We start from the raw sequence: 72,089 nt of genomic DNA on the forward strand, positions 1-72,089 counted from the left end.
TGTCCCCCTTGTTCCCCCCCCCCCCCATGGCTGACGGCCACCACAACCTTGCCACCCCATCACCTCCTATAAATACCATGCTAATTCCTCACATTTCACACTTGATCTCATTCACAAAATTACGCACACTTACTCTCTAATTCTCTCTCTAGTCTTTCTCACTCTAAAAAGTGTAAATTTTAAATTTTCTTCTTCTTCTTCTTCTCTTCTCAATGTCGACATCATCATCATCATTAAAGGATCTAGCTTTTTACATTTTTGATCTTGTTATATCTTGTAGATTCAAACTTGGATTTGAATCCTTCAAGAACATGAAAGATTCAAGCTTTCTAGCTTTGAATCTTCATTTACTTGTTAGATCTAGCTTATGATCTCTTTATTTTGTTATAAAGATCAAAACTTGTGTTTATGATCTTCATGTAACTTGAAGATCTAGTCTTTTGCTTTAAGGATCTTCAAGAACATTAAAGATCCAAGCTTTCTAGCTTAGAGTTTCATTATTTTGTTAAAGATCTTAGCTTTTTAGCTTATGGTCTCATTACTTTTACTAGATCTTAGCTTTCTAGCTTATGGTCTCATTAATCTTGTAAAGATCCAAGCTTTCTAGCTTAGGGTTTTCTTAATACTTGAGATCTAAGTTATTATTATAGATCTCACTTACTTGGAACCTTTTTGTGATTGTTGTGATGATAAAGATCAAGTCTTCATTATCACATATGATGAAGATGCATAAACTTGTGTAAAAAGGACAAAGGTTGAAGCTTTATTGGGTTTATGCAATAAAGAGGCAACCTTGATGTTCAAAACTTGTAGAATGATAGCTTTTACTCTTAGTTGTGTGTTGATGGTTGAAACGTGGTCAAAGTGATGCTAAAACATCAAAGAGTTGTACACTTAAAGCTTACACGCATCAAGGATGAAAACCGTGATGAGCATCAAGCACCAAGAAACCCACCGGAGCACTTTTTTGCTGTTTTTCGGGGTCTGACCAGACTCCTGGACTTCTGGAAAATTGATTTTCAGATAGTTCGTTTCGAGTAGATGACTTTTCGTTTAGGCCTTGCCTAAATCCGATATACGGTTTAGGATTTATAGCCTTCCGAAAGTCACTACGCCTTTGTAACGACGTGCTAAAAAATTCTGACCTACTCGCACTTAAACCGTCGCCACGGTCAAAATAAGACGAGTTAGGTTCTGAAAATTGGACAGCGGTTAGAGGACTCACATACGGAGCCTTGGCCACTGACCACGTGTCTTTTCGTTTTGTATATAGGTCGTAGCAGCTGTCCGAAGTCAGCCTTTTGTTTCGATCTCTATTCTTGTTGAAAACTTACTTTATCTTTTACGAATGATGATGACGATGATGATGTTTAGGACTTTACTTACGTACTTTTAAACCTTTTGGGACAATATACTAACTTAGTGACCTATGACTTAGGTTGACGACCTTTCAGACCGACTTACTACCTGCATACTTTTCGTATCGACTTTTACTGCTTATTCACTGTGAGTTATAGCTTCCCTTTTTTACTTTACTATTTTTGGGACTGAGAATACATGCGCTTTTTATGTTTTACATAATAGACACGGGTACTTAAACTTTATATATGTGTGGGTGATATAACGGCACAAAGATTCCCCTTAGCGCGGTAACGTTTAATCAATGGTTTTTGAACCGGTGAACGCGAATATTAGATATGGATCCATAGGGTTTGACATCCCCACTCGGGCTAGTCGCGCTAGCATTTAATAGGTGTTTGATACTTTGAGGATATACGCACTCGCCAAGTGTACTTTTAGGGGGTATTATTATTACGTTAAGTTAGTTACCGGGTGCTCATGGATAAGCATATACCTTTCATACTGTTTTGGAATACGAAATCTCGTGGTCTACATTACATTACTGAATACAAACAAACTATAGCTCACCAACATTCGTGTTGACCTTTTAAGCGTGTATTTCTCAGGTGCTTAGACGTTGTTGCTTCCGCTGTTAGACTTGCTGTCTTGGTGTTTTAGACTTGTTGTTACAGACTCGCTGTGTTAGACTTCCGCTGCATTACTTAGAGATGTCTCAATCATGGAACTTTTATTTTGCATTCACAACCTAGGTTATTTGAATAATGGCTTGTAACGACCTTTGTGTCACGTTATCTTTTGTAAAATGTTATCCTTTTTGAATGCAAAACTTGTTTTAAAACAGCATGTAGTATTATACCGTGTAATGGACCTGTTGTTGACGATTCGTACATGATGGTTTTGTACGGGACGTCACAGATTTGACTAACGGAGTGAAAGATGCTTTGTCCGGATAACTACGGTCAACAATTCGAGTTCACGTACGGTGGACATACTTGTCTTTCTGTCTTCGTGGGTTGTCTCGCTGACTTTGGCCTTGTTTGTTCTCGTTAGCGCCTCTTTTAGATTCACGTAGCCGATTTTCTATGTTTGCTTCTTCGGCTCTTATAAAGTTATTGGCTTGTGTGAATAGATCTTCCATTGACGTTGGTGGTCGGGCGATTAGGTCTTTAAATATTCTCCCTGGGCGAAGCCCGCTGATGAAAGCCCCTGTCATCATTCCATCTGATCTGTCTGTCATGTGTAGTGTTTCTCTTCCGAATCTCTCAAAGTAATCTTTCAAGCTCTCATTCGGTCGTTGCCGAATTCCAAGTATCTCTGCTTGAGTTTTTTGAAACCTCCTTTGTTTGTGATGATACATTGGATTACAAGACAAGAATATGGCTCTTAATGACCTTACTCGTTGACTTAATTAACGGTACCACTCAAGAGAAGGGTTAAAATCTTTTAAATTAATATAAAGGTTTATGGGTTTTTCATCGTGTCGGGTGGCGATTCCCTATTTGATAACTCATATTACACTTTAAATGCAATTGGTTTTACGCCACTGATCCTTTCTAGGAACCGAATGATTGTTGGTAAAAAGTAAAAACACATAGCTTTATTGGTTCGTGATGTTTTATATATCAACACTTATTTGGATTTAAGTATTGTGTATGATGGTACTGTGTATGATAGTTATGAGAGATGATCTAAGAATGTCCTCTGCCTTCCATTTCGTTGGCTATTTTTAGGCCACATGTGAATGTGGGTATTAACTAATTCAAGTGTCCATCCATGTAACTATCCACCATCAGACATTTTTATTAGGTCCACACTTATACCTCTTTACATACATTTTTTATGTATGAAATCCTTCCATCTATTTAACTGGATTTTAAGTATTGTACTTTAAGCATGGGTCCACTCTTGTAACTCTCCATATCCATATTTTACGTATAGGATCCTTGCAACTATTTTATTGGGTTTTAAGTATTAGCTAGCACAGAGTATATTACATTAGTATTAATTAATTTCAATTAGTATTAATAATTTCAATTAATACTAGTTACTTTATTAGTTTGCGTGTCCTAAAACATGCGGTGACCTGCAGATCCATCATCCCGTTCTGTCCATCAGCATCATCCGTGACGCATCATTTCATAAAAACAAAAAGTTTCTGCCTTTATTCTACTGATGCCTATGAAGTCGGTAAGTGCCATGAGGCCCCCTTCTTATGCAGATAATCATCATCATCATATAAATTCACTTGATTAAATGCTTTAAATTTAAACACCCCAGAATAACAATGATCATTATGTAACATCCCGCCTTTTTCCGTTTACTTTTCCGTTATACTAATATAAAGTCCGTTATATGTTTATAACATCTCCCGTTGATACGCATTTTAATTTACCTCGTTTAGGTAATTCCCGCACCCGAACGAAAGTTGAGGGACTAAACTTGACAAGGGATCAAACCCTTGACTAGGTCAAAGGGTCAAACCCCTTTCACCCATTCATTACCATCTCCATCTCTCTCTTTCTCTCTAGCAAGAACACACACCCATTTACAAAATTCATTCAATCATCATCTAAATCCGATCTAGGAGGCTTACAACAAAATAAATTACATATTCGTAATCCTCTCTTCATCCTCTTCATTTTGGTACCAACTTCATCTCATTTGGGTAACTTTCTAAAATCACTAGATTTTGTGTTCTTGATGTTTTTAACTTATAAAAGTGTTAATTAGTGTCTATGGCTCAAGTCTAACATGAATATATGATTTGTATGCTCGATCTCGTTGTTTTAGTGTAACTAGCATGAACTTGAATTTGAGTGTGTTATTCTTGAATTTTGGATGATCATATGTTGTTAGATGTTAAAAGTTGATGCTTTAATTGTGTTACTAGCATCGCTAGCTTCAATTTGATGTGTAGGTTGCCTTAGAAAACTTCATGAACTTGATTATTGATTTTGGTGAATTTGGGTTAGGGTTTGATGAACTTGAAATGGACTTTTGATGCATTGAATGCCATGGATTATTATTGGTAAGTGTTTAGTTGGATTGTATGCTTGATTACCTTCGAAACGGCATATCATTCATGTAAATTGGTTGCCCGAATCATTGAATTGCATTTATGAACTTGTATGCGGTTAATGTTAAGCATTAGATGCGGTTTTGGTTGTTGTAATAGGTAGATTGATTGATGAAATGTGTTTAGTTGTTTTCCTTGTCAAATTACCTTTCCAACGATATATAGTATGCATTTTGGATGTTTTCGGTTCATAAAATATGTTAATTTGAGTTTTGGTTCGTGACTTGGACCATTTTTTTCTGCAAACTGCATGATTCCCAGGTATTGCGCGCCGCGCATTCACCCGCGCGCCGCGCAGAATCAGAAATCTCAGATGCTTGCCTTCTTGGTTGAGTTCTGACCAGAAATTGCACTGGGTGCGCGCCGCGCAACCCATTGCGCGCCGCGCATATGCCCAGCTCATTTTTGTTTTTATTTTTCCTTTCACAAAATGTTTCCCGCTTAACCGTAACTCCGATTAACATGAAACTTGGCCATTCTGCTCATAAATGATTTCTCATCATGGGAAAATTGTTGGATACCCGACCCGACCCGTTGACTTTGACTTTGACCAAGTTTGACTTTTAGTCAAACATAACCAAACGATTATACAATCGTTCTAACATACTTAACTACTTGTATCGTGCATGAAACTTGACAAATTGATTCACATGCTATATTAATCGAGTCGTAACGAGCCATAGGACTAATTGAACATCTTTGACCGTTTGTGTTTACCGTTATTGATACAACCTATATGTTTAGGTCAAGACTAGCTTTGTCTTTGCACACATTTACTTGTTGAAGTACTCTACTACTCGTGCATTCAAGGTGAGATCATAGTCCCACTTTTACTCTTTTTGAACTTACATTTGGGATGAGAAAACATAAACATTTCTTTTACTAAGTGAACACGAGTACAGGAAAACAAACATTCTACATACGAGTTTAGAACAAAATCCTCAATTCGATTATCATTAGTTACACTTGCCGGGTGTAAGCGAGAACTTATGTTGTATGGATCCATATGGGTTTGACAAACCCTCATTCAAACGGTTCGCTACCGTTTACGAATGAAATATATTTTCGAGAAACAGTGTATGTTCTAGCACTAAGTGATGGGGTTCAATGGAAGGAAACGTTAAGCATTGATAATTGGGTGCTCGTGAAACAAACTTTTGGAATGTATTACTATTATTTCATTGATGCAAATCTTGTGGTTCACTTGTACTTACTTACTTAAACCTATGATTTCACCAACGTTTTCGTTGACAGATTTCTATGTTTTTCTCAGGTCCTTGAACGATACATGATACATGCTTCAGCTCATTATTTGATACTTGCATTGGATGTCGAGTATATATGCATACATGGAGCGTCTTTTGGATACTTTTAAATTGTGTCGCATAAGTTTCATTTGTACTTAAAACTTTGTATCGTAACTTGTGGTGGAACTATTCTTGTAAACTTGAACAACCTTTACATTTGAAATGAATGCGACATATCTTTTGGTCAAACGTTGTTTTAAAGACTTATGACCACGTAACAGGACCTAAGTAGACGGCGCCGTCAAACATGATTTGGTCGGGTCGCTACAGATGGTATCAGAGCGTTGGTTGTAGGGATTTAGAGTTCATTGGTGTCGACCCCGAGTCATAGGGTACATTGGTGAGTCTAGACTACAACCGGCATATAGACTTGAAGTAGGAATTACTTGACTACTTGTGCATTTATACTCGAACGCTTCTACTCATATCTACTCTTAGTTCATCTTAATCTCACGTTGTTTAATTTGATTGACGCGCCACCTTGACTATATGAAATGATGTCGAATGCACATATGAATCAGGGTAATATAATTTCCGGGATTATATTACGGTGACTCATATGAACGTTCCGACATTATGACATAAAGAATTTAAGGCGAGTCGAGGAAAAACTTCTCTTTGTCTTTATTCTATATCACGGTTAGTATTATTGAGAATACTAATCAATGATATTCTTGTGTCTTGAAGGAACAATGGCTCCTCGTCGTGTACGCCGCAATGAAACTCCCGAACAAGCTCTCGAACGGATGATAGCTACCGCCGTAGATGCGGCCATGGCCGGTCACTCATCCAACAACAATAATAATAACAACCACAACAACAACAACAACAACAACAACAATGGAGCCGGAAACTCAAGCGAGGGATGCTCCTATAAAGCTTTCATGGGGTGAAAACCTCACACTTTTGACGGAACCGGGGGACCGGTCGTGCTCACCCGATGGTTTGAGCAAACGGAAGCCGTCTTTAGCATAAGCGGTTGTCGGGACCAAGACAAGGTCAAATACTCCACTCACACTTTCTCCGGAATTGCTCTAACATGGTGGAACACCTATGTTCAATCGGTGGGTACCTATGAAGCTCATGCCCTCTCTTGGGCCGATCTAAAGGAAAGGATGATTGTTGAATATTTTCCGCGCGAAGAAACCCGAAAGCTTGAGGAAGAACTAAGAGCTTTGAAAGCGGTCGAAAACGATCTTAGAGCTTATAATCAACGCTTCGCCGAACTATCCTTGATGTGTCCTAATCTTGTTAACCCCGAATCTCAAAGGATTGAGCTCTACATGCTCGGTCTTCCAAAAAGCATCAAACAAGGGGTGATGTCATCCAAACCCACTACTCATCAAGCCGCTATGAACATGGCTCGCCAACTAATTGAAACGGTTGACGAAATCGTAGTTCCGGCACCTAAGGCCGAGGATAAATCGGGCGGCAACAAAAGAAAGTGGGAACCCTCCCAATCAAGCAACAACAACTTTGCTAAGAAGCCTTACACCTCCGACGGCAAGAAAGGTTATGCCGGGAACCTACCTCTTTGCAACAAATGCAACAAACATCACTTTGGCGAATGTAGTAAGTTAATTTGCCACCGGTGCCAAGGAGTTGGTCATAAGGCCAACGATTGTAAAAGTGCCACTCCCGTCGCTCGAAAGTGGCCCAATGCACCAAAGACGGGCACTTGTTACGAATGTGGTCAAACGGGTCATAATAGAAATGCATGCCCGAAAAGGAAAGATCACACCAATACGCGCGGCCGAGCTTTCAACATCAACACCGAGGAAGCCCGGGATGACACTGAACTAGTCACGGGTACGTTTCTTCTCAACAATTCTTATGTCTCTTGCTTATTCGATTCAGGTGCCGATAAATGCTTTGTATCCAAGACTTTGACTCATTCTTTTAGCACTCCACCTCTTCCATTAGATACCACTTATACCATTGAAGTGGCTAACGGGAAACTATTAAGTGCCAACACATATTACCGGGGGTGTACGTTAAACATTTTGGGTAAGGAATTTGAAATTGACTTGATACCCATGGAACTAGGAAGCTTTGATGTAATAATCGGTATGAATTGGTTAGTCAAAACGAAATCTCACATTCTTTGTGATCTTAACGCAATCCGAATTCCTATCGAGAATGGTGAACCTTTGATTGTCTATGGCGATAAGAGTTGCACCAGACTCAACCTCGTTTCGTGCCTTAAAGTTAGAAAACTGCTCCGTAAGGGTTGTTTTGCGATCCTTGCCCACGTTAAGAAAGTTAAGTCCGATGATAAGCATATCGATGATGTGCCAATTGTTAGTGACTATTCCGATGTATTTCCCGATGAATTGCCGGGTCTTCCGCCTCATCGACCGATTGAATTCCAAATCGATCTTATTCCGGGAGCCGCACCCGTAGCACGTGCACCATATAGACTCGCTCCATCTGAAATGCAAGAATTGCAAAGTCAAATCCAAGAACTACTTGATCGTGGTTTTATCCAACCTAGCCATTCACCTTGGGGCGCTCCGATTTTGTTTGTTAAAAAGAAAGACGGATCCCTACGAATGTGCATTGATTATCGTGAACTAAATAAATTGACGGTTAAGAACCGATATCCTCTTCCTCGCATCGATGACCTCTTTGATCAACTACAAGGGTCTTGTGTATATTCGAAAATCGATCTCCGCTCGGGTTATCATCAATTAAGGGTTAAGGGGGAAGATGTCTCCAAAACCGCTTTCCGGACTCGTTACGGTAGTTATGAATTCCTTGTCATGCCATTTGGTCTCACTAACGCACCGGCGGTGTTCATGGATCTTATGAACCGCGTGTGCAAACCGTATCTCGATAAATTCGTTATTGTGTTCATCGATGATATATTGATCTATTCTAAAAATGAAGAAGAGCACGAACAACATCTCCGACTTGTGCTTGAACTTTTAAGACAAGAACAACTCTATGCCAAATTCTCCAAGTGTGAATTTTGGTTAAAGGAAGTTCAATTTCTTGGTCATGTTGTAAGTGATCAAGGTATTAAAGTCGATCCAACGAAAATCGAAGCCATTAGCAAATGGGAGACTCCTACTACTCCTACTCACATTCGTCAATTTTTGGGTCTCGCCGGGTACTATCGTAGATTCATCGAAAATTTCTCTTTGGTTGCACGTCCTCTAACCGCATTGACTCACAAGGGAAAGAAATTCATTTGGGCGACCGAACATGAATCCGCATTCCAAATCTTGAAAACGAAGCTAACCACCGCTCCTATCTTGTCACTTCCCGAAGGCAATGATGACTTTGTTGTATATTGCGATGCCTCGAAACATGGTTTTGGGTGTGTATTGATGCAACGAACGAAAGTCATTGCTTATGCTTCTCGACAACTCAAAATTCATGAACGAAACTATACGACACATGATCTCGAACTCGGAGCCGTTGTCTTTGCACTTAAAATGTGGAGACACTATCTTTATAGAACCAAGAGTACTATCTTCACCGATCACAAAAGCCTTCAACACATTTTCGATCAAAAGCAACTAAACATGAGACAACGAAGGTGGATTGAAACCTTAAACGATTACGATTGCGAGCTTCGTTACCATCCCGGGAAGGCAAATGTAGTAGCCGATGCCTTAAGTCGAAAAGAAAGAGCGGTGCCTCTTCGTGTCCGAGCCTTAAACATCACCATCCACACAAACCTTAATAGCCAAATTCGGGTAGCCCAAGATGAGGCTCTCAAGGATGAAAACATCTCTCTCGAACACTTGAACGTCCTCACCTCTCGATTCGAAGTTAAAGAAACCGGACTCCGATATTTCGCCGGAAGAATTTGGGTGCCTAGTTATGGGGATCTACGAAGCCTTATTTTAGATGAGGCCCATAAGTCACGATACTCGATTCACCCCGGTGCCAATAAGATGTACCACGACCTTAAACAACTATATTGGTGGCCGAACATCAAAAGGGACGTAGCTACTTATGTTTCCAAGTGTTTGACATGTTCCAAAGTCAAAGCCGAACACCAAAGACCGTCCGGACTACTTCGACAACCCGAGATCCCGCAATGGAAGTGGGAAAGGATAACGATGGATTTTATCACCAAGCTACCAAAAACGACGGGCGGTTATGATACCATTTGGGTTATTGTTGACCGTCTCACCAAATCCGCACACTTCCTTGCCATGAAAGAAACGGACAAAATGGAGAAAATTGCACAACTTTATATTAAGGAGATCGTAGCCCGACACGGTGTACCATTATCGATTATCTCCGACCGAGATGGCCGTTTCGTTTCTAGATTTTGGCGTACATTGCAAGAAGCGTTGGGAACGCGTTTAGACATGAGCACCGCATATCATCCTCAAACCGATGGACAAAGCGAACGTACAATTCAAACCTTAGAGGACATGTTACGAGCTTGCGTGGTTGATTTCGGAAAAGCTTGGGACAAGCACTTACCTCTCGCCGAGTTCTCTTACAACAATAGTTATCACGCGAGTATTAAAGCCGCACCTTTTGAAGCGTTATATGGCCGCAAATGTCGTTCACCTCTTTGTTGGGCCGAGGTAGGCGACGTGCAAATCACCGGACCCGAACTCATTCACGAAACCACCGAGAAAATCGTTCAAATCCGAGATAGGCTTAGGACGGCCCGAAGTCGTCAAAAGAGCTATACCGACAAACGACGCAACGATCTTGAATTTCAAGTCGGTGACCGAGTAATGTTAAAAGTCGCACCTTGGAAGGGTGTAATCCGTTTTGGGAAACGTGGGAAGCTAAATCCGCGGTATATTGGTCCTTTCGAAATCTTGGAGCGTATTGGAACCGTTGCTTATCGTTTAGATCTTCCGCCTCAATTGAACTCCGTTCATCCTACCTTCCATGTATCTAACTTGAAAAAGTGTCTTGCCGAACCCGATATCGTCATCCCTCTCGAAGAACTTACTATTGATGACAAACTTCATTTTGTGGAGGAACCGGTTGAAATTGTGGACACCTCCGTCAAGACATTGAAACAAAGCCGAATCCCGATTGTCAAGGTTCGTTGGAATGCCAAAAGAGGACCCGAGTTTACTTGGGAAAGACAAGATCAAATGCAAAGGAAGTATCCTCATCTATTCGTGAATTCGGAAACGCAAGATCTCGAGGAAGAAACAACGACTACTACGCCTACTTAAATTTCGGGACGAAATTTCTTTTAAGGAGTAGGTAATGTAACATCCCGCCTTTTTCCGTTTACTTTTCCGTTATACTAATATAAAGTCCGTTATATGTTTATAACATCTCCAGTTGATACGCATTTTAATTTACCTCGTTTAGGTAATTCCCGCACCCGAACGAAAGTTGAGGGACTAAACTTGACAAGGGATCAAACCCTTGACTAGGTCAAAGGGTCAAACCCCTTTCACCCATTCATTACCATCTCCATCTCTCTCTTTCTCTCTAGCAAGAACACACACCCATTTACAAAATTCATTCAATCATCATCTAAATCCGATCTAGGAGGCTTACAACAAAATAAATTACATATTCGTAATCCTCTCTTCATCCTCTTCATTTTGGTACCAACTTCATCTCATTTGGGTAACTTTCTAAAATCACTAGATTTTGTGTTCTTGATGTTTTTAACTTATAAAAGTGTTAATTAGTGTCTATGGCTCAAGTCTAACATGAATATATGATTTGTATGCTCGATCTCGTTGTTTTAGTGTAACTAGCATGAACTTGAATTTGAGTGTGTTATTCTTGAATTTTGGATGATCATATGTTGTTAGATGTTAAAAGTTGATGCTTTAATTGTGTTACTAGCATCGCTAGCTTCAATTTGATGTGTAGGTTGCCTTAGAAAACTTCATGAACTTGATTATTGATTTTGGTGAATTTGGGTTAGGGTTTGATGAACTTGAAATGGACTTTTGATGCATTGAATGCCATGGATTATTATTGGTAAGTGTTTAGTTGGATTGTATGCTTGATTACCTTCGAAACGGCATATCATTCATGTAAATTGGTTGCCCGAATCATTGAATTGCATTTATGAACTTGTATGCGGTTAATGTTAAGCATTAGATGCGGTTTTGGTTGTTGTAATAGGTAGATTGATTGATGAAATGTGTTTAGTTGTTTTCCTTGTCAAATTACCTTTCCAACGATATATAGTATGCATTTTGGATGTTTTCGGTTCATAAAATATGTTAATTTGAGTTTTGGTTCGTGACTTGGACCATTTTTTTCTGCAAACTGCATGATTCCCAGGTATTGCGCGCCGCGCATTCACCCGCGCGCCGCGCAGAATCAGAAATCTCAGATGCTTGCCTTCTTGGTTGAGTTCTGACCAGAAATTGCACTGGGTGCGCGCCGCGCAACCCATTGCGCGCCGCGCATATGCCCAGCTCATTTTTGTTTTTATTTTTCCTTTCACAAAATGTTTCCCGCTTAACCGTAACTCCGATTAACATGAAACTTGGCCATTCTGCTCATAAATGATTTCTCATCATGGGAAAATTGTTGGATACCCGACCCGACCCGTTGACTTTGACTTTGACCAAGTTTGACTTTTAGTCAAACATAACCAAACGATTATACAATCGTTCTAACATACTTAACTACTTGTATCGTGCATGAAACTTGACAAATTGATTCACATGCTATATTAATCGAGTCGTAACGAGCCATAGGACTAATTGAACATCTTTGACCGTTTGTGTTTACCGTTATTGATACAACCTATATGTTTAGGTCAAGACTAGCTTTGTCTTTGCACACATTTACTTGTTGAAGTACTCTACTACTCGTGCATTCAAGGTGAGATCATAGTCCCACTTTTACTCTTTTTGAACTTACATTTGGGATGAGAAAACATAAACATTTCTTTTACTAAGTGAACACAAGTACAGGAAAACAAACATTCTACATACGAGTTTAGAACAAAATCCTCAATTCGATTATCATTAGTTACACTTGCCGGGTGTAAGCGAGAACTTATGTTGTATGGATCCATATGGGTTTGACAAACCCTCATTCAAACGGTTCGCTACCGTTTACGAATGAAATATATTTTCGAGAAACAGTGTATGTTCTAGCACTAAGTGATGGGGTTCAATGGAAGGAAACGTTAAGCATTGATAATTGGGTGCTCGTGAAACAAACTTTTGGAATGTATTACTATTATTTCATTGATGCAAATCTTGTGGTTCACTTGTACTTACTTACTTAAACCTATGATTTCACCAACGTTTTCGTTGACAGATTTCTATGTTTTTCTCAGGTCCTTGAACGATACATGATACATGCTTCCGCTCATTATTTGATACTTGCATTGGATGTCGAGTATATATGCATACATGGAGCGTCTTTTGGATACTTTTAAATTGTGTCGCATAAGTTTCATTTGTACTTAAAACTTTGTATCGTAACTTGTGGTGGAACTATTCTTGTAAACTTGAACAACCTTTACATTTGAAATGAATGCGACATATCTTTTGGTCAAACGTTGTTTTAAAGACTTATGACCACGTAACGGGACCTAAGTAGACGGCGCCGTCAAACATGATTTGGTCGGGTCGCTACACATTATGTGTATCTTGTTAGAAATAGGATGTTATGTGTATATTATTTGTGGAAGAGAGGATTGATGATTTAGATGTTTGATTGATCTTGAAAACTTTGTTTTATTACTTATTGTTTTGCTTGATTACAAATGAGGGGTGAAGCCCTTTATTTATACTACTCAATGGAGTAGTCTAGAACTCTTCATCAACTAATATCTAGATATTTCCTAAGTATTTTCTAGACTTAGATATTTTTACATGATTATTCTATACACATTGACTACTACACATTACATGAAGTTTCTAGATATTAGACTACAATCTTGATCCATATACTTGTATACTTGCAAGCTCATATCCAAAACAAATAGCCCAAATCAAGTTTAGTTTCCAACAGCCCCCCTTAAACTTGATTTCTTCACTACGAGCATATTCCGTAATCTCTGAAAAGTCTCGTGTTTTAGAGGCTTTGTGAAAATATCAGCAACTTGGTCGAATGACTTCGTGTACTTTATCTGCACCTATTTATTTGTAACACACTCCCTGATGAAATGGTATTTCGTATTGATGTGCTTGCTTCGATCATGGAAGACTGGATTCTTTGCTAGAGCAATCGCAAACTTGTTATCCACATATATCTCCGTAGCTTCCTTTTGGAAAAACTTAAGCTCATTTAGTAACTTCCTGAGCCATATTGCATAACAGGTGCACGATGTTGCTGCTACAAACTCGGCTTCACACGTTGACAGAGTCACAATGGGTTGCTTCTTCGAGCTCCATGTGAACGACGTATCTCCCATATAGAAAACAAAACCACTCGTACTCTTACGATCATCTATGTCTCTAGACCAATCACTATCACTGTATCCAACTAGCTTGAAGTGATCAGAAGGCGAATAAAACAGGCCATAGTCAATCGTACCTTTGATGTAGCGAAGTATCCTCTTGGTCGCCTTCAAGTGATTTATTGTAAGTGCTTCCATGTATCGACTTACTAGTCCAACTCCGTAGAGAATATCTGGCCTCGTGCAGGTTAGGTACCTCAGACTTCCAACTAAACTCTTATATTGTGTTGGGTCCACCAAGTATCCTTCATCATCTTTTGATAATTTGAGATTACAATCCACCGGTGTGTTCATTGACTTGCAGTCATTCATCTTAAACTTCTTGAGCACCTCATTCGCATAACCTTCTTGGGATATGAATATTCCTTCTTTCTTTTGTTTTACCTCGATCCCAAGATAGTAAGCCATAAGACCAATGTCGGTCATCTCGAACTCCCGAACCATTGCTTTCTTGAACTCCTCAAACATTTTGGGATTACTACTGGTGAATATCAAGTCATCCACGTATAGGCACACAATCATAACATCTCCATCATTGCTAACTTTGGTGTAGAGGGCATGCTCATGGGGGCATTTCGTAAAGTCATTCTGCTGGAAATACTTGTCTATCCTGCTATTCCATGCCCGAGGCACTTGCTTCAACCCGTATAAGGCCTTTTTCAATTTTAGCACCTTATTCTCTTGACCTTTCACGATGTATCCCAAAGGTTGTTCTATATAGACTTCTTCTTCTAAGTGGCCATTAAGGAACGCGGATTTGACATCCATTTGATAAATCTTCCAATTATGTTGAGCCGCAAGTGAGATTATCAATCTTATAGTTTCTAGACGAGCGACGGGAGCAAATACCTCGTCATAGTCTATGCCGGCTCGTTGACTATATCTCTTCGCCACCAACCTTGCCTTATATCTTTCAACTTCACCTTTGGAATTCTTCTTGGCCTTGTACACCCATTTTACACCAATAGCCTTATGTCCCTTTGGTAGTGTGGCAAGATCCCACGTATTATTCTTCTCGATTGCTTGAATCTCTTCGTCCATAGCACGTTTCCACTTTTGACTTTTTGTTGCGTCTTCATAACTTATTGGCTCACACTCGGCAAGAAGGCAGAACAATGATAGATCCTCCATAGGCTGGGTTACCTCGTACAACTCCCTAATGCTCCTTGTGTGATGTTGTAGCCTACTTGATTCTCCTCCTGATGTTGGTGTCACTTCATTAGGTGTAGTGGTTGGAGTACGTGGAGAGTGCGGAGATGGTGTACTAGAAGTTTCTTGAACTTCTAGATATTCTTCGTTCCTTGCAGTACTTTCGAATGGATAAGGGAGAAAGTCGTAGTTCTCCTCTTCGAGAACATTCCAATCCCATGTTGCTTCTTCATCGAACACCACATCTCGACTTGAGATTACTTTACCGGTCTTGGGATTGTATAACTTGTAACCCTTCGAACTTGAGTCATAGCCCACGAATATGAGTTTCTCGCTTTTATCATCGAGCTTCGTCCTCTTCTGATCTGGCACATGAGCATATGCCACACTTCCGAACACTCGAAGGTGTGAGATGCCGGGCTTCCTTCCACTCCAAGCTTCAATGGGCGTTTTGTTCTTGACGCTTCTAGTGGGCGAGCGATTTGCAAGATAGATCGCACAGTCTACTGCCTCAGCCCAAAATTCCTTAGGCATCCTTTTGCTCTTTAACATACCCCGGGCCATATCAAGAATGCTCCTATTTTTTCTTTCCGCAACACCATTTTGTTGAGGTGAATACGGAAGAGTTAGATGACGTCGTAACCCATTGTTGTCGCAAAATTCCTTGAATTCCTTGGATGTGAACTCTCCTCCACGATCGGATCTCATCGCCTTTATGGTGAGACCACTTTGATTCTCCACAAATGCTTTAAACTTCTTGAATATTCCAAAAACTTCCAACTTCTCTTTTAGAAAATAGACCCATGTCTTTCGACTAAAATCATCAATGAATAGAAGAAAATATCTATTTTTACCAAAATACGGTGGGCTTATTGGTCCACACACATCCGTGTGAATAAGTTCTAGAGGTTTCTTCGCTCTACTAGAAGCTTCGGTTGGAAAACTATTTCGGAAGTGCTTTTCTAGAAGGCATCCCTCACATATTTGATCCGGATGATTAATTGGAGGCAAACCCTTCACCATTCCTTTACTTGATAATAATTTTAAGCCTCCAAAATTTAAGTGCCCGTATCTCATGTGCCAAAGCCAAGAATTATCTTTGAAACATGCTTTTAAACATCTTGGAATGTCATGTTGAATATTTAGCATGAACATCCTATTCGTTGACATTGGCACCTTAGCAATCAAACCTCCTTTTTGATCTCTTAAAGAAAGGGTACGATTTATCATGTGAATATCATAGCCTTTCTCCAAGAGTTGTCCAATACTCAGTATATTCGTCTTCATATTGGGCACATAATACACGTTAGAGATAAATTGATGCCTTCCATTTTTCAAGCGGATGAGAATCTTACCTTTGCCTTTAACCGGGACTTTAGAGGAATCTCCGAAGGTGATATTTCCACTAATTACCTCGTCTAACTCCACATACATGTTTTTGTCACCGCACATATGGTTGCTTGCACCCGTGTCGAGATACCACAAATTTGATTCTCCGTTATCTTCACCTTTGCATGCTAGTAACAAAGTGTTTTTCACGGCTTCGGTATCTTCTTGCACTAAATTTGCTCTTTCTTACACGTAATTGTTTGACTTCTCGCATTCCGAAGCATAGTGGCCAAATTTATGAAAATTATAGCATTTGGTTTGAGAATTGTCATACCTTGGCCTTCTACTTGTGTAGCCTCTCCCGCGACCTCTTGTCGGGTGAAAATCTTGACTTCTTTCTTCATTTTTGTAAGAACTATAACCTCCACGTTTGATATATCCTTGCCCTCGTCCTCGGCCACGTACTTGACCACGACCTCGTTGACTCGTTTGATGAGTCTTTTCACTGTTCTCTTCCTTGAAAGAGAGTTTTGCTTGTAAAGCTTGCTCCAAAGGCTCTTTACTTTTCTTATTAAACCTCACTTCATGGGCTTGTAGTGAACCCACGAGTTCATCGATAGTCATTGATTTTAGATCTTTAGATTCTTCAATGGCTACGACTATATAGTCGAATTTTGAATCTAATGATCTAAGAATCTTCTCAATGACTCTTACATCACTTAGAATTTCACCATTCCTCTTTAATTGATTGACAACCGTCAAGACTCTTGTAAAATAATCAGAAATTAATTCTGAGTCTTTCTTATTTAAGGATCCGAACTCACCTCGTAGTGTTTGTAGTCGAACCTTTTTCACCTTATCAACTCCCTTATAAGAGTTCTCCAAGATCTCCCATGCTTTCTTGGCGGTGGTTGCACTTGCAATTTTCTCAAAAGCTCCATCATCTACACTTTGTTGGATGATGGAAAGAGCCTTTTGATCGTTCGTCTTCATTCATTTTTTCTCCTTGCTGAGAGGACCTTTTTCTGCAGGTTCCTCATAGCCTTCCTCCACAATCTCCCATAAGTCTTGTCCACCTAGGAAGGTTTTCATTTGGATGCTTCATCGATCATAATTATCCTTTGTGAGGCGAGGAAACGTGATGACATTGTTGGCCATCATCTTGTCGAACCAAGCTCTGATACCAATTTGTTAGAAATAGGAGGTTATGTGTATATTATTTGTGGAAGAGATGATTGATGATTTAGATGTTTGATTGATCTTGAAAACTTTGTTTTATTGCTTATTGTTTTGCTTGATTACAAATGAGGGGTGAAGCCCTCTATTTATACTACTCAATGGAGTAGTCTAGAACTCTTCATCAACTAATATCTAGATATTTCCTAAGTATTTTCTAGACTTAGATATTTTTACATAATTATTCTACTACATTACATGAAGTTTCTAGATATTGGACTACAATCTTGATTCATATACTTGTATACTTGCAAGCTCATATACAAAACAAATAGCCCAAATCAAGTTTAGTTTCCAACATATCTATCCAACAATAATTGATCGAGTTTATATACGAGTAATTAATTTGTAACAAATTGAAAATTTTGTTTGCTTGTTTCAGATTCAATATTGTTTGATCAATTATCAACAATTAGAACTTGAAGGCGGTGGTTGGAGAGAGTTGGTTTGTTCCTTCCTTCTAATTTACGGGTGGTTGCACCAATCGGTCCAAAGGAAATTGATGACTGCCTCTACTTCGTCGTTCCTTTGTCAGGAGTGAGGCCGGAGGGCCTGAAGGTGTCTATTGATAACGGCACTGTGTTCATCGAAGCCAAAGATACCGATCAAGATATAAAGAGTCTTTGTTGGATTGATTTGCCAAATATCGATTTACCGGATAAGAACTATGATGGTGAAAGAATCCAGGCGGAATTTAAGCCCCATCATGGAGCCTTGATAAGTTGATATTAACTATTTTCAAGCTGTCAAAAAGGGAAATGTCGATGTTAGAACTATTGATAATTAACATGTCCTAGTTATCTACTTTCAATATTTTTGGCATAACTGGAGTATAATTATCTGTGTATTGTGTTGCTTAATTCTAAAATTTCAAATAACATGCTTGTTTTTCCTGGTGTCTATTAACGAATATTTCATGTTTTAATACTAACTTTAGCTCATAATGATAGTAGAATATAAGAAACACACCACTTTGATACAAAACTCTAGAAAATGTATGTGATGTACGTGTGCCCCCTTTGGTGCAAAGTGCTCTTTTATGGGGTATGTTATTACTGAAATGAAAGGGAAAATTCATTACGCACGTGAAATTAGGAAAGAAGAAAACAAATTTTTCTTGTCAACGGAGGATCACATCGACCACGAACCGGTTTTGGTAGGAGATCATGATCGCACAAAACAAAACTAGACGCGAAATTGAAAAATGATAAGCGAAACTGCAAACTAATCGAGAAACTGAATAATGAACTGCGAAATTGCAAATTAATTATAAAACTGAATGCTGAAACGCGAAATTACAACCTAATCACAAAACTAAATACTAAAATGCGAAAATGCAAAACTGAAAACTGAAACATGTAAATGAACTATCAAACGAGAAATTTAAATATGAAGCGCGCATCCAAAAACTGAAACTTGAAATAGAAATCTGAAACGCGAAATTATATGCGTATTTCTATAACTGAAACACGTATTTGAAAACTTAAACACGTATTTAATCATTATCAATTTATCATAATATATGATAATGGCTTTGGTACTTTTGATTTTTGGTTTGTTTCACTACGTTTGTTAATAGAATTAGTGAAGTTATTATATTTTACATATAATATGAATCTATTTTATATACAATTTCGTGTTGTTTTGATTGTGTACATGAGCGTATTGGGAAAATAACAATATCCTCAAACAACAACAATCTGTTAAACTTTTATTACACAAAACTTGGCCCCCTTCAACTTTCATATTCCGATTGGTTTACTCAATCAACTTACGCATCCCCTAACCAAACTAGAGCGACGTTAGGTTCATGTTTACTAGGCGCGAGTGTGAGCGAGAGAGTGTTTCCCTTGTCGAGAGAGAATGGAACAACAAATTCTGTATCGCGTGAATATCTAGTCATTTCGTTTATGATTTTTTAACTTTCCGGAAAACTTGGTTCGAGTTGATTGTTGGAAATTATCCAAGCAATACCGTAAAGTCGAGGATGTTTATTTAGTGGGCAACGATTTGGTTTCGTTAAATTTGAAGGGGTTAGTGAAGTTGAGCAATTGTTTAAAGCCTTTTAAACATGATTCAAATAAATTAATGGATGCTTGCTTGGGGTCTACAAAGCGGTAGAGAGGAAAAGGCATTCGGTTTCTGATGGTGGTATACTGGTATTGTTAATTTGAACGTAGACAAGGTGGCACAGCCTCTGGTTGCATCTAGGTGTTGGGGTGCAAAGCGGGATGGTGCGAGTTTCGTAGACATAGTTTCAGGATAGAATGTTTCTCCATTCAAACCTGCCAATTGTCAAGATCATCTACAAAAGATCAACAACTCCAGTGAGATCCATAGGGTTACTAATCATATTGAATTAAAAGTTAATGGTCAGACCGTCGTGTTTAAATTGCCTCTTCGAAACCAAAATTCGTTGGGAATTTCAAACAAAATTCAAACAGATGGTCAAGACTTTTGATGGGCCTTATGATCCAATTGCTGGGATAATCGTGATGGGCCATCTGGCTCAAATGGAACAACTCATGGGCCTTCAAGAGATCTTGCGAAGGAAAATGATATAGTGAATTTTTTTTGGTGGGCATAGTACGAACGTTTCAAAAGAAGCTGATTTGGCAAAGTCTATCATGCCCCAAAAAGAGCGCAACTTGTTTAGAAATCAATCATAACTCAACTCAGCTTTCCTCCAATTCGTTAGAAACCAAATTAGGGTTCTTCCTTACGACAAAATTATTCCTATTTTAGTTTACAGTTGTCATTAATTATTGTTGCCTTCTCTTGATCGTCCAATTTGTTCAGAATCGTGTGCGCAATTGTTAAAGTTGCAGGAATCATGTTAAAAAGGGTTGTTGGTTGTTCGCGTGTTCTAAAACATGTGGTGACCGGCAGCAGAGCTAATGTTATGCTGGCGTTCTGTCCAGCATCATCATTGGTGACGTGTGATCAGTTTATAAACACAAAAAGTTTTCGCCTTTATTCTACTGATGCCGATGGGCCACGTAAGCGCTATGCTTATTATGCTCTTGGTAAGAAGCCCCCTTCTTATGCAGATAATTTAATATTTTTGTTATGTTTATAATTCCTTTTTTTAGCGGCAAACACTCTTTATTAAGTAACAATCATAATTGATGCCAAAAAATTTGTAACAAAATGTTGGTTTCATGATTCAGAGCATTTAGTTGGCCCAAAAATTTCTCGAAGTTTAATGCGGGGTTTAAAGAGGATTGTTCCGAGACTTTCTTCCAATGTACAGGTGGTTAGACCTGTGTCTAAAAAGGAGGATGCTGACTGCATCTACTTCATAATACCTTTGTCACGAGTGAAGCCAGAGGGCCTGAAGGTGTCTGTTGATCATGGAACTGTGTTCATCGAAGGCAAAGATACAGAATCACTTGAAAAGATATGCGGGGTTGATTTGCCAGATATTGATTTACAAGATAAAATATACAATACTAGTGATATCAAGGCCGAGTTTACGCCCCATTGTGGAACATTGAAGTTAATTATTCCCAAGCTGAAACAAGAGGAAACTGTGTACGATGTCAATTTCAAAATTATCGAGTCTACTTTTTAATGTTTGGAGTAAACATATGTGAATTGTGTTGCTTAATCATAACTTTTCCCTGACTGATAGTTTATTCATCCTTCCAGAAAGTTTTGTTGAAGGGAAACGCACCTAATTATATTACAGGTTTGAGCTTTTCAATATGCCTTAATATGGTTTTTAGACGATGAATTTGGATAAAGATGTTCATATATCAGTGTTGGTACTTCGGATAAAGATGTATATATCAAATCAATGTACCACATTTCAGTGCTATATTAGATGGCACATAATACAACTTTTATGTTCATTGTGAGATTATAAATATGCGCAGGCATTTTGAACAGTGTATTCTGTTTCCGCGTATGCAATAACCGATTAGCTAGGTACATTTATTTGATATACATCTTGCTATATATTTATACAACCCAGACCAAAACAAATGTATTAGAATTATGAAAACACAATATACATAATCAGGAGTCCTTATCATCATCATCATCGTCAGCATGAATAATTTCAAAATTGACATTATACACCAATTCCTTTTTTTGCAGCTTAGGAACCGTTAACCTCAACAGTCCATCATATCTATCATACTCAGCCTTGATATCACTAGTTTCAGTGGCGAAACTAGGATTTCTTTCACCGGGGGCAAAAAAAATTTTTTTAATCGTAGCAATTTTTTTTGGACAAAATTTGAAGATTTTGGGACAAAAGTTGAATATTTTGGGGCAAAATTTGAAAATTTTGGGGCAAAAGTTGGAGAATTTGGGGCAAAATTTGAAGGTTTTGGGGCAAAATATGTAGGTTTGAGGGCAAAAAATAAAATCCACCGGGGGCAAAGTCGAAAAACCCAAAATTTTTACACTGAAAAAAAAAATCCACCGGGGGCGGCCGACCCCCCCCCCCCCCCCTCCTCTGCCCCTTAACACTTTCGCCCCTGACTAGTTTTAAAGATCTTATCGTATGAATCAATATCTGGCATATCAACCCAGCAGATATACTTTTCAATCATCTTTTGACGTTCGACATCGAACCCGAACCCGAACCCAAGAACAAACTCGCCTTGGATGAACCACAGTGGCGTGATCAACAGACACCTTCAGGGTCTCCGGCCGCAATCCATTCATAGGAATGGTGACGAACAGGCCGTCATCATCTTCCTTTTTTCTGTATGGACTAATCATGTGTACATTGGAAGGATAAATAATCCTCTTTGACATTCGCCTTAAAGTTCTTAACAACGATAATCGATAAAACCAACCTATATATTGTTAAGAAATTGAAATTTTGTTACAAAATTTAGCATCAAATACTTATACTACCCTGTTATTTATACAATTTTAGAGATGGAGGGTGTTACGGGTCAAAAACTCACAAATAATGATGACAATTACTCAGTTAAAACCACTGTTGCAAAAGACCATCTCAAGCCGTTGCGACACCCGTTGCGACGATTTGGTGACTACCTCGTCCCGTCTTGAAGAAAACCGTATAATATGACAGTCAACGGTCAAAATTCGGGTCAAAGTTGAAAAAAATCGGGTCAAAGTTTGTCAAAATTCGGAAAAGCATAAATTCGGTAATGTCGGTCAAATTTGTCGTATTTTAGATTAAACTTTTTGTATTAAATTAACGGTGATAGTGAATATGTTTACGAATTAGTCAAACTAGTTAATAACCCGCGAATTCGCGGGACTATGTTATAAAAAGTTTTATAATGGCTTTAAGTGTTAAATGAATATGGGATTTGTAAAATTATTTGTTACATAGGATAAGTAAATACGGAGTAATAGTGTAGATAACTCAGTGTTACTCGATTTCCAGTATCGACTTATAGACTATAATTGATAATCATGGAGGAGCATATGATTTTCAGTATAAAAAAGAACGTCCGAAGATTTGAAGGCAAAAGCATATGCTATTTTCGCAGCTCTGTTGTGGCACTTGTGGAGATACAGAAACATTGTCATTTTTTCTGGAGAAGACATGACGAAAGCCGTTCTTTATGATTCAATATGTAGTTTTTCGTTTTTATGGATTAAAAAATAGAGGAAAATTTGATAAGATTTGGAACTTATGGCTCATTAAGCCATTGTAATCACCAGTCCTTTTGCCCCCTGAATGCTCGTTAAGGGGTGTGGTTTTTTAATAAAATTTTGATGTTAAAAAAAAATGATAATCATGGAGGATCTTACTAATGTACAAATTATAACTCATGTGGGAATGAGTGTATAACACGAACATAATACATTACTTTAACCAATTTATATAGCTTAGACATATATATATATATATATATATATATATATATATATATATATATATATATATATGGGCAGGATCAATGGGAAAGTAACCAATCGGGGGAAGCGGGGGGAAGCAAAAATTTTTTTTTTTCGTTTTTTTTGAATTTTTTTTTTCCGGCATCAAGATCACACGAAAATATGAACATTTAGAAGAGACACTTCGTGATGAATGTTATTATTTAAGCGGGAAAACGATCGACAAAAATAACATTCAAGATAATATTGTTCGTGAAGAATATGAACGTTTTTTTCTTCTTCATGTTTTGTGAAGTAAAATTTAGCCCGATTTAGAATTTAGGGTTTAGGGTTTGGTGTTTTGGGTTTATTCCATAAACCCAAAACCCTAAACCCTAAACCGTTCGTGTTAAAAACTCAATCTAAACCCTAAATCTAAACCCTAAATCTAAACCCTAAACCCTAAATTTCTAAACCATAATATCTAAACCCTATAAACCCTAATTTCTAAACCCTAATATCTAAACCCCAATAGCTAAAACCTCAAAATACGCTCAAAAAACACGATAATTGTTATATATTACTTCTTCGAGCGTTTTCCCGCCAAAATAAAAACATTTATCACAAAGTTTCTCTACTAAATGTTCATATTTTCATCTCATCTATAATGTTCGTGAACAAAGTTTTTTCAAAAAACGTAAAAAAATAAAAAGTTTTTGCTTCCCCCCGAATGGTTACTTCCCTCTCGATCCTAACACTATATATATATATATATATATATATATATATATATATATATATATATATATATATATTTCAGTTAACATATCGTTACACCTCAACCCGAATAGAATTTATCTTATATAACCTGCATATGCCTTAGTTACCTGCTACATGAACACAATACATATTGCGGATATAGTACAAACAAAACATGTTATTAAACAACATAATTAAGATTTTATTATCCAATTTCCTAAATTTATTTAACATACCAAGAACATTTGAGTCATAAAGAATCACCCTAATAATATTTTACATATAATTAAAACAGACTAACAAAAACATAACAGTAATCTGAAAAGGTTGCTAATATGATTATCCAACCAGAATCTGACCTAAAGACACTTCAATTCCATAGGACCCGTTCCATATTTAGCTGAACATTTTTTATATTCAGTTACAAGTCCATTTTTTATCGTCACTTGAGCATAAAAAAATTTATGATAATGAAACCTGAAGAGAAGTAGACAAAAAGATAAAAATAAATAACGAATTTCAGATTTATATGGTTTTAAGAATGTCAGATGCAAAGGATCACCTATAGGTGTCCATTTTTACCCAACCTAATCACATCTTTACTGGCCAGGATGATGACATTGTTTCAAAAGAATGTAGATTTCACAAATTTATAAAGTAAAAGTAAGGGAACTAAAATCATCCTCATTATCACCTACAGCCTACAGGCCCCTAATATTCTAAAGTTACATAATGGCAAGTTAACAAAAAAGAAATACAATACAACTTACATATAGATCCACTATATGGATATCTAAACATGATCAGTATCGCACCTTCATTCGTCCATATGGGTAGTCCGCAGACAAGTGAAACACTTCCTGGGCCAACGATAAACTGTAGCAGATGATGAAAATGCAAGCTGAAATATACGAAAATGTGGAACCATATATCATTTTGATGTTGCTTTTGAATTCAAAAACGATTATTACAGTTGCACAAACATCTATGAACATGCTCTCATGTAGAGACTTTCTAAATGTTCCCTTAATTACTTAAACAAATATCCATTTAACATGAAGATGACTAAGTAAGGTAATCACCATCAACAACGAACTCCCTAATAATATAAATAATATGAATTGATAATAGAATTTTTTTTTAAAAAAAATCCAATCTTTAGTTGTTAATTGATGAATTGATTAATACCTTGAAGATGATAAAATTCATAGTACTTATCATCAACATCGATAATGTTACGTCAAATCTTCAAGAAGAATAAAAAGGAACAAACTTTAAGACTCGAATTTCTTACTTCGTCTTTATTAGAAAAATTCATCAATTTAAAAGATAAGAGAATGTTGCAGTTGTGGTGTTTGTGTATAAATTTGTCTACAAGCTAAACTACATTCATGAGTGAAGGCAAGTAGGCAACATATAACCATGGATCTTACTCCAAACCACTGAGTTATAATAAAACCATAAAATAAATGAAAAATCGATGCATTAAGAAGATAGGGGATGACTTCTAATATAATTTATAATAAGAAGTGGGTTAGAATTGTCACCTCTTTTATCATAAATGCCGGCAGTTTGTTTCCCCAATCAAGTTCGAGACCAATCACCTTCAATGACATCTTATAATATAAATCCAGATTCAACAGGCAACAGATAACTTAATCAACTAAGATTTATAAAAAAACAACTATAATATCAGTTAACTTAATGAATCAATATATCAATTTTTCACTAAAAGTACTTGTGTTGCCAGTATACACATCAATTAGTAATTAAGAACATATCAATATTTGTGAAAAAGACTGTTTCTATCTTAGAGCACCCATGAACAACAATTTTTGTGATAATCTTGTTCTTAAAAACGCTAGTGATTAGAAAGTAAATGAGAACATTGACTGTACATGCAACTTTTAGCACTTGATGCTTAAAATTCAGGTTTAAATATTCTGAAATCCCTATAATTACAATTTATTCAGAATTTCATATTCAATTTGAGAAATCTGGCCACATTAAAGATCACTCAATGCCATTAATAAACCCAAATCTGCCGCTTACGTTAGAGGCCTATTATATCCTTAATTTTGCATCAAATATAAAAGAAATTAAAGAAATATGTAATAAAAGATCACTTACATTAATAGACATTTTGAGAGTGGCCTGAATTATGTTGTAATTGTTGCGATTCCACAAAGAATCATAACCCTAATTCGGTCACCATGATTTGGACTCTTGCTGGTTAGATACAAAACTAACAAAGAACCCTAATTTTATTACGGCTTCATCATGGTTCATGTAGCGTAATTTGTTTTGTGTGTGTGGGGGGGTGAGAGAGAGAGAGAGAGAGAGGTGTTTTTGTGGTAAAGGTATCAGTTACCCGCCTTGAATTAGGGCAAAAATTAGGTAGCCTACCTGCCGAGCTTAATCCTAAATGACCCATAAGTATTTTAAATGGTTGAGATTAGATGTTTGGAAAGTCATCCAAAGGGTGACATTTTGACATGTCATGCTTAATGATATCATAAAAGTTTTCTTATTATAAATTAGAGAGATAAAGCTTTTGACTTTAAAACATGTATACATATATACATTTATATACGTATATATTTAAAAGTCAACTTTGATCAACGTACGTCTCAATTCAATACTGTCTGGACCGTCTCGACCTTTTTACAGGACCCGACCGTCTCGACTTTTTATAGGACCCGACCGTCTCGACCCCGTCTCACGTCTTTTCTAACCTTGGTTAAAACCATTCAATCAATTCAATTGAGTGCTAGTATTGTATATTCATAACCATAATATATATGTACATGAAATATATAAAATTAACTGCAAAAGAAGGGGGATTCGTACTAGAAGCATAGTTCTCACGTGGCTCATCAACATCAGTAGAATAAAGACAAAAACATTTTGTGTTTATAAACTGATCAGACGTCACCGATGATGATGCTGGACAGAACACCGGCATAACATTAGATCTGCTGCCGGTCACCACATGTTTTAGAACACGCGAACAACCAACAACCCTTGTTAAGACCACTTGTAGTGGTTGGGGGCGTGAGTTGCTTTTTGATGACTAGGACGTGTGAGTTGTTTTTGTGGAGTAGTAGTTGTGTGAGTTTTTGGTGTGGGGTGGAAGTATTGTGATGATGTGTTAAAATATAATTGGGTTAAGTAATAAAAAGGGGTATAAAATAATATTTTAAATTAATAAAAATTAATAAAATTGCAAGCCACACCGTTGCCAACCCCGTTGGATTCCCAGGAACGCTCCATTTTCTTGGTTGTGCCACGCCTTGATACGGCTACAAGGGGGCGGCGCCGGGTGCCATGTCACCCCCCCACGCCGTTGCACAACACCGATACAACAAGTCTAACATGATTCCTGCACCTATAACAATTTCACACGCGATTCTCAACAAATTAATTAATTGGATGATCAAACCCTAATTTGATTTTGTCGACAATAATGAATGACACAACTAACGAACTGGGAACTAAATATACGATGATTTTGTCGTGTTGTGTAAGAAGTACAATCGATCGACTATAATTTGATTTCTAACAAATTGGGCTTTCAGGATAGCTTATAAATGGGCTCTTGATGAAATAAAACCCTGGATTTATGATTGGATTTTAAACGAATTGGGCTTTCTGCGGTATGATGAAGCCCATTTCACACATGGACCAACCGAAACACAACAAACTTTAAACCAAAAGTAGATTTAAAATTACCAAAAATGCATCCAAAATCCGAATATGCCTTTAAAATTACAAAATTTTAAAAAGTTTCCTTAATCACGCACCACACATCGTGCGAGGGCCATGTTGCGTAGTGCGTGTTACCGAGTTTTGTCATCAAACAAGGTGTTGTGTAGTCGCAATTCGAAGCACAACGCACCACACGCCTAGTACAATGTGTGTGGCTTGTAGCGTGCTCCTATTGTTAATTTGTTGGCGATAAGATAAATTTTTATGATAAGATCTTCTAACATAAACCAGACCTTTGGTTAATTCCATTATCAAAAACATATATTATAAATCTCTTATAATCAACAAATTAACAATGAAGGAATATATCCTTGAAACGATACAAAGTCTTTTTAAAAAAAAAAAGTAACCACGATTTAAAGTTTTTAATGATGTTGAACAAGAAAGTAGAATTTTAACCTTATTTATAAATAGTAAAAAAGCGAACCTACTGGCTCAATGCCTTAATCAGAGACTTCCATATGTTGGTTAGAATTTTTCTCTTTTGATATATAGTACTCCGTATAATAAATTAGGATGTACTTCTTTATAAAGATTGTTATCTTTATAAATGTTTAGGCTTCTTTTAGTTTAATAATAATACTACTACTTTATACTATGTGGCTTTGCAAAGAAACGATCACGATTCATGAGTCATGACTCCATGACATTATTTCATTTGTCTTTCATTCTATACCCATCGTTATTAACGCCGTTTGACAAAGATGAAGACAAAGAGTTAGCAAACCAACATGTAACACTCTCTTGATAGAGAATTAAAATTCAAATCACAGATGCCAAACCATTACAATTACTGTTTTTGACATATTCTAATTTTCTATTTCTATCTTACAATTTTAAGAGGATTTCTTTTCTTCACATCAGCGTCACATTAGCACAAAAAACTTTAACATTCCTTTAACTAAACACTCAATATCTATCACTAAACATTACCCACAAATATACCTATAAAATATAAAGTGTACAAGCAATTAAACATAAGGTACAAATAAAAAAAATTGTGGGTCCCATGAATTCTGTAAGAGTGATCATTGCAAGACTCACTAACATGGCCTTAAACAATTTGGTGCCTGGTTAAAGGGTAACATGGGTTGATAGAGGGTGGTGGCGAAAGATAGTATATGGCCTTACAGTGAGAACATTGGTCACTAAGACGGGCACCGAATGCATTAAACAAAAGATTTATTCATCTACCAAAACTTACATCGCCAGCAGACTTGATTTGTATAGAGATTTTAGTTGACATTTGTTATGTGTCTAACCAAGTGATCACCATGTGCAAGGCAGGTGCGAAAGTTGTTATGGCATAACAGTTGGCAGTAACAAAAAGGTAATTAGCTTATAGTTTGATTAGTCGATGTATAAATAGCTAGGTGGTTAGAGATTAAATTAGTTTATAGATTTGTATGTGTGTGAAAGCGGTCTTATCCCTCTATTCTGTGTAAACTCATATTCTAATAACATTTTCATTTGAATTGTAATTTCAATCTTTGTAATCAACATAGTCATCTTGGTTGATTTAATTATCAAGGGTTTAAAGATTAAATATATGAATTTCAAATGGTTAAGTCGAGTTTTTATAATTTTGGTTTCATTAGGCTTTACGTGTAAAATATACCATGTAATTTTGTACACTTCTTTTTTCATTCATTTATTTTCAAATATTTTATAAACCGACCGTTAACCATTTTTTTTTCACTCTTTCCCCCATTCATTTTCATTTTCTTTTATTTTTTAGACTTTTTTGCTCCGTTGGTCCTTCAATTATACACGAAATTGCAATCCGAGTCCCTCAAGTTTTTTTTTTGAATTTTTGAGACCTTAAAATTGCAAATTTTTGCAATCCGAGTCCCTCCGTCTAACTTCCGTCTAAATTGGCCGTTAACCATTGACATGTGCCATGCATGTGAGGGTAAAATAGTCTTTTTACTATTTTCTTTGACTTTTTTGCATCGTTGGTCCTTCGTTTATACACAAAATTGCAATCCGAGTCCCTAAACTTTTTAATTCGAATTTTTATCTTTTTTTTAATCTTTAATTCATACTTTTTATATTAATGGTTTACAATTTGTATTTTGTATCAAAATCTGATGAAAAATTATTTTTATAATTTTTAAAAAGAAACAATTATCGCACCAAAAGATGTAACAAACTTGCACCAAATCATCTTCGATTGTAAAAAACTATTCCTTCTACAATTTCAATATAACAAACTCTTTACCGACTATTTATTTATGACTAACAAGTGAACAAAAGTAATCTTCTACAGCTGGAAAAATGGTGACGTCACCACTCACCACTTGTTCAACCAGAAGCTTACTTTTATACATTTTGGTAACAAATTTGAAAATGATCTTTCGCTAGTTTGTTACATTCGTTACATATTGATGATAATATGGTGAAAATTTATTACATAAAGCAAAATAAAATTCGAAGTGGCAAATTATACCCTATTTTCAGCCAATCCAAGTTGAATAACACCATTACAATTACTCAACCTATCATAAGGATCTTTAGAAGCATTATCCAATCCAATATAATAAGGCGAATCATTAGCTTTAGCAATCGAACAAACCCTAGCAGACACGTGCGATTTACCAATCGAGGCACGTGAAACAACAAATTAGACAGTGAAGCTGACCTAGAAAGTTCCGTCGTCGGTGACGGAGGGTCCGACGAGTGTTGTTCGCGGGATGGTGGTGAACGACGTCGTTTGAGGTAAAATTGAAGTAAATAAAACATAGCACAGGGAATAACTGGACCTAAGATTAGCCCACCTCTACCTAGAACTATACCTTGTAAAGGTACAATCAGTCTCATACCTGTTGACGATGATGATGACTCAGATTTAGATTTAGATTCATCTTCGATGCCGGAGTTGGTGAGAATCCGGTGACCGGATTTTTGTGTCATTTAAGTCGCCGGGGGTACTGAGATAGTGAGATAGTCGGCGATTTGGTGTGAGTGTTGCTTGGTGGTAGAGTGATCCTTTTTGTTTTATGTTTTTTTGGAATCTATAGTGAAGTATACACCTTTTGTTTGGTATGAAAAATATGATACTGTGACATGTTGCTAGAAAAATTATTTGAAAAAAAAAGATAAAAATTCGAATTAAAAAGTTGAGGGACTCGGATTGCAATTTTATGTATAAACGAAGAACCAACGAAGCAAAAAAGTCAAAGAAAAGAGTAAAAAGATGATTTTACCCTCACATGCATGGCACATGTCATGTCAAAGGTTAACGTCCAATTTAGACGGAAGTTAGACGGAGGGACTCGGATTGCAAAATTTTGCAATTTTAAGGACTCGAAAATTCAAAAAAAACTTGAGGGACTCGGATTGTAATTTCGTGTATAATTGAAGGACCAACGGAGCAAAAAAGTCTATTTTTAAATGTTTGATTAATCGACCGTTAATCGTTTTTTAAATTCAATTGACTGATTGTTAAGAACACTCGGAGTTGTGGCCTCTTTTAACCGTCGAGCAAATCAGACGGTGAACGTGTCGACTCCGTCCCGATGTTAAACCGGTGTTGGGGGCTCACTGTTAGCTGGGCGACGTTGTAATCTGCTTCTTTTTCTTTATTTTTTCTTTCATTAATTTCAGATGTTGTTGACATGTTGCTGTATTTTTTTTAGTTATTGTTGCAGTTTATAGATAAAGAAGATGAAGAAGGCAGTTGAGATACGAAGTATTAATTAGTGTAAAGTTGGGCCAAAAAATTTGGGTCAATTTTTTTATAAAAAGTAGGCCAAAATTTTATTAATGTTGAGCCATATTTATTTAATATATTTTGTTACTTAAATAATAAATAAAATGAATGATTTTAAATGAATGATTTTAAATGAAATAAATAATAATAATTAAATAATATAAAAAAATTAAATAATGAATTAAATACTGAATCATTTTCACCATTTTTGCTTCAATGTCTTGGAAAATACTAAAATTAAACACTGAAATCAGTGTCACGACTCCTAATACTTTTAATTGGATAAAATCACCCTACATAGAAATGATAGTTTTTGTCACCACTTAACACTATATAACAAAAGTAATGTAGAGAACAAATACTTCATATATATGGCAAACGAACAAAGTGTTTGTACGTTAATGAAGTGATCAGGCCAAGCAGACAACCTCGCGTAACATGCCGTGAACTACACACACGCCGCCCGATCTTAATCCAACGGTTGTCACAAAACAAGGCTCCGAAAGGTTTTTTTTTCCCAGCCCGCTGAGCTAACAAACCAATTAAAACATGACAAGCAGTAGACAAAGAGTACAACACCCAGGTGTCGGTTAACAGATCCTGCATGTAACCACTACAACAAAATGATCAAGTATACACACATTTTAACGTTGATGTAAACATTTAAAAGCGTGAAGAAAACTTTAGTTCACGTTTGGCAGAGCCGTGAGGAAACTGGCCGTAACAAAATCATGCACAAATTTATGTGTGACTATATTTACAGAGTCCTCACACTCTTGAGTGTGGGGATATGAATTAATTGTTCACATCGTTAAGTGTGGGGATTTATTTTTCTCAGTCACGCTTAGAAGTGTGAGGATTTCATCTAAATCTTCACGCTTGTGAAAGTGAAGATTCTATTTAATCATCCACATTTGTAAGTGTGAACATTTTGATATATATATATATATATATATATATATATATATATATATATATATATATATATATATATATATATATATATATATATATATATATATATATATATATATATATATATATATATATATTGCACGCACCCATATGGCCATATAGAATAATAGAATGCTCCAATATATCATGAAACTATAAAATAAACTGGATTTATAACGAAATGTATGACAACAAGATTTCAACACTAAGAGAGTAAGAGCAGTTACAGAATTATAATAGTATTTCACTAAGTTTCAACAAAATGATATTACATGAAGTATCCATAATGATATAACACCTTTAACTGCTATAATCCAAACTGCTCATCAGTTTCAAAATATTATGTTGGAGGCTGTCCAGCTGGCGTTTTTTCTCAATACAAATTGCAAGCTGAGAGGCAACAAAGATGCATATTATTGGCAAATACTGTAACGACCCGACTTTTTCGACTTGCTTTTGTGCCTTGTATTTTTGCGAAACTGCGTATTTGTGCGTACTGTGTTACTTTATTACTCCGAAACCTTGGCACACGTGTTTTATATTCATGTATACTTAAAAACATGCCTTGGTGTATGTAGAATGCTTAACTTGTCCATTGGATGCTTTATAACCGTTAGTGTTATTTGCCGTTACGATTAAAACGCGGACTGCGCGCACGTTTGACTTTTGTCAGAACCGGAACTTTTGGACTGCGAAATATTAATTATTATTTTCTAATAATAATTACCTGGGCTTTTGGATGCTTAATTTTATTTATTTAATTGCTAAAGCCCAATAGTTAGTCATTTTAGACTTTTTACCTTGTTGGGCTCAAGCCCACCCTACTCTAGCTAGAGACCCAATTAATTAGCCCAAGTTTATTTACTAGTGGCCCATAATAATAAATAAATAAATAAATAATTAATTAATGAGTCATGTAAGCATTATGGATAAGGTTTATCCACATGTCCCATAAGATTCTAGCATAAGGACACACTTTAGACACCATTAGCCAAAAAGTGAAAAGGTTGTCCTCCCCCCTGGTGCCGTCCACCATCACCACCACCACCCTTGCCATGTCATCAATCCATGTACTCACTCTTTGCCTATAAATACTAGCTTTAAGTCCCCCATTATAACACTTGATCATTTGGCAATTTCACACACTTAACCTTTCTTTCTTCCTTTCATTTATAAGTTTCTTTTTCTTTTCCTTTTCCTTTCAAAAACGTGATCATCATCATCATTCTTATAAGATCCAAGTTCCATGTAGCTTTGGTCTTACTTATATCTTGTTGATTCAAGTTTGAATCTTTCAAGAACAACAAAGATTCAAGCTTTCTAGCTTGAATCTTCATATCTTTTATAGATCTATTACTTTTATGATTGTTTCATGTTATTTTGTTAACAAGATTCAAACTTTTGTTTGTAATCTTCATGTATCTTCAAGATCCAAGCTTTATGCTTCAAGATCTTCAAGAACACTTAAAGGTTCAAGCTTTCTAGCTTTGTAACCTTGTAACTTGTGTGAAATGGATCCAAGCTCTCTAGCTTAGGGTTCCATCACCTCTTTTGACTTAGATTGTGTTCATACTTGTTAAATTGATGTAAAGTTTGTAACTTTAGTTGTTATTGTGACTTGTATTAGTGTTAAGACTAAGGATATGATGTAACCTTGGTTCATCATCCATCTAAGACTCATGAATGAGTTGTATTCTTACTTGGTCTTAACATATTGTGTATTGATGGTGAATCTTGATCAAAAGTGATGCTAAACCATCAACGAGTTGTACACTTAAAGCTACAAGCATCAAGGATGAGAACCGTGATGAGCATCGAGCACCAAGAACCCCACCGGAGCACTTGTCCACTGATTTTCGTATCTGATCAGACCACCTGGGCTACTGTAAAGTTGATTTTCAGTTATTTCGGTTCGATTAGATGATTTTCCGTTTAGGCCTCGTCTTAATACGAGTTACGGTTTAGGAGTTATGGCCCTCCGAGAGTCACTACACCCTATTAACGTTGTGCTGAAATTTCTGACCTACTCACACTTAAACCGTCGCCACGGTCAAATGAAGACGAGTTAGGTTCTAAAAATTGGTTAGCTGTTAGGGGACTCATATATGGAGCCTTAGCCACTGACCATGTGTCTTTTCGATTTACGTAGAGGCCGTAGCCACTGACCATGTGTCTTGTCAAACTTACTTAGCTTTTATGATGATGAATGATGATGATGATGACACTTAAACTTATTTTATGCACTATTAGAACTTATTAAGACAACCTACTGACCTAGTAACCTTTGATTTAGGTTGACGACCTTTCGGACCGACTTACTACTTGCGTACTTTCATTACCGACTTTACCGCTTTTATCACTGTAAGTTATAGCATCCCTTTTTACTACTTTTACTATTTTTGGGACTGAGAATACATGCGCTTTTTACGTTTTACATACTAGGCACGAGTACTTAAACTTTGTATGTATGTGGGTTATATAACGGCATAAACATTCCCTTTAGCACGGTAACGTTTAGTCATTGGTTTTTGAACCGGTGAACGCGAATATTAGATATGGATCCATAGGGTTTGACATCCCCACTCGGGCTAGTTGCGCTAGCATTTAACGGGTGTTTAATACTTCGTGAACATACGCACTCTCCAAGTGTACTTTCAGGGGGTTATAAACGTTAAGTCTAGTTACCGGGTGCCCACGGTTATGCATATACTTTTCATACTGTTTTGATACGCTGTTGCAGCACTGAAATCTCGTGGCCTATCTTATGTTACTATTACAACTTAAACTATAGCTCACCAACATCCGTGTTGACTTTTAAGCGTGTATTTCCCAGGTGCCTAGAGGTTTATTGCTTCCGCTGTTACACTTGCTGTCATGCTGTCATTGAATTGCTGTTATGGACCTACTGTACTAGTTATCCGCTGCATTACTAGAGATGTCTCAAATTATGAAACTTATGTTTTGCATTCGTAAACTTATGTTATTTTAGAACAATGGTTTGTAATAAGTCTTATGACATGTTATCCTTGTAAAACGTTATCTTTTTAATGAATGCAAACCGGTTTTCAAACAGCATATAGTGTTTGACCTTGTGATGATCCTGTTGTTGATGATCCGTACACGATGGTTTTGTACGGGGCATCACAGTTGGTATCAGAGCATTGGTTGTAGGGAATTAGGTTGCATTAGTGAGTCTAGGACCGACCCGAGTAGGATTCACTAATAGGACTAATCTACAACTTGCTAGTTTACTTGTTTCTGCATGCTACTGCTTACTTTTACTGCTATGTGATCTTACTGCATGCTATTGCTTATCTTTACTGCCATGCGAACTTGCTGTATGCCTATTTCTGCTTTGGCATGACTACTATCTGCTTTCACATGTTATCTCTGATTAGTACTGATTGCCATGCTAGGTTGATATAGTGCCTAATACTTGCTTGCTTATGACTTACTGATATGGAAAATTTATTTTCCTTGTTCAGTTGTCGGATATTTCACCTGTCATTATTTTGGGCAGCGATTCAGACTCGTCAGCCACCTCACCTACTGCTGCTACTGACACACAGATCCCGTTAATCAGTGACCCCGGCGCTTCATCCTCCAGAACCAGCAGCCATACACCTGTACCAGTGGTTACCGCAGTCGGAGCCCAGGACCCTCCGGAGATTCCAGTTCCAGTTGCCCCGGTACTTCAGGAGCCACAGCCCCGCCCCGGTGGTGTTGTGATTCCCCGAGAATAAGGGACGTTCCATTCCGTAATGAGCATAACCATTGGTGACGACGCCTTCCTGATGGACGTCTCGTGCCAATCGGACCCGCCAGATACCGACAGATGATGGCCACCCGAGGAGGGCCACCTGTGGTGTCACCCCCAGCTAGTTCAGACGACTCATCCACAGATGACTCTAGTGACGATGATTCCGACGAGGAGGACCCTGTTGATATACCTGTACAGCTACCCTCCACCCCGCCGAAGAAGCGGTACCGTTTTGATGGAACCGTTATTCCGGGGATCAACGGAGGACGAACATTCACTAAAGCACATGGTCAACGTCGTAGGGTTACCGCCCGTAAGCGGGTCGTGCCTTACCCGGCTGATCCGTTCGTGCGTAAGCCTTACCGCCATGCAGCATCTACCTCTGGAGCCGGACCATCTGCACCACCTGCACCACCTGCACCAGCAGCACCACCTGCACCAGTAGCACCGCCTGCTCTGCCAGCCCCTCCCTCTGTCGAGGAACTGGCAAGGGAGGTGGAGATCCTCCGTGCTCGGGTAACTGAGCTCGAGGAGCAGATGTCCCATGTGCTGGACATCCTTTACCCACCATCACCATAGAGCTTTGTAGTAGGTTTCATTTTGTAATCTCGTTTGTAGCTCCATGTTTTCCTTATGTAATGTACGAACTTATGTACGCAACTCTTTATTAATGGAACTTTGTATTGTTAAATTCTTGCACAGTGTTCTATTTACGTTACTGTATGTTGGTTTTGCGGTATTTATACCTGGTTGCGTTACTATATTGGCATGCGTTGTGTTGTTTCCCTGTTTAGTATATACAGTATTATTGTATGTTGTATGCTGGATTTTGACTTGAGTCAAAATTTCTGTTTCGAAGGGCAATGGCAAACACACGAACAACACCCACAGCAGCTCAAATCGAAGAGATGATTAATGAACGAGTCGCCGCAGCCTTGGCGGAAATGAACCCTCAACCTGAACCACCGCCGGTTATCCAACCCGTTCGAAAAGAGTGCACCTACAAGGAATTCCAGAGCTGTAAACCACATAACTTCAGCGGAACTGAGGGGCCTGTTGGTCTCACAAGATGGTTTGAAAAGCTTGAATCAGTATTCCGAGTCAGCAACTGTTCCGAGTCTAACAAAACCAAATTTGCTTCCTGCACGCTATTTGATGGCGCCCTCACGTGGTGGAACACCATGGCTCAGGCACAAGGTATTGATGAGGCGTATGCTACGCCATGGGAGGAGTTCAAAGTGGCTATGATTGATGAGTATTGTCCGAGAACCGAGATACAAAAGATGGAAATAGAGTTTATGCAATTGAAAGCTGTTGGCGACGATCTCGATGGTTACAATCGGAGGTTTCTTGAGTTAGCTCTTATGTGTCCTACCATGGTCACCCCGGAATTCAAGCGTATGGAGAGATACTTTTGGGGACTCCCTAAGTCCATCAAGGGTAATGTCACCTCGTCCAAGCCACCGAATGTTCCCGAAGCAATGCGCATGGCGCATACACTCATGAATCAGATTCTCATCGATGAACCGGAGAAGTCCAAGTCTGAAGCGGGTAGTAGTGACAAGCGAAAGTGGGATAACAGTAAGGGGAGAACCTCTGATCAAACCCCCGCTAAGAGACACAACAATGGTGGAAACCCCAACCCTGGCACAAGTTCAAACCCGAACTACAAGGGTACTCTACCTCAGTGCAAGAGGTGTTACAAACACCACACTGGGTACTGTAATGCGGTCTGTGAAAAGTGCAACAGGATCGAACATGTTGGTAAGAACTGCAAGATTCCCGTCCAAGCTGCAAGGACAAACCCGAATGGGCCAAGGAAATGCTATGAGTGTGGACAGCAGGGCCACTTTAGGAATGATTGCCCAATAAGAAGAAGGACGGCGGACCACCGCGTGGTAGAGCTTTTAATGTTAATGCAAGGGATGCACGTGAGAACCCCGACTTGGTGACAGGTATATTCACAATCAATAATCTTTTAGCTTCTGTCCTATTTGATACTGGTGCCGATAGAAGTTATGTATGTAGACACTTTTGTGATAAGATAAATTGGTCATTAGTTCCTTTAAAAGAAAGTATGCTTGTCGAGGTAGCCAACGGTAAACTTGAAAAGGTTGACCAAATTGGCCAAGGAGCTATTATTAATATAGCTGGTGTGGATTTCGAAATTGACTTGATACCTATCAAACTGGGAAGTTTTGACGTGATCGTCGGTATGGATTGGTTGACCAAGGTAAGGGCTGATATTATTTGTGGAGATAAAGCTCTTCGTATACCACAAGGAGACGGTGAGTCACTGACTATTTACGGAGAGAGATGTAACTCGAAGCTGAACCTCATTAGTTGTATGAAAGCGCAGAAGATTATGAAGAAAGGATAACTTGCCGTTTTAGCACACGTGAAGGCTTTAGAATCAGAGGAGAAGAGTGTGAATGATGTGCGAATCGTGAATGAATTCCCCGACGTCTTTCCGGAAGAACTGCCTGGATTACCGCCACCAAGAGCAGTGGAGTTCCAGATCGATCTAGTGCCGGGAGTGCACCCGTAGCTCGTGCGCCTTATCGTCTGGCACCTTCAGAACTGCAAGAATTGCAGAGTCAACTGCAGGAATTGCTCGACCGAGGGTTTATCCAACCGAGCTCGTCGCCTTGGGGCGCACCTGTTTTATTCGTGAAGAAGAAGGACGGATCTTTCCGCATGTGTATCGACTACCGCGAACTCAACAAGTTGACGATTAAGAACCGATATGCTCTTCCCCTAATTGACGATCTTTTTGATCAGCTACAAGGATCGAGCATTTATTCTAAGATCGATTTGTGATCAGGTTATCACCAATTGAGGGTGAAGGAGAGTGATGTGATGAAGACTGCATTTAGAACCCGCTATGGTCATTACGAGTTTCTCGTGATGCCATTCGGTTTAACCAACGCACCCGCTGTGTTCATGGACCTCATGAATCGTGTCTACAAGCCTTATCTGGATAAATTCGTTATCATCTTCATAGATGATATCCTCATCTACTCCAAGAGCGAAGAAGAACATGAACAACATCTTCGGTTAGTGCTCGAACTCTTGAGACAAGAGTAGCTTTATGCCAAATTCTCCAAGTGTGAATTTTGGTTGAAGGAAGTCCAATTTCTGGGTCATATTGTGAGTGATCAAGGTATCAAAGTTAACCCCGCCAAGATTGAAGCTATCAACAAGTGGGAGACACCCACTACTCCGACTCACATCCACCAATTTCTAGGTCTTTCCGGTTACTACAGAAGGTTTATTGAAGGTTTCTCTTTTATTTCGCGTCCTTTGACTGCGTTAACTCATAAAGGGAAGAAGTTTGTTTGGGAAAAAGAACAAGAAGCAGCATTTTAAACCCTGAAGCAGAAGTTAAGCACCGCACCTATCCTATCTCTTCCTGAAGGCAGTGACGACTTCGTTGTGTACTGCGATGCTTCGAGGAATGGTTTTGGATGTGTGCTGATGCAAAGAACGAAGGTTATTGCCTATGCATCTCATCAACTGAAGGTCCACGAGCGAAACTACACTACTCACGATCTCGAACTTGGAGCCGTTGTCTTCGCATTGAAGCTGTGGAGACACTATCTTTATGGAACAAAGAGTACTATCTTTACCGATCATAAGAGTCTCCAACACATCTTCGATCAGAAGCAACTGAACATGAGACATCGTCGATGGATTGAGACGCTAAACGACTACGATTGTGAACTTCACTACCATCCGGGCAAGGCCAATGTTGTAGCTGACGCATTAAGTCGAAAGGAGAGGACGGTACCCCTTCGTGTTCGGGCTCTGAACATCACCATCCATTCAAATCTTCACAGTCAGATTCAAGTAGCCCAAGAAGAGGCTCTCAAGGAGGAGAACATATCTCGTGAATACCTGAACATTCTCGTCTCTAAATTCGAGGTTAAGGAGTCTGGACTCCGATGTTATGCCGGAAGAATTTGGGTACCTCGTTATGGAGATCTACGGAACCTTATACTTGATGAAGCCCACAAGTCGAGATATTAGATTCATCCAGGAGCCGGAAAAATGTACCACGATCTTAAGGAACAGTATTGGTGGCCAAATCTTAAGAAGGATGTTGCAACTTATGTTGGAAGGTGTCTGACTTGTTCGAAGGTTAAGGCTGAACATCAGAGGCCATCTGGATTACTTCAGCAACCAGAAATCCCACAATAGAAATGGGAAGCAATTACAATGGATTTCATCACGAAGCTACCAAAGACGGTGGGCGGATACGATACAATCTGGTTTATCGTTGACCGTCTTACCAAATCGGCTCATTTCCTAGCGATGAAAGAAACAGACACAATGGAGAAACTTGCTCAACTGTACATCAAAGAGGTTGTATCTCGTCATGGTGTGCCTCTATCAATTATCTCCGATCGCGATCCCCATTTTGCTTCCAGATTCTGGCGTTCTTTGCAAGAAGCCTTGGGAACTCGTCTCGACATGAGCACCGCGTATCACCCCAGACCGACAGTCAGAGCGAACGAACGATTCAGACTTTAGAATATATGTTACGTGCCTGTGTTATTGACTTCGGAAAGTCTTGGGAAAGGCATCTGCCGCTTGCCAAATTCTCTTACAACAACAGTTATCATTCAAGTATTAAAGTCGCACCTTTTGAAGCGTTGTATAGCCGCAAGTGTCGTTCTCCTATTTGTTGGGCCGAGTTAGGCGAAGTGCAAATCACCGGACCCGAGATAGTCCATGAAACGACGGAGAAGATTTCTCAGATTCAGGTGAGACTTAAGACTGCCCGTGATCGCCAAAAGAGTTATGCTGATCTTAAACTTAAAGACTTCAAATTTAACGTAGGTGACCGTGTGATGTTGAAGGTTGCACCTTGGAAAGGTGTAATTCGTTTTGGGAAACGCGGAAAGTTGAACCCGCGATACATCGGACCCTTTGAAATTTTGGAACGTGTCGGACCGGTTGCTTACCGTTTGGATCTTCCGACTCAGTTGAGTGCCGTTCATCCTACCTTTCATGTATCAAATTTGAAGAAATGTCTTGCTCCACCGGAACTTATCATACCATTGGAAGAACTTACCATTGATGACCAACTCTACTTCGTGCAAGAACCTATCGAAATTATAGACCGTGAGGTCAAAACCTTGAAATGCAATAAGATTCCAATTGTCCGAGTTCGATGGAATGCCAAGCGTGGACCTGAGTTTACCTGGGAACGAGAGGATCAAATGATGCAGAAGTATCCTCACCTTTTCCTGACTCCAACACCTGCCTTAGCTTAAATTTCGGGACGAAATTTCCAATAACAGGTTGGTAATGTAACGACCCGACTTTTTCGACTTGCTTTTGTGCCTTGTATTTTTGCGAAACTGCGTATTTGTGCGTACTGTGTTACTTTATTACTCCGGAACCTTGGCACACGTGTTTTATATTCATGTATACTTAAAAACATGCCTTGGTGTATGTAGAATGCTTAACTTGTCTATTGGATGCTTTATAACCGTTAGTGTTATTTGCCGTTACGATTAAAACGCGGACTGCGCGCACGTTTGACTTTTGTCGGAACCGGAACTTTTGGACTGCGAAATATTAATTATTATTTTCTAATAATAATTACCTGGGCTTTTGGATGCTTAATTTTATTTATTTAATTGCTAAAGCCCAATAGTTAGCCTTTTTGGACTTTTTACCTTGTTGGGCTCAAGCCCACCCTACTCTAGCTAGAGACCCAATTAATTAGCCCAAGTTTATTTACTAGTGGCCCATAATAATAATAAATAAATAATTAATTAATTAATGAGTCATGTAAGCATTATGGATAAGGTTTATCCACATGTCCCATAAGATTCTAGCATAAGGACACACTTTAGACACCATTAGCCAAAAAGTGAAAAGGTTGTCCTTCCCCCCCTCCCCTTGGTACCGTCCACCATCACCACCACCGCCCTTGCCATGTCATCAATCCATGTGCTCACTCTTTGCCTATAAATACTAGCCTTAAATCCCCCATTACAACACTTGATCATTTGGCAATTTCACACACTTAACCTTTCTTTCTTCCTTTCATTTGTAAGTTTCTTTTTCCTTTCCTTTTCCTTTCAAAAACGTGATCATCATCATCATTCTTATAAGATCCAAGTTCCATGTAGCTTTGGTCTTACTTATATCTTGTTGATTCAAGTTTGAATCTTTCAAGAACAACAAAGATTCAAGCTTTCTAGCTTGAATCTTCATATCTTTTATAGATCTATTACTTTTATGATTGTTTCATGTTATTTTGTTAACAAGATTCAAACTTTTGTTTGTAATCTTCATGTATCTTCAAGATCCAAGCTTTATGCTTCAAGATCTTCAAGAACACTTAAAGGTTCAAGCTTTCTAGCTTTGTAACCTTGTAACTTGTGTGAAATGGATCCAAGCTCTCTATCTTAGGGTTCCATCACCTCTTTTGACTTAGATTGTGTTCATACTTGTTAAATTGATGTAAAGTTTGTAACTTAAGTTGTTATTGTGACTTGTATTAGTGTTAAGACTAAGGATATGATGTAACCTTGGTTCATCATCCATCTAAGACTCATGAATGAGTTGTATTCTTACTTGGTCTTAACATATTGTGTATTGATGGTGAATCTTGATCAAAAGTGATGCTAAACCATCAACGAGTTGTACACTTGAAGCTACAAGCATCAAGGATGAGAACCGTGATGAGCATCGAGCACTAAGAACCCCACCGGAGCACTTGTCCACTAATTTTAGTATCTGATCAGACCACCTGGGCTACTGGAAAGGTTATTTTCAGTTATTTCGGTTCGAGTAGATGATTTTCCGTTTAGGCCTCGTCTTAATACGAGTTACGGTTTAGGAGTTATGGCCCTCCGAGAGTCACTACACCCTATTAACGTTGTGCTGAAATTTCTGACCTACTCGCACTTAAACCGTCGCCACGGTCAAACGAAGACGAGTTAGGTTCTGAAAATTGGTCAGCTATTAGGGGACTCATATACGGAGCCATAGCCACTGACCATGAATCTTTTCGATTTACGTAGAGGTCGTAGCAGCTGACCGAAGTCAGCCCATTGTTTCGATCTCTATTTTTGTCAAACTTACTTAGCTTTTATGATGATGAATGATGATGATGATGACACTTAAACTTATTTTATGCACTATTAGAACTTATTAAGACAACCTACTGACCTAGTAACCTTTGATTTAGGTTGACGACCTTTCGGACCGACTTACTACTTGCGTACTTTCATTACCGACTTTACCGCTTTTATCACTGTAAGTTATAGCATCCCTTTTTACTACTTTTACTATTTTTGGGACTGAGAATACATGCGCTTTTTATGTTTTACATACTAGGCACGAGTACTTAAACTTTGTATGTATGTGGGTTATATAACGGCATAAACATTCCCTTTAGCACGGTAACGTTTAGTCATTGGTTTTTGAACCGGTGAACGCGAATCTTAGATATGGATCCATAGGGTTTGACATCCCCACTCGGGCTAGTCGTGCTAGCATTTAACGGGTGTTTAATACTTCGTGAACATACGCACTTGCCAAGTGTACTTTCAGGGGGTTATAAACGTTAAGTCTAGTTACCGGGAGCCCACGGTTATGCATATATACTTTTCATACTGTTTTGATACGCTGTTGCAGCACTGAAATCTCGTGGCCTATCTTACGTTACTATTACAACTTAAACTATAGCTCACCAACATTCGTGTTGACTTTTAAGCGTGTATTTCTCAGGTGCCTAGAGGTTTATTGCTTCCGCTGTTACACTTGCTGTCATGCTGTCATTGAATTGCTGTTATGGACCTACTGTACTAGTTATCCGCTGCATTACTAGAGATGTCTCAAATTATGAAACTTATGTTTTGCATTCATAAACTTATGTTATTTTGGAACAAGGGTTTGTAATAAGTCTTATGACATGTTATCCTTGTAAAACGTTATCTTTTTAATGAATGCAAACCGGTTTTCAAATAGCATATAGTGTTTGACCCTGTGATGATCCGTACACGATGGTTTTGTACGGGGCGTCACAAATACCGCAATCGATATTATACCTGATGTTAACAAAAGTTAAGGCTATTTGACACCAATATAAAACAGATGAATTGTTGTACCTTCAGCTCAAATTAGTGTACCTCATGTGAAAAAAAATTAATTGAAGGACTGATGACCACAAATAGTCAAATATACAGGGAATTTAAGTTGACCTGACACAAAATTTTCCATGTATTTAACTTGCAAGGGCATAGCCAATGCATCAGCCAAAAGCCCAAGTTGTGATGCAAATCCAACCATTGTGGATGTATAAGAAAATAATGGCATAACGAACATTATATGATGGTGAAAAAAGAACATTCTGGGTGATCTAAGACGGGATTCCTTACAGGTAAAATGTACGGAGGGTTTACTATCTGATGACATTAAGCTCCAATAGCTGTAAAGAGTATAAAAAGTCATATTTATTTACCTTAAACAGATATGGGAAGGTAAAATTGATCATGTTTCTCAACCAGGCCAGCTCAAGTGCACCATCAAGACGGACTAGATCATAGAAAGCAGAGAGTCCCTGCACGAGAAAGTAGAACACATTATGAGCAATTTACTCAGTAAGTACAACAATGTAGTCCAATCTTGACGATGAGCTGTAACAGATTTGTAAACAATGATTACACATATTATAGCATGTTGGGAGAAAGTATGATTCCTTGTTAGGAAAATCTATCAGGTAGAGGTCACCTTGTTATAAATCCAACACGAGCAAAAGTCAATAAAGGACTCGACTTATAAAATTTGAGGTCTCCTTTGACATTCAATGCATTAAATTGAAAGTAAGAAGGTCTTAAAACTCCAATATATGATCAGTTTTTCAACAAATTCTGCAAGAAAATCACTATTTTATTAAACACATAATTTACAAGTAACAGATGCATCAAATAGTATGATAAACAGAAACCCTAGGTTTAATAAACACCTAACACAATAATTTTACACAAATTGAATAGCTAACATAATGCTTTTACATTTTCGCTCAAACCCTAACTTTCAAACATCGATGTCGCCAATTACCTTTTCACGTCCACCAACCCAACCTGTCGCTTTTGGTGATTTCTTAACCCCTAACCTCTGCAATTCGCATTTGGATGAAGACTCTCCACCTGGGTTCTCGTGGTCGGTACATACCAAGACGACTGACGAACTTTCCGGCAAGGTTAAAGCCACCAGAGTTGATTCCAACGATGTCGGGACCTCAAATCATATGGTTTTTGTGGAAAGAATTGATAAAACGGTTGTCACACCCCAAATAGGGCCCGGGTATTTGTGACTAATTATATCAAATCACAGTTGTATAAACGAGAACGACTCCATATGAGACATTTTATTGAGTTTTGCAGCGGAAGATAAATAGATTACATTGTATTTAGAATATTAAATGTCTTTGATTGATATGATATGTAATGAAGACTCCAAGCATAGCAAGCAATCATCATCAAAGCAGCAAATATACAGCGGAAGCAATATTTAAGTACCTGAGAATAAACATGCTTAAAATGTCAATACGAGGTTGAGTAAGTTCATAGGTTTATTATAAATCAATAGTTCAGCATAGTATTAGACCACAAGATTTAAGTTTAAAGTTGATTGATACCCATCATATCAATCTAAAGAGTTGCTGTAGTTTGTAATATAGTGACTAAACAGAATTTTACCCCGAGACACCTTGAACAGTCAGTGTCAGTTTGAATCATTATTATGTAACCAAAGACCAGAGGTCAAATGATTAGAGACGTTACTCTCAATAGCGCTATTCATAATAACTAAGTTTGCGTTCACCAAGCAATTAACGATATTACGGCAGGGATTTAGCATGACAAAGCACGTATTTAACATAAAAGTTTGAGTACTTGTGTCTAACATGTAAAACAGTTATAAAAGTTGCGCATGTATTCTCAGCCCAAAAATATATATAAAAAGGGAGCTATGAAAACTCACGATACGATACGATAGTTTGTAGTAATTATGTGTATGATGGCACTGAACAAGTGTAGGGTTGTCTTTGGATTCACGAACCTATATCAATTATATATATATTAAAACATATAATGAACATATAATGGTATTCAACCCAGTTTATTAATTATATAATATGTTACTTATTTAAATTAGTATGTATTTGTTATTTCAAATGTTATATATATATATATATATATATATATATATATATATATATATATATATATATATATATATATATATATATATATATATATATATATATATGTTATTTTCATATTAACATAGTAAATTTGACATACTTATGATATATGTAATAAATATCTTTTGTTTGTTAAAATAGTAATTATGATAATACTAAAGTAATGATAATAATACTAATAATTAGATTTAATAATGATATTGAAAATAATAAATTTGATAGTATCCTTAGTCACTTTATTTGTAGTAATAATAGTAAAAAATAAAATAATAGTAGTAATAATAAAAATGTTAATTTTTAATAAAAATGATAATTTTAAATAAAAATGATAGTTTTAATATTAATTTCAATAATCATATTATTAATAACATTAATGTTAAATGGTAATTCTAATAGTAATATTAATAATAATGATGCTTAATGATAATAGTAATAATAATAATGATAATACTAGTATTACTTAATAATACTACTTTTAATAATAATAATACTAGTAACAATAATTATAATAACAATAATAATAATAATAATAATAATAATAATAATAATAATAATAATAATAATAATAATAATAATAATAATAATAATAATAATAATAATAATAATAATAATAGAAATAAAATAAAAAGTGTATACCCCTTAAAGAAAGCTTTCCTAAAAAGAATTACCACGAACCATGCTCGAACCCGAGACCTCTCGGTTAACACAAACATACCCAAACCATCCTTCCAAATCAGTTTTTCTGATTAATTCTACAATTCAAATGTATTTAACTCGTTTTCCTTTTCTCTCTTCTTCTTAACTATTATCGACCAGAGATGAATCACAAATATGTGAATCAATCAATTAATGCCCAACAACATTTGAAATAGATCCTTATCAGCGATTACCATTAACTGTGATTTATTTTGATTCATAACAGCATAAATAAAATATGTAATTCTCAAAGAACAGCACCCGTTAAATATTTATTGAACTCAAAATCAAAACTTAAAATTTAAAGAGTTTTAGATTATAGTTTCAACATGAAATGGATCTTAAATCGTTCCTAGAAACTTTTAAAATTAACAATTGAAATTGAAACTTTAAATCGAACTCGAATTTAATGATGAACACAACGGTTGACTTTTGATTTTAAATCTTTGACTCTCAAATTCGAAATCGCTTGAAAGAATTGAAGTTTGATATTTTACAGATAGTTTGACTAGACGATTTCAAAAAACTCTACATTTATAGATTTTTAAAATCATTAAGATTTTGATGAATTAAAAAAACGAACATGAGCAGAGCAGAACCCTTTTTTTTTATTTAAATTCGCTGTTTCAATTCTTGATGGTCATTAGCAGTTAAATAGCAATGTATAATTGATAATCAAACGTGTAAAGCTGGATTTCATTGTTTGTTTAATGATAATGGGTCAATGAGGAAGATCACGATCAGAAAAAAATATAAAAAAACAAATAAAAGCAGATAAATAAATAAAAAAATGCAGGTATGAATCACGATTGAGATAAAAAATAATAATAAGCAGAATGGGAGTCGATTCATTAAGCACATAACTAGTTTTAAAAATGTAAAGCAGGTCACGAATAAAAAAATATAAATCTGATAACCTAATTTAGGTATTATGTATTCTTTTAATTTATTTAACATTAATATTTAATAATTATATTAATAATAATAATAATACTTTTAATATTATTAATAATGATAATTAATAATAATAATAACAAGTATAACAATAATAATAATAATAATAATAATGATAATACTAGTAATGATAATACTAATAATAATAATAATTTAAATCTTATTAATCATAATAATAATAAATGATAATAATAACAATAATAATAATAATGATGTTAATAACACTAACAATCATGATAATATTATTATGTTAATTATATTTGTGATATTAGTAATAATATTTAACATTTTTAGTGAAAATAATATTTTATATAATAGTATTATAACAAATTATATTTATCAAGTTTTCTTATAATAATAATATTACTAATACTGATATTGATATAAATATTAATACTAATAACAATAATAAAAGTAATAATATAACAGTTATATTATCTTATATATTTTACATATTTAATTATAACAATTAAATCATATTTGAATTTATATTTCAAATTATTATATGTATATATACATATTTATTTTCAATTATTTGTTCGTGAATCGTCGGAAACAGTCGAAGTTTAGTTTAAATTTAATCGGAAATTTTCCAGGTTATCACAACGGTTACCAGGTACAATATCCCAATTTAATACTTTGAACAAACCCTACATTAGATTACTTGTCTCGACTTCATTGAACTTACTCATCAAAATCGTCAAGAAAGCTTCTTGGGACACGTACATTCCAACCCATCGAGTTAGGAGCTTTCGATAAAGAGCACTTCCATTATACGCGTCAAAATGTAATCAACTTGCCTGCCAATTATGTTAAATACCTACAGTAACTCTAGATCACCTGATTATGAAACCCCCTTTGAACGCCTTGGGAAGGAAGACTTTTGACACTCAAACACATGAGTCATAATCCAATCTTCGTTGCTAGCATGCGTCATGTCTCGGTTTATGCGCCACCATCTTCTTACATCAAAATATAATCTTCTTAAACTAGAAGATCCATTTAAGTATGCGAAGCTTCAATCACAGGATTTATATATGAGACAGAATCGCCTCAACTCATCGCTCTATACACGCCTAACCCTAGCACTGACATGTCAACGATCACCCTTGTACAGAATTCCTGCCTATTACTGATTTTCTTCCGAGCAATCATACATTCTAAAAGACGCCCTCATGGACTTTTCATCATGGATCCAGTGAGAACGTAATCACTACCTCGAAATCTACACTTTTAACTTTTTGCTTTAACGCTTGTACACTAACCTATCCTCATAGATATGAATTTCACGAACACGTCTTCTCATCCTCAAGCACGCTCTCACAGCACGAGTAAGAATTAAATTGTGGCTACTCGAGAAGAATCTCATTCATACCCTCTAGTCAGTTGAAAATTTCTTTCCCATTGGAGGATATAAACAAGTACTCGAGTTTCCTAATGTTCCCCGGAATCAAACACACAAACCCAAACCCACGTCACATAACCGTCTCCAAAAGTCCCACGAGTTGTCTAATTCTCACTAGCCTAATACTTCCGCCAGTCAATAAACTCACGCCGAGTTTCGACATCCTCAAAAATATCTTGAAAGCTTCAAGTTACGGGACTTACAAGATTATCCACTCAATCAATCACCTAAGGACTCCTAATCGGTCACCCTCGAAGACACTACTCGTTTGTTGAATCAACCATCACCCAAAATCTGAGCACCAGTCGAACGCATTCTATCCATCCCTTCTTCAACCAATCTCCTTAGTGAGAGAAGCTCTAACTCGCCCACATATTCCATAAACCCTTGAATATCCTATTATAACCTTTGGTCATCCCGTTTCAAAACCCGCATGCATCAAACTTTCCAATAACTCTCGTTGTCGATTTCAACCCGGATGTAATCATGTCGTTACTCAAACGCCTAAACCAGAGAGAAACTACCCTCGTGAGCTTTTGCAACAAACCAACAACCCAAAATATTAAGCTCGTATCACCCGAAGTTTCCGAGACAAAATCATCTCACACTCGCGTCTTTAAAACCCGAAAAGTTCATCCCGAACACTGCCTAAAATTGAAAGCTGATATCATAAAATTCAATGGTCTAATCAGCATCATTTTTCCCACATGTAGACTCATGTGTCTACTACCTACCACCTAAAATTCAAGTCGACTCGACGGTTAACAAACCTGTTATGAATTTTCTAATACAGTTGTGCATGAACATCTGAATTTTGCTCAATCATTCTTTTGCACGGGATCTCAAAGAACGAGAACTTTGATCCGATACCCAAATCTCCTAAAATTCTCTCCTCATGTCTTCTGCAACACAACCCTATCAAACCGATCCAAGACTCCATAAATTTTGCGAACAATCACCATCATAGTGCAACCAACATCTCGATTACAAAATAAGGAAACTAAGGAAATCGAATTTCTGCCCAAGCAAGACCTCGCGTTTCACGAGCAACTCCAAACTCGAAGTTCTGATCTCAAATGCGAGATTTCTAGATTCCAGAAAGTTCGATCTCGGCCATCTTTCTCGCGTCTTGGACTCCAATCTAGTGTTTAGTGAGATTCCTGCAACTACTCCTTTTTCCTTTGTTAAACCTCTCCATACTCAACACTTGATTATTTACGTCACTTAACTCTAAATTAAGGGCATCTTCGTTAGGAGCTTCGTTATGGTAGGCTACCGAGTGTATTAGTGGGTATGTCATACGGAAGTACTGAAACATAAACACCTAGGGCAAAGATAACTCGAGTAGTGCTTCTATTCTTTCGAGTCATGTTTAGATCACAAGCAGGTTGAAAACTCATTCTTATGAATGGCATCGGTGGTTAGCTAATCCGAGATCGTTTGATTCAGACGTGTTGAACAAGATAGGGATCGACTAAGTCGCAGTTTTATAGCTTCTTTCTCTGTCGTTTCTTCTCTTTTTATACATAGTTATGTACATTCGTTTCTTCTCTTATTATCCATAGTTGTGTCAAGTTTTAGCTTATGAGTTGGTGATTGGTTGCGCTACTTCTTCTTAAAGCTCTCTCTTTGTTTCTTCATGTACATTCTTTCTTTGTAAATTAAGGAGTAAATAATTGTTGTGGCTTTTATAAAAAGGTTATTTAGATTATTTATGCATCTTCATCACATGTATATTGTTATATATGTAATATTAATATTAATTTAAATACTTTATCGTTCCTTTTTTAGTTATATTATTTTTATTCTCGAGACAACATAAAAATTATATTTAATTTTGCTTGTGGTAATAAGCCTGGTTAACTGATATTTTGTCACTCATGAGAAATAAAATACTTTATTTATCCGTTGTTTATCATATATCATAGTAAAGTAATAGTAATTAACTAGTGAAATTACCCGTGAAATCATGGGTTTGTTTAAACGAAACATTGTTAAAGCCATTTATTTTAATGACCCTGACTAAGAAACTTGTCGTTGTTTTTATAAATATATAAAGACATGTATTTTTGCATACATCTGTAACGTAATTAATTTCGTAAAAAAATCCATATTTGAATATTAATAATATAATTATTATAATTATTATATTAAAAGTAAATAATAATAATAAAGTTCGCTCAAGTTGAATATTTATATTTTTAATAATAATAATTATTATTAGTAATAATAAATGCCTTTTATTTTTTTTAGAAAATTAAAATTACAATTTAAGAGAGATTAGTATTTCCTTTTATAAAAGATTTCATATTATTTTTTAATTAAATTAATATATAGTTATGACTTCATCATTATGAAAATTAAAGGGTAATTAACTTAATAATAACATCATCATTTTAGGATTTATATGACTATATAGATTAATTAAATTAATATAAAATAAATTAAACGTAGTAATTTTTAAAACACACACAAAACTTACAGAAAAAGTAGTCTATAATCGTGGTTGTGCCATTATGGGTAGGTCCCACCATAGCCTTCACCCAATATATGCCTATATGTAACACCCGTTTTCAGTTACGAGTTATTTCGAACGACATTCGAAATACGAGGCATGTAAGTGTATATTTGGATCCCAAATAAAGTTGGAGTTGATGTTCTAAAACCTTACCATTGGATAGTAAATCTCATTACGTTTCCAACGATATTTGATTCGTCGAAAACGGAGTTACGGTTTGAAAGTTACGACCAATACAAGTTCAGTTTCAGACTCAGTTCATTGGGACTCCATCCAGACTCTGGGACGCCGTCCAACAATGAAGGTTAGCACGCCGTCCAAGCTTTTTGGACGCCGTCCAGAAGGCCTGACAGGCCAGCAGCTCTATTTTACTCAAATTAAAAGGGGTATTTGGGTCTTTTCACTTGGGGTCGGTTTGGGATCATCAAAAATGATCTAGAACTCCATTTGGAGCTCATTCTCACCCACACAAAACACTCTCATCTTATTTTAGAGAGAGAGGGTTAATTTAGAGTGAGAAAGCTTGGTTTGGTGAAGAAGATGAGCGTTTCGGGTCAAAGCTCGAGAGTTAAAGTTGTTCCTTTTATTCACGGCTACATTTTGGTAGTATTGGTAAGTCTCAACTCCGAATTTCATTGTTAAGATTCTTGTGTACATTTAGGGTTTGAGCTTGTTATTTGTAAAACCCTTTTAGATGATGAAGAGGGTTTATGGAAACCAACTATTTTGATATTTTGCGGGTTTTGGGTTGGTTAATGATTTAAGCATGTTTAAGGTTTGTAAGTGGGGTATAATCACTAGTATTAGTGATTTTAGGAGTGTTGGAACTTGTAAGACCCATTTGGGGGGTAAAATGGGTGAATTTGGGTTATGTTGAGATAAGGAAAACCCTAATAGCTATGATCTAGGGTTTGGCCATGTGAATTGAAGTTGTAAGTGTTAAATTGTGTTGATTAGTCATTAATACACTTGTAAATGATGGAAGAATTGTAAATGGGTCATGTTTGGCTAAAATGGTATGTATAAGTGTTGAAATGGGTCAAATGAGTTAAGGTTGACCTAATTGGGTGAAATGGGTATGAAACACCCTAAGTTTGTGCTAATTGGTGTTAGTAGACTTACATCACTAGTTTTAGTAATTAAAGATGAGTCTTGGCCATTTTATGGGCGGTTTTGGGTGCGAGTAAGTATTGTGGTTAATTCCACAAGTTGTGTATTGAATGTGTACTTATGTATTAGGTACCTTGTTCGAAGCATACGGAAGTGCTAAATCACCACCGACATGATAAGGTGAGTGGAATAATTATATGCGTAGGTATATAATGTATCTATTTATTGTAGCGTGAAATGTGTAGTGTCGAGGTGTTAAGACACCACGTTTCACGTGAAGAGTGTAGCATCGAGGTGTTAAGATGCCACTCGGGTGTAGCATCGAGGTGTTAAGATGCCACCTAGGAGTGTAGTGTCGAGGTGTTAAGACACCACTCCGTAAAATAATGAGTGAAGCATCGAGGTGTTAAGATGCCACTCGGGGTGAAGTGCCGAGGTGTTAAGGTGCCACCCTAGGGGTTAGTGGTGCGAGGTGTTAAGTGCCCTAACGGATGTTGTGAACACCGATGGCGTTTTCGCGAGCGCCGTTCCCTTGTACTATTGGTTAACCATGGTTATTGTGTTGTAGCGTAAGCATATTACTTTGTTCATGTTATATATGCTTGTGTTATGCTAGCATGATTATTGGAGGTTATAGCTTGTATTTGGGACGATAAGCTAATTGTGTTTGCTAGCATGTTTGCAGTATTTGTGTAAGTGATTGCAAGTAGGTATATTATATATGTATGTGTATAATTATTGCATTCACTAAGCTTTATGCTTACCCCTCTTGTTGTTTACCTTTTTACAGGTATTTTGTTATGAAGCTAGTTAGTTGTTAGACTAGATGCATAGGAGTGCTTGGGCTCGAAGGGGTAGCTTTTGGTTATATGGACGCGGATTGGGGATTTGGTAGTCTCCGGGATTATGCTCTTGGTATTGGGTTGGGTCATAGAGTCCTAATCCGTCTAAAGAGATAAATGGGTCGAAATCTCTACATTATTTGTAAAACGGGTCATTGTGGGTGATAATGCTAAAAACGAACATATATTTCATAGCATTATTCCTCAAGAAAGACAAGCTTTTAGTTGCAATTGTCCTATTTACAAGTGATATTCGTTTAAATAATAAAAGGTGAAGACAAAAGACAGATTCGACGAATTGAAGACGTAAACAACCAAAAAGCTCAAAAGTACATAAGACAATCAAAGAGGTTTCAATTATTGATAAGAAACGTCTCGAAATTACAAGAGTACAAGATTCAAAACGCAAAGTACAAGATATTAAATTGTACGCAAGGACGTTCGAAAATCCGGAACCGGGACCAGAGTCAACTCTCAACGCTCGACGCAACGGACTAAAAATTACAAGTCAACTATGCACATAAATATAATATAATATTTAAATAATTCTTATAATTATTTATATATTATATTTATTTAATTAAAACGTAGACAAACAAGAAAACAAGAATTTTGAGCTGTGTCATAACCCGACCTTAACCATAAGGACGAATACAATAACATATGATTTCATCGCGAGGTATTGACCTCTATATGCGACATTTTTCAAAAACTGCATTTGTTTTTACAATACAAACCATAGCTTTTATTACAAATACAAGGTTTAAACAACTTAATAATGATTATCGTTTAGCGATAATCTTAGACTTACAAACTTTACATGTGATAATAACAATACGACCTCCAACATATTTTACATTACAAATCCTCTGATATGCAGTTTTATTTTTGACACAAATATGCATACTCAAGATCTTGCTTAAATTCAACATGTTGCAGCGGAAGCTTTTAGTTATCACCTGAGAATAAACATGCTTAAAACATCAACATAAAGTTGGTGAGATATAGGTTTAATGCCGGCAGCGTTATAAATATAGACCACAAGATTTCATATATAAACGTTTTAATAAAAATATTCTAAGTTGTTGAGCACTTGATAACCATACTTAACATTTAATCAACGTCGCATATTCCCTTTATTATGAAATCTTACTACACCGTACCAAGTGTAGTCACCGAAACGAAGTACTGTGCAACCGTTGAATACTGGTCGTCCAGTCCGGTTGGGGTTGTCAGGCCCGATAGATCTATCAACAGGATTCGCGTTTACAATACCTCATGTAAATAATAGTTACCAAGTTACAGGGAAGTATGCCAGTGGTACAACTCAACGTAGAATATATATTTTTAATCACTTGTGTCCATAACATAAATCAAAAAATGCATGTATTCTCATCCCGAAATATTTAGAGTTTAAAAGTGGGACTATATACTCACTTTTGCCTTGAAGGTATTTATCATGACTTGGTCTCCGATTGATATCACAAACCTAACCATATATATAATATATCAACATATTTTCTTTTCAAGTAATAATTACATACACACACACACACACACATATATATATATATATATATATATATATATATATATATATATATATATATATATATATATATATATATATATATATATACTTTTAATACTTTTAATATTTTCTTAGTCCGTAGTTAGCAGTTCGATGTTAGTGGTCCACAATTAGTTGCTTAAATAAAATAAATAAAGACCCCATCGTATTCGTATTGATCAGAATTAATCTTGACCCATGGTACCATGTTGTCAAATGACGTGTTGTGTACATAAAGTACCGTGTTGTCAAATGACGTGTTGCATACAATCATGAGGTCTTATGATTAATCTTCTCGTGTTGTTTACGGGTGGTCCTGAAATATATGAAATCAAATCATAAGTAAATATATATTAAATATTATGTTAATTAGCCAAGATATGATTAATCCGATTTTGTCATAATATGATATATTACAGGTCTTGAAGTGTTTTTAATAATTAAATTAGAAGGATCTATTTAGTTTGCGAACAAGTTTGAAATCACTCAAACTATGTTCTTGTTGTTAAAATTTTACAACACAAAATAAGATAGCTATATAAATATGAATCGAATAAGGTTATGAATAAGGTTACTACCTCAAGTTACTTGGACAAAGCTACTGGAAAAGGTAAGAAAAATCTTGGAATCAAAAGAGTGGTGGAGTGGGATTGAAAGATTGGAAGTAATCTCCTTGAAATCGGATGACTATATTGATACGTTCTTGAGTAGGTAAATGAAGAGAGATTAGGGAGTGAATTAACTTGAAAGAAAATTGGAAATGAAATTGTATGTGTGTGTGTGCAAAATAGCATGATTATGGGATGGATATATAGGAGATTTAGTTTGTTTTCTTGCACAAAAGTCACACATAAGGTTAAATGGCTGGTTCCCACATGTAACATTATGCCTAGTGGCTGATCATTGAAGTTTATTGTTGGTATATACCAATAGTAAATACGTATAGAAGCTGGGTATGATACGGTAACATATACCCTAGATATACTTGTAGAAATTTTGAGGAATCGGAACGAGAATTCAAATATGGACGGGTTTATAACTGTAAAAGAGGCTCAAAACTGGGCTTTTATTTTTGGGTCAAACCGGGCCAAAATAAAATTTTATGACATTTTTAATAAAGCAATGTTAGCCCAAAGTATACTTATAACTCATTGTTGTTAGTTCACAATGAAATGTTAAACCATCCTTAAATCATGTTAAATATGTATAGATATGTACATATACATAATCGTATAATTATCGTGTGTTATATAGTTCGTGACATCATCGGTCAAATTGGACGGTCAAACGTTGTGTGAAACTCTTTTCAAAAACATAAGTCTCAACAGTTTGGATTGCTTATCATGTTGGTAAAGTTTATTTTATGTAAATATTAATCTCATAAGTATAAAATGATCGGAAAAATCCGGGTCGTTACAAGCTGTCACCTACCACCATGCGATCGCATGGCCTGGAGGCACAAAAGCCATGCGATCGCATGGCCAACTTTTTCAGTTCACAGGCCTATAAATTTCGAGCTTTGGTGCACCATATATCCATAATATATCTCTCTCTCAATATATACATAAATATATATATATATATAATTTATATTTTAATTTTAATTTTAATTTTAAATCCTAATAATAAGAGTATGTTAGCGAATGTTGTAAGGGTGTAAGTCGAAATTCTGTCCGTGTAACGCTACGCTATTTTTAATCATTGTAAGTTATGTTCAACCTTTTTAATTTAATGTCTCGTAGCTAAGTTATTATTATGCTTATTTAATCCGAAGTAATCATGATGTTGGGCTAAAAATATTAAAATTGGGTAATTGGGCTTTGTACCATAATTGGGGTTTGGACAAAAGAACGACACTTGTGGAAATTAGACTATGAGCTATTAATGGGCTTTATATTTGTTTAACTAAATGATAATTTGTTAATATTAATATAAAGATTTACAATTGGACGTCCCTATAAATAACCATATACACTCGATCGGACACGATGAGCGGGGTATTTATATGTACGAATAATCGTTCATTTAACCGGACACGGGAATGGATTAATAGTCACTAGAATTATTAAAATAGGGGTGAAATTATGTACAAGGACACTTGGCATAATTGATAACAAAGTATTAAAACCTTGGGTTACACGCAGTCGATAACCTGGTGTAATTATTAAACAAAGTATTAAAATCTTGCTACAGTTTAAGTCCCCAATTAGTTGGAATATTTAACTTCGGGTATAAGGATAATTTGACGAGGATACTCGCACTTTATATTTATGACTGATGGACTGTTATGGACAAAAAAAATCAGACGGACATATTAAATAATCCAGGACAAAGGACAATTAACCCATGGGCATAAAACTAAAATCAACACGTCAAACATCATGATTACGGAAGTTTAAATAAGCATAATTCTTTTATTTCGTATTTAATTTCCTTTATTTTATATTTAATTGCACTTCTAATTATCGCACTTTTATTTATTGTTATTGTATTTAATTGCACTTTTAATTATCGTACTTTTTAATTATCGCAAGTTTAGTTTATCGCACTTTTATTTATCACAATTTCATTATCGTTATTTACTTTACGCTTTAAATTAAGTCTTGTATTTATTTTTAATATTTTACATTTGGTTTTAACTGCGACTTAAGTTTTTAAAATCGACAAACCGGTCATTAAACGGTAAAAACCTCCCTTTATAATAATAATATTACTTTTATATATATTTGTATTTTTATAAAATAAAACTAATATAGCGTTAAGCTTTGTTTAAAGATTTTTCCCTGTGGAACGAACCGGACTTACTAAAAACTACACTACTGTACGATTAGGTACACTGCCTATAATTGTTGTAGCAAGGTTTAAGTATATATCCATTCTCTAAATAAATAAATATCTTGTGTAAAATTGTATCGTATTTAATAGTTTTTCCTGTAAAAATATAAGCTATTTTATATACACCTCGCATAACTTCAAGTATTTTTGGCGCCGCTGCCGGGGAACAAAATCTAGCTTAAAATCCGGAAGCGCAATGCTAAATAAAAAAAAAGATTTTTATTTTTAGTTTACTTTTAAAAAAAAAATACACTTTTATAAAAATACGTTTTAATATATTCAAAAATATAAAAAGAAAAATAAAAATATAAATATTTTTAAGAGTTTGTTAAATTTATAAGTTCTATAAAAGTTTCTTTATCTTTATTTTATAAAAACATAATTTTTTTTAATTTATATTAATATATTACATAAATTTATAAAACAGAAATATAATACAGCAGAAAAAAAAAATAAAAAAATAAAAACACTCGAGTCCAAGTACTGTAGCAGCTCAGTGTCTGGCCCGAAACCCTAGCCAATGCGATCGCATGGCCGGGTAACTAAGAACTCATGCGATCGCATGAGCTCTGCAGACACTCCAGAATTGACTGAAATCAGCATTTATTACGGATAATAATTATTATTATTTAACTTAAAACCCTAATTAGGGTTGTATTTTTTATTATTTAGTTTTAGTTTTTATATTTAATTTGTATTATTTAGTTAAATTAGTTTAATTATTTTTTAAAATTAACAGTTTTATAAAATAAATAATATAAAAATAATATTTTTATAAAAATTGTAATTTTTTACAACTTTTAGTATATTTTAATATTTTGTTCCTTTTTATTTGTTTTAGCGTAATTTTTATATTTTTTTTTCTCGCTCGTATTTAGTTTTAATCCATAGTTTTTGCCATAGTTATTTTTATTTATAGATTTTTAGGCTTTGCCGTAAAATCCCTTAAGTGCTTTTTCTTTAGACTAAGATCTAGGTGCTTTAGAATTTTGTGACGCCTTTTTAAGTTTTAGTTACTTTTTAAGATATTGCCATTTGGGATATAGTTTCACTTGTAAGCTTTAATATTTTTAGATGCAACTTTTAATTTTTAGTTTTTAGTTCCTTTTTAAGTTTCAACGCGCTACTTTCTTATTTTTATTTTTCGACGCCTTTTACCTATGTATCAATTATCACTCCAATTAGTAATCTCAATTTGCAATTTTAATTTTAAGTTAGTGATAGTAATAAGGTTGGGTTAGTCGAGTGTTTTAATGTTTCATAGTCACTCTTTTTCTTTCTTATTTTTCGATGCCTTTTATTTTTCAACCCATTTCTTTTTCGACCTTTTTCGACGCGCTCTTTTTCTTTCTTATTTCTCGCAATTCTAGTTTTAGGACATAGATTTTTATTCTACTTCTTATCTAAATTTCTTAAAATTACGAAAATTTATTTTAAGTGGTTAAATTGATAGACATCAAAATTTTCTGGTTCGTAGTAATAGTTGGATTTGTACGTGGACCGGGTTATTGGAGCTAAACAGTACTCAATTATATTGAGACCAAACGAATCCTGCCCCTCTGCTGCATCTTTTGGCTATTCGAAACGTGGGCAAAATCAGAAAAGTCTATTAATTGGATAACTTATATAATTTTTCTTTCCTTTTAAAAACTAATAGGATATTCTGTGAATGCACCGAGCAAGACGTTCACCACCTTTTGTACGTTCACCACCTGTAACCAGATCAAGAAATCTAGCAAATATTGTCGCCGTTGATTTTTCTTTAGAATCGTCATCCAGTCAACCAAGTACTCCAATTCAAATTTCCGATAATCCATTTTTTGAAACCGACCTCACAATTGAGAATCCGGAGAATATTCAGGGACAATTCATAGATCCTGAACCATTAATTTTTCCTCCGGAACCAACAATCATTCAAACAGAGATTGTTGAGGAACGAACCATTAAATCAGAATCCTCTAGTGATTCAGATTCAACAAATTCAATCATGGAAAATCTAGAACCTTTAAGTATGGAAGACCGAATGAGAGCTAAACGCACTGGCCAAGGTCACGCAATTACTCATCCAGACATTAATGCGCCAGATTATGAAATCAAAGGACAAATTCTACACATGGTGACTAATCAATGCCAATTTAGTAGTGCGCCGAAGGAAGATCCAAATGAACATCTTCGTACCTTTAATAGGATCTGCACACTATTTAAAATAAGAGAAGTTGAAGATGAACAGATATATCTCATGTTATTTCCCTGAACTTTAAAGGGAGAAGTCAAAGATTGGTTGGAATCGTTACCTGAAGGGGCGATTGATATATGGGACGTTTTAGTTGAAAAATTTCTTAAACAATTCTTTCCGGCATCTAAAGCCGTAAGACTTCAAGGAGAAATTGTTACGTTCACACAGAAACCGAATGAAACTCTATATGAGGCGTGGACCAGATTTGGAAAGTTATTGAGAGGATGTCCGCAACATGGTTTAGACACCTGTCAAATAGTACAAATATTCTACCAAGGATGCGACATCACTACAAGGAAAGACATAGATATAGCAGCTGGTGGTTCTATTATGAAGAAAACCAAAACTGATGCTTATAAAATTATTGATAACACTGCTTCCCACTCACATGAGTGGCATCAAGAAAAAGATATCGTTAGATCATCTAAAGCAGCTAGAGCCGATTCTAGCCATGACTTAGATTCCATTTCTGCAAAGATAGATGCTGTCGAGAGACGAATGGAAAAGATGACTAAAGATATCCACTCAATACGAATTAGTTGTGAGCAGTGTGAAGGATCACATTTGACAAAAGATTGTCTCAGTATTGAATTAACAATGGAACACAGAGAGAATATTTCATACATAAACCAAAGGTCTGGAAATAATTATCAGAATAATTATCAACCGCCAAGACCGATTTATAATCAAAACCAGAATTATAACCGAAATATTCCTTACAACAACCAACAAGGTCCTAGTAATCAACAAGTATCCAATAATACTTACAACCAGCAAAGACCTAATTTTTAAAACAAACCACCACAAACCGATGATAAAAAGCCGAATTTAGAAGATATGATGACAAAGCTTGTTGAAACTCAAACGCAGTTTTTCACATCTCAGAAACAAACTAATGAACAAAATGCTCAAGCATTTAGAAATCAACAAGCTTCTACTCAAAACTTGGAACAAGAAGTAAGTAACCTAGCAAGGTTAATAGGTGAAAGAAAACCGGGAAGTTTACCTAGTGATACAAATGCTAACCCCCAGAATGAAACAGCTAAAGCCATTACCACAAGAAGTGGTACAACACTTAAACCACCTGAAATACCTGTAACTTCTGATGAAGCTATTCCTACTCCACAAGAACCACAACCTGAACAAGATAAGGAAAAAGAACCGGTAGTTGAAAAGGTTAATGAAGATAACACAGTTAAGGCTAAACCTTATGTTAAACCATACCAACCACCAATTCCTTACCCGAGTAAAATGAAAAAAGAGAAACTTGAAGCCGAGCAATCCAAATTCTTAGATATGTTTAAACAGATAAATGTAAATCTTCCTTTCATTGATGTGATTTCAGGAATGCCTAGATATGCTAAATTTCTGAAAGATCTAATCTCAAATAGAAAGAAAATGGAAGAACTCTCGGCTGTTACTATGAATGCTAATTATTCAGCAGTGCTGTTGAATAAGATACCAGAAAAACTATCTGATCCAGGAAGTTTCACAATTCTATGTTTTCTGGGTAGTCTTAGTTCAATAGAAGCATTAGCAGACTTAGGTGCTAGTATAAATCTAATGCCGTATTCACTATACGCTAAACTAGACCTTGGATAATTGAAACCAACAAGAATAAGTATACAACTAGCCGATAGATCAATAAAATATCCTAGAGGGATAATGGAGAACATGCTAGTTAAAGTTGGTACTTTAGTATTTCCAGTAGATTTTGTTGTTCTGGACATGGAAGAAGATTCTCAAGTTCCTCTCATATTAGGAAGACCATTCTTAAACACGGCTAAAGCAATGATAGACGTGTTTGGTAAGAAACTGACCCTAAGTATAGAGGACGAGAGTGTTACCTTTTCAGTTGATAGAGCAATGCAACAACCACAATCTGCAGATGATACATGTTATTATATTCAAACTATAGATTCACATGCAGAATTATTAGAAGAATTTCCAGAATTACAAGGAACAGGAGAATGTTCTTTAGGAGAAGGTACTGAACCAATTGATGAAGTTAAAATGTTAGCTACACTAATAGCTAATGGATATGAACCAACAACAGAAGAAATTCAAATGCTAAAAGAAGAAGACATATATCGATATAAATCATCGATAGAAGAACCACCGACATTAGAGTTAAAGCCACTTCCAAACCATTTGGAATACGCTTATTTACATGGTGAATCCGAATTACTTGTAATAATATCGTCTTCTCTTACTGAAAATGAGAAATCTCAACTCATTTCTGTGTTGAAAGATCATAAACCAGCCATTGCATGGAAGATTCATGATATTAAAGGCATAAGTCCTTCGTATTGCACACATAAAATCCTTATGGAAGAAGGTCATAAAACGTATGTGCAACGCCAACGAAGACTAAATCCTAATATGCAAGATGTAGTTAAAAAAGAAATTATTAAACTGCTAGATGCAGGTTTAATTTACCTAATTTCTGATAGTCCATGGGTAAGCCCAGTTCAATGCGTACCTAAGAAGGGTGGCATGACTGTTATCACAAATGAGAAAAATGAGCTTATTCCTACTAGGACTGTAACAAGATGGCGTGTTTGTATTGATTATAGAAAATTAAATGACGCCACTAGAAAAGATCACTTTCCCTTACCTTTCATTGATCAAATGTTGGAAAGATTAGCCGGAAATAGTTACTATTGTTTTCTTGATGGTTTTTCCGGATATTTTCAAATTCCAATAGCACCCGAGGACTAAGAGAAAACCACGTTCGCGTACCCTTATGGTACTTTTGCTTACAAACGCATGCCATTTGGACTTTGCAACGCCCCTGCAACCTTTCAAAGGTGCATGATGACGATTTTTCACGACATGATAGAAGAATGCATGGAAGTTTTCATGGATGACTTTTCAGTCTTCGGTGATACATTTGAAACATGTCTAGTTAATCTTGAACGAATGCTTATTAGATGCGAACAATCAAATCTAGTACTTAATTGGGAGAAATGCCATTTCATGGTTAAAGAAGGCATCGTTCTTGGTCATAAAATTTCAAAGGAAGGAATTGAAGTGGATAGAGCTAAAGTAGATGTAATTGCTAAACTTCCACATCCCACCAATGTTAGAGGAGTTAGGAGTTGTCTAGGGCATGCCGGTTTTTACCGACGTTTCATAAAAGATTTTTCTAAAATTGCCACTCCTATGAATAAACTCCTAGAAAAGGATGCTCCATTCATCTTTTCAGATGAATGCATCAAATCTTTTAATATTCTTAAAGAGAAACTCACTAATGCGCCGATCATGATAACACCAAATTGGAATCTACCGTTTGAACTTATGTGCGATGTAAGTGATTTTGCAATGGGAGCCGTTTTAGGACAAAGGATTGAAAAACGATTTCAACCTATATATTATGCTAGTAAGACGTTACAAGGAGCACAAACGAATTACACAACTACTGAAAAAGAACTCCTTGCTATTGTCTTTGCTTTTGACAAATTTCGTTCATATCTCGTTCTAGCAAAAACGGTGGTCTATACCGACCACTCTACTCTTAGATACCTATTTTCGAAATAAGATGCTAAACCACGATTAATCCGTTGGATCTTACTCTTACAAGAATTCGATATTGAAATCCGAGATAAAAGAGGAGCAGAAAATCTCGCCGCTGATCATCTTTCTCGTCTTGAAAATCCCGAATTAGAAGTTCTAAATGAATCGGCCATACAAGACAACTTTCCTGATGAATATCTATTGAAGATAGATTATAATGAAATACCATGGTTTGCAGACTATGCAAACTACTTAGTATGTGGATTCCTTGAAAAAGGATTATCGTACCAAAAACGAAAGAAATTCTTCAGTGATATAAAACACTATTTTTGGGAAGATCCACATTTGTTTAAAAGTTGTCCAGATGGAATAATACGCCGATGTATATTCGGAGATGAAGCTAGTAAAATTTTAAACCATTGTCACACAGGACCAACAGGAGGGCATTATGGGCCTCAACTAACAGCAAGAAAAGTTTATGATGCTGGATTCTATTGGCCTACAATTTACAAAGACGCACACCTTCTTTGCAAATCCTGTGATGCTTGTCAAAGGACCGGAAAAATAAGTCAACGTGATGAAATGCCACAAAATGTCATTCAAGTATGTGAAGTATTTGACATTTGGGGTATTAACTTTATGGGTCCATTTCCAAAATCTCTTAATAATCTATATATTCTCGTAACCATTGATTATGTATCTAAATGGGAGAAAGCACAAGCTCTCCCAACTAACGATGCACGAGTTGTAGTCAACTTCTTAAAACGTCTTTTTGCAAGGTTTGGAACACCGAAAGCTTTAATAAGTGATCGGGGAACTCATTTCTGTAATAATCAACTTGAGAAAGTTCTCAAAAGATATGGAGTAACTCATAAAATCTCCACTGCTTATCATCCACAAACAAGTGGACAAGGTGAAAATACCAACGGGGCTTTAAAACGTATTCTAGAGAAAATCGTAGGATCAAATCCGAAGGAATGGTCCATTAAGTTGGAGGATGCACTCTGGGTTTTTAGAACAGCCTACAAAACTCCAATTGGAACCACACCTTTTAGACTCGTTTACGGAAAAGCATGTCATCTTCCAGTAGAAATTGAACACAAAGCATTTTGGGCTTTGAAGACATGTAATCTTGATTTACATGAAGCTGGACGTCTACGGTTAAATCAATTAAACGAATTAGAAGAATTAAGACATGAAGCATATGAAAATTCGTTAATCTATAAGGAAAGAATGAAGAAATGGCATGATAAAAGAATCAGAAGTTCAAAAGAATTTAAAGAAGGAGATAGAGTTCTTCTTTTCAATTCACGATTCAAGCTATTTCCTGGAAAATTGAAATCAAGATGGTCTGGACCATTCATAGTCAAAAGAGTTTTCCCATACGGAACAGTAGAATTAATAAATTCAAATGGGATTGAATTTAAGGTTAATGGTCACAGAGTTAAACATTACATAGATAGTCCGATGGAAGTCGACAACGAAGTTAATCACAATTTCGATACCACAGCTAACTAAGTGTGGGAAGAATCAGGTCTTTAAAGGATAATATGTATTTCTGTTAGAATTAGATTTTCTGTTTTCGTGTAGTTCTCGAAAATGGAACCCGAATGGTCTTTCCCTAGCAGACCCTAAAGAACTAGTCTTCTCCCCCCATTCTGAATTTTTATTTTTTTAGGTTTTTACGAAATGAAGACTTCCTGTGAACTAAACCATGGTCTAATGCTACACGCTTTGATCACTAAACGTAATAATGACACACTTCCAAGTGAAATAGTATCATTAATCAGAGGTAAATTGGACGGATTAAGAAAAGAATCCAGATGCGAAGATAATAAGTCACAATTTGGTAAAGAAAAATCAAAATCTGCAGCGAAAAGAAGAGCACGACACCTTGAAAAATGTCACAAATGCGGAAAATGGTCACACGAAGGTAAATGTTCAAATAATCAAACCTATTCAAATACCGAATTTGTTACTTTATGCAGAGACGGACCGTTCATATGTTTAGAAGAAAAAACATTAAATGCTCAAGGTTACGCCTATGTAGCCATGGAAAATCAATTAAACCGACTATCTTATGAGTGGGATAGATCGTATCACTAAGAATACTATCTCACAGGTAAGTCTGTACAGTTTTTATTTTTTTATTTTTATTTTTAACCTTTTGATAATAAACGGTAATTTGTTCGCTATAAAGTATTAAATTGGTATTCGATGAAATTAGGTCTTGCGACCGAAATTATTGATATCATACAAAAATTTATTACATCACTGCGAAATTTAAGGTTTATTCTTAAGGTATAAATATCTTTAATCAATCAAAATAAAATATTTCAAAAATTCGTCATGAGTTAAATTAGGTCATGGAACCGAAATTACTTTACCGAAAAGAGGGGCATATATTTTTGATAATATTTGATTGATTAAAGTGGGATAAAAAGCCAAAAAGATTTTTAATTTTATTTTTACCATGTCTTTACAATTAATATATAATTATTAATTTAATATTGTAAATTTATTTAAAATTGTAAATATTTGAAAAATTAATATTTTTAATATAAGTTTGTATGTATAAAAACAAAAATATAATTTAAGTTTGGTGTGAATTTTTTTTTTAAATTTTATGCATTTTAAATTTAAGTTTGGTGTGAATTTAAAAACAAAAATTTACTTTATTTTGCTAAGTTAAAAATATGATTTTTAAAATTCGCCGTGAGTTGAAGACTAGGTCGTTGAACCGAAATAGCTTTACCCGAGGGAGGGACGAGAACTTTTATTATCATTATTTTTAATCTTATTGAACTAAAGTATGCCAAAAACATTAAAAAACCCAAAAATCTTTACTTTTAAAACCGCGCTTTGATTTGACAAATTTTAAAATTTTGTCGAGGGACAGACTAGGACAACGATCCGAAACGCCCTCGCTCCTAAAGAAAAACAAAATTTTTAGAATTTTATTAATTATATGTTTTATAAAGTATAAGGTTTTACATAAAAAAAAAAAGCTGAAAGTACTGTATCCGGCGCCCCATGCGATCGCATGGGGTTTGCACTTGGAACCCATGCGATCGCATGGGGACCAAATGCAGGTCAGAATGATAACAGCCAGCGAGCTGCTCTTTTCTTTTCACAAAACACACACACAAACACGAAACTCTCTCAAATCTTCACCAAATTTCATCATTTTTCCACCGTAATTCGTCATTTTTCTTGCTCTAATCATGCCTAGATTCTCATTCTTCAGCAAAATGGTAAAAATTACACCCCTAAACTCATAAATTTGCTAGTTTTTGTGATAATTACCAATATTTTACCTAATGCAATTTTGTTAATTTCTAGTGTAATTAGTGTTAAATTGTTAGTATTTTATGCATGTATAACCTAGATTGATGCTATTTAACATGATTTGAAGCCAAAAACTTCAAATTTTTTCGAAATCTAGGGTTTGTGTTCTTGAGCAATTTGGGGCTTTTTGATATAAACAGGTTATGGCCGATTTTTTTCATGAATTATTGCTAAATTGAGTAGTGTAACATGTTTAGGTAGTTAAATGATCCAAACATTGATCCTAAACATGATTTTTGGAGATTAAAGTGGACTTTTTAAGTCCAAAATTCATGAACTTGATTAATTTGATGTAATTGCCATTTGAGACTTGTTTAATTATTAGTAATGACTATTTTGACATGTTATTTGAGTTAAATGCTTATGAACTTTGTATACATTTTCATATGTGCTTATTTGAAAAGTGTAGAATTGTGAAAAATTGTGAAAATGTGTATAAGTTTAATTTTGATTTAACATGTTATAGTGATTGTTTTAAGTTGTTATTTTGCTAACACTAATGCATATTTGGATGCACAAATTTTGTGTTTAATGTGTTTTGCAGAAAGCCGATACGGGAGGTTCAGGAGCATCATCATCTAGACGACCAGCACCAGCACCAGAACCAGAACCAGAAATGCAACACGAACAAGAACCACAACAAGAACCACAACAACAGCCTGATCAGCACATACCTTATTATGATCCGGTACAGTTTGTTGATGAATTCATAGTATTCCCAATGAGGCCGCCAGTAGAATTCTCAACGATTCCTGAGCACACTCTGCATCCTAATCTGAGATTTGATAGGAGATGGAGAGATTACGAGACATATCAAAGGAACAAATTCAAATTGGTAACAAAAAATGTAGAGGTGCCAAGGGTAATCGATTGGGTTCCTTTGGAAACGGTCCATCTAGCTGACCGTGTTAGACAGCTTTTAGTTCAAAGGTATGGCAGTTCTTCTTTTACAGATTGGGAACGTCTTTTCACCATTCGTAGACCTGTATATAAGGAATGGTGTGTTGAGTTGATGAGTACTGTATCACTTGATACAAATATAGTTAGAATAGATGATAGAAGATTTCTTAGGTTTATCCTTGGCGGTAGGATGTACAGAATGTCCGTGCTGGACATGGCCAGGGCTTTATAGATATATACTCCTGGTGAGTTGCTACTACCCGATTGTACAAACTTGATTCATTATGGTGGAAGGGTAGATAGCAACTTTGATGCTGACGCCATTTGGAGGCGTTGTGATGACCCGAAAATTTCTGACAAAATTTAAACTTAATCTTTGTATGATTAACATTTCCGACACGATAAGCAAAGTCTGTAATATTGAGTCACGACAGTTTTGGAACTATATTCATATAATCAATTATTCTTTGATTGTTCCCTATGATTCACGAACAATATATATATAACTTAATGTGCATATATATATATATATATATATATATATATGATTTCAAGTTATTTAGTAAAAGATAGTAACATTCGTTTGTTAATTCGATTGATATTTAGATAAGTGAACTAAAACGTTTAAAATAAACAAGTAAAACACTAATTTGCTACAGTATTTTCGAATTGCTACAGTACCCAAAATGCTACAGTGTTTTCGAAAATCACTATTTGCTACAGTAAAAATTGTGTATATGTATATGTATATACTACGAGACGATAATTTATAGAAGTAAATGACCAAAACACACGAAAGTTTAAGATACACTTTGAGTGATATAATTTAGGGATAATTTAAGTTTATATTTTGACAAAGGTACGAGTCACGAAACAAAAAGTACTAGTTTTCTCAGCGTACGAAAGGGCGTTCGAAAAACCGGAACCGGGACATAAGTCGAGTGACAACGTACGACTTATCGGAACAAAAATTACAAGTCAACTATGCACGTGAATTTAATATAATATATAATTAATTAATTTAAATTATATATATTATATTTATATTTTATTATGTCGACAAATGTTAGGACAAAAACATGTGGGCTGGAAAAATAGGGCCATGCGATCGCATGGCCTGTGGCCTTCAAACCCATGCGATCGCTTGGGAGGTCTGGCCAGGCAAGGTCTATAAATTTCATCGATTTCGGCTCAGTTTACACACATATATATTCATCTTACTCCGTATTTATATTATTATTATTATTATTATTATTATTATTATTATTATTATTATTATTATTATTATTATTATTATTATTATTATTATTATTATTAAGATTAATATTATTATTAATCTAATTATTATTAGTATTATACCTAAAATACTACGACGAGGTCATGAGCGTGTCACTTTCAAAATATGTTTTCAAGCGGGATAGAGTTAAGGAAATTATGGGTTATTGCCATGGAGGTTATGGGTAATGTTCGGGGGTATATTTATGAATCAAATCTAGTGTTTATTATCTCCGTTACGTCTACGTACTTTTCTAAAATATTGATATGTTGAGATCTACAGTTATTTGGTAATCCGTGTTTCGATCACATTTTGGTGAACGACTTTATATGCTGCTAAGGTGAGTTTCATAAGATCCCTTTTACTCTCTACATTTTTGGGCTGAGAATACATGCAAATGCTTTATTAACCGATATACAATATTTATATGGGTGAGTTTCATTTGCTCCCTTTTTAAATGCTTTTGCAATATATATTTTTGGGCTGAGAATACATGCGCTACTTTTATAACTGTTTTTATGAAATGAATACAAATACTAAAACTGATTTTTCGTGAGTTTCATAAGATCCCTTTTACTCTCTACATTTTTGGGCAGAGAATATGTAGTGACCCGAACATTTCCATGTTTATATATATTAATTGAGATTGATATTTACATGATTAAATGTTTCCAACATGTTAAGCAATCAAACTTGTTAAGACTTGATTAATTGAAATATGTTTCATATAGACAATTGACCACCCAAGTTGATCGGTGATTCACGAACGTTAAAACTTGTAAAAACTATATGATGACATATATATGGATATATATATATATAGTTAACATGATACTATGATAAGAAAACATATCATAAAGTATATTAACAATGAACTACATATGTAAAAACAAGACTACTAACTTAATGATTTTTAAACGAGACATATATGTAACGATTATCGTTGTAAAGACATTTAATGTATATATATCATATTAAGAGATATTCATACATGATAATATCATGATAATATAATAATTTAAAATCTCATTTGATATTATAAACATTGGGTTAACAACATTTAACAAGATCGTTAACCTAAAGGTTTCAAAACAACACTTACATGTAACGACTAACGATGACTTAACGACTCAGTTAAAATGTATATACATGTAGTGTTTTAATATGTATTTATACACTTTTGAAAGACTTCAATACACTTATCAAAATACTTCTACTTAACAAAAATGCTTACAATTACATCCTCGTTCAGTTTCATCAACAATTCTACTCGTATGCACCCGTATTCGTACTCGTACAATACACAGCTTTTAGATGTATGTACTATTGGTATATACACTCCAATGATCAGCTCTTAGCAGCCCATGTGAGTCACTTAACACATGTGGGAACCATCATTTGGCAACTAGCATGAAATATCTCATAAAATTACAAAAATATGAGTAATCATTCATGACTTATTTACATGAAAACAAAATTACATATCCTTTATATCTAATCCATACACCAACGACCAAAAACACCTACAAACACTTTCATTCTTCAATTTTCTTCATCTAATTGATCTCTCTCAAGTTCTATCTTCAAGTTCTAAGTGTTCTTCATAAATTCCAAAAGTTCTAGTTTCATAAAATCAAGAATACTTTCAAGTTTGCTAGCTCACTTCCAATCTTGTAAGGTGATCATCCAACCTCAAGAAATCTTTGTTTCTTACAGTAGGTTATCATTCTAATACAAGGTAATAATCATATTCAAACTTTGGTTCAATTTCTATAACTATAACAATCTTATTTCAAGTGATGATCTTACTTGAACTTGTTTTCGTGTCATGATTCTGCTTCAAGAACTTCGAGCCATCCAAGGATCCATTGAAGCTAGATCCACTTTTCTCTTTTCCAGTAGGTTTATCCAAGGAAATTAAGGTAGTAATGATGTTCATAACATCATTCGATTCATACATATAAAGCTATCTTATTCGAAGGTTTAAACTTGTAATCACTAGAACATAGTTTAGTTAATTCTAAACTTGTTCGCAAACAAAAGTTA

The 72,089-nt window shown here is 35.8% G+C and overlaps 1 protein-coding gene and 1 long non-coding RNA gene across 2 annotated transcripts; one reads left to right on the forward strand and one right to left on the reverse strand.

The window, feature by feature from the left end:
- Nucleotides 1–20,675: 20,675 nt before the first annotated feature.
- LOC139900036 (heat shock 22 kDa protein, mitochondrial-like) lies at nt 20,676–21,416 on the forward strand. Its single transcript, XM_071882848.1, has 2 exons — nt 20,676–20,868; nt 21,013–21,416. Exons 1-2 carry the CDS (start codon nt 20,676–20,678, stop codon nt 21,414–21,416), a joined length of 597 nt encoding a protein of 198 aa, XP_071738949.1.
- Nucleotides 21,417–24,910: 3,494 nt separating this feature from the next.
- On the reverse strand, nt 24,911–26,729 carry LOC139896209 (uncharacterized). The gene is made up of 3 exons (XR_011776164.1): nt 26,543–26,729; nt 25,960–26,016; nt 24,911–25,313 (listed from the first exon to the last, which is right to left on the reverse strand). It is a non-coding gene; the product is annotated as an uncharacterized lncRNA (long non-coding RNA).
- Between the last annotated feature and the right edge of the window lie 45,360 nt (nt 26,730–72,089).

The sequence above is a fragment of the Rutidosis leptorrhynchoides genome, chromosome 3, assembly GCF_046630445.1.
Source record: "Rutidosis leptorrhynchoides isolate AG116_Rl617_1_P2 chromosome 3, CSIRO_AGI_Rlap_v1, whole genome shotgun sequence".
In the NCBI taxonomy this organism is placed as follows: domain Eukaryota; kingdom Viridiplantae; phylum Streptophyta; class Magnoliopsida; order Asterales; family Asteraceae; genus Rutidosis; species Rutidosis leptorrhynchoides.

Coding starts and splice junctions, on each gene's coding strand:
- LOC139900036 (XM_071882848.1), top strand. CDS start 20,676: ATGTTAAAAAGGGTTGTTGGTTGTTCGCGTGTTCTAAAACATGTGGTG. Junction 20,869..21,012: donor CTATGCTTATTATGCTCTTG/GTAAGAAGCCCC, acceptor TTCATGATTCAG/AGCATTTAGTTGGCCCAAAA.